A 72089-nucleotide genomic window follows, 5' to 3' on the forward strand; every position below is an offset into this window, starting at 1 on the left:
CAGCGGAAGAAAGGTGTAAGATACTTACCATCTTTAAAATACACGGTATTCACCATGAAGCACATTGGAGGCACCGTGATGGTTTGGAAGTGCTTATCTGCTGAGGCAACAAGAGATATTTGCAATGGCCCGCATAGAGCCCCGATTTCAATAACATATTTTTGAGCATATTTAGGATTTGACAAATCAAAAGTTACTGCCAAAAGAACATGGTGGTGGTATATTAGAGACATTTGAAGTAAAATCCCAAAGGACACTTTGATTGAATATGTTGCAACAATGCCCGAAATGCTGTTTGGAGTTACTAAAGCAAAAGGGAGACACTCAAAATATTAATTGTTTGCTGAACTTAAACATTTCCTCTGAGTTTCTGTTGCACTAAATATGAAAATTATTAAAATGTTGATGTTTCATCTATGATACATCTACTATTGGTCTTTTAAAGTAGCCTTAAATCTAATTTTTGACTTTGTTCTAACATTTTTACAGGGTACTGTAGTCCTGCACTTTTATTGGCGGAATATAAAATCCTGCCTATCTTCCTTGGTGTAATTGTCACAAAAAAACTAACATGTTACTTTAAAATTAAAACAGAAGTAAAATATTTCAAAACAAAATACAGAGAAGTGAAATTAAATACCTTTCACCACAGGTAGTAAAGCTTTATATGTTACATTTCTTTAACTTGTAATATCTATATAAAGTCACTTTCGAAGAGTATCATAAGAACGGTATTTCATAATTTACACATACGTCAGAGTAAAGCAGCATGTTGAGTTTCAAGTGTTACGTCAGCATTTACATACTTCCTAACTGGTCTTAAAGGTCAGCATTAATTTGTTTTTGTTGTTTCTAAATCAATTCTTTAAAATAAGGAATCTCACCGCCAAGCAATCCTATTCTAAGTTTTATGTCGTCTTTGGCTTACATGGTGTTTTTTTCTTTTCTTTTTCACATAATCATGCCAAAAGCGCAGTCTTTTATAGAACAACAAGTAACAGTTCAGAGCAATAAACTTAGAGTGACAGCTGGATATTTCCTGTTTAATACATCTGAGGCAACCAGTCTCTACGTTCGAGACTTGAGTCATTAATTATTTTATTAAAATGCCTGGAAAATGTCAACATACTCTTTGAAAATAAATACAGCAACAAGTAGGCTGAGAAAAAGAGAAAATAAATGAAACGGAGCTGTGAAAATTGCCTTCAAAACTTATCAACAGGCTCTACATTCTGTAAAATATGCTAATCAAATTTCAGAATATATCTTACGTCATCACGGAGAATATAATTTAATTTGTAATCTTAAAACGTTGTAAAAGAAGACAACATGTGAAACTACATTATGATAAATATTTTTAATTTGACATTTTAAGCCATCCGTATACAATAACAAGTTCGTATACGAGTATGTTAAAATGCAGTACAGTATATTTTAGGTTAAATGGTCAGGTTTATTCACCTTTTCTGTCTCCGCCCCTAGATGGCGCGTTGCTAAGTTTAACTCGTCATTTAAAATTCAGTCTCAAATCCTTATTGAAACAAATTTGGCCGAAATAAAAGCAAATTTTTATCACAAGTAAAATAAAACTCATAATATTATAAACTTTTGATTATTCTACACGTTAAAATTAATTACATTAACTTAAGATTACTTCTTTTCTCTTTTTTTTTACATATGATTTGTTTGTTTATTGTTAAGCACAAAACTACGCAATGGGCTCTTTGTACCGTGCCCACAACATGTTTTGAAACTCTACATCAGCCTTTAATAAGCTTTCAAACTTTTCGCTGAGCCATCGAGAGGAGGGCTAACTGATCAGCACAGTTATATTGCGAATAATGACAAATAGAACTATATAAAAGGACGTGCACCTAAAACAAGTTAAATTTAGGGATACAACAATAAGCTCTGCAGAACTAATGTAGTCCATTTTTAAAAGTAGTGCTTATAATTTTATTAGCTAATGCTTTAAATAATGCGTTAAGACAAAATAGTTTAAATTTATTCTTATGTTAATAATTTTGGTTTTATTTGGTTTGTCTTGAATTTCGCAGAAAGCTACACGGAAGCTATCTGCGCTAGTCGTCTCTAATTTAGCAGTGAAAGACTAGAGGGAAGGCAGCTAGTCATCACCACCCACCGCCAACTCTTGAGCTACTCTTTTACCAAGATCGTCACATTATAACGTTCCTACGGCTGAAAGGGCAAACATGTGTTTTTAGGATGAAACTCTGACCCTAAGATTACGAGTCGAGTGTCTTAACCACCTGGCCATGCCGGGTCGAACCTGAGGCTATTGAAGGTATATAAGAGTGTAATATTTTCAAATGAAGTTTATGTTGATCTAAAGAAAGAAAATATATAGAAACATATAGCGGGCAAGAACTTATAAATATAAAATAAAGTAGGCTTATTTCAAATAAATATCATGGAAATTTCTTTTAAACTCTCATTTACAAACGAGATTTCTAACGCTTTCTGTTTGCTTTCTTCAGTTCACTCTAAACGTTTCGTTTTAAGTAATTTCATATTCTTCAGAATATATTACGCCACAGCTTCTTAACGTGCTACGTCACATTCAGGTCAATTATCTTTATTTTTGGAGTCTTATATTTGATATAAAAGATGTTGAAAACTGAACATCGGCACCACTTGTTCCACAATGAAAACTGTTTTGTTTGTCATCGTTATGATTGCACAGAGCTCTAACTTTACAGTACATTGTACTAGTTTAGCGGCATTCGATTCGTGGAAAAGCCTCCAATTGAAGACTGAAAGTTTAATGTTGAAGGTGACTGAAATGATCAGTCCCTACATACGGCAGCTAATTACAACCAACGGCGTTTCGCAACTATGCCAAAACGATATCAACATGTTACTCGAAGGCCTAAAACATAGCAAGACATGGGCTGTACAAAGTAAGTAACATTGTTTCAGAACGTTGTAAACGAGCTACTAGACTTAAAATGAACACAGCGTTTCTGAAAACCGCCCATTGGCTCAGCGTTAATTAAATCTAATGATTTCATACCCGCGGTGGTACAGAACAAATAACTCTTTTTTTATTTTTTAGCTTTGTGCTTAACAAACAAAGAGAAGATTTATGAAAGTCTGCCATACAATACGGAAACTTGTGATTTGAAGAATTTTCATTAAACTTCTGTTCTATATTAATATGTATCACATTATTTAAAATTTTACTCACAACTTGTTAAATAATAATTTGATGTATCCTGGCGAAACCTACTGGTTAATATAGGTTTGGTCTGTTTCGAATTTCGCGTAAAACTACAGTAGACCCATCTCCGTTAGTCGTCCTTATTTTAGCAGTGAAACACTAGAAGAAAGGAAGCTAGACATCATCCCCCACCGCCAAAGTTTGGGATACCCTTTTAGTAACAAATAGTGGGATCGATCGTCACATAATAACGCCCTAATGGCTGAAAAAATAAACACATTGGGTAGGATGTGGATTCGATCCCGCTACCCTCAAATTGTGAGTCAAGCACCTTTTTTTAAATATATGCATCCTAGATGAGAGATATACCAAATATATGCAATGCTCATAAACAGTCAACTTTTCATATCTGTGAATAACCTACTTTGAATGAAGTTAATTTAATGTGTAGCTTATCTCCTTGTTGTTCAGACACATAAACTTCAACATACCACTGAATAAACGTCTGTAATTTGTCCTTATACTTAAATTCCAACTGATCAAAATAAATTTTAATACTTAAGTTTAGCTCTATAATAGGCAAGCAGGTTAGGTTTAGCTTTAACATTTCTGAATACATTTCTAGATGTAACACTAGAAATTTGATCAATGAAATACCATAGAACATAATCGGTTGTAGTGATTTTTTTTCTATGTTCAACATCCAGTAAACATGGTTAACGTAAAATGTGAAATACAAACATAACTCTTTGAAAGGAATTCAAACAAACACTCAACGTAATTCCAAATAATAGTTGTGTCTTCATATTCAAAATAAATATGTTGAAATGTTTCTCTAAGTTTACATCAAAGATAATAGACGTCATTTTCTATTAGATTCATAGCTTTGACTTGATTACTATTATCATATGTCAATACACTAACAAGTAATCTACGTCAGCCATGTTTTCTTTGTACTTTGAAAATAAATTCTGCTACATACATGTAGAGCAGCAATAGAATTGAAAAAGGATCCTAAACAATCTTCGTACTATTATAACAACCTGGATATGCCGGGCCTAATGTTATTATATTATAATAACCAATACATGTCGGGTCTGATGTTATTACTTAGTATTATGCACTAAATAAATATCCGGCTTTTAAAACTTGTATTCTGATAAATCTTACATAACTTAGAAGGCGTAACAATTTCAGATGATTTGTAATTCATAGTTACTTATTACATTTAGGTGGTTGTATACTATAATGATTCAATATGTCGAGCGTATTCAAAGTTATATCGCAAGCTGTTAGACTTCTGTTCCACAGCATCTGTTAACCAAACCTAACATGCTCGCCCTTTCAGCCTTGGAAGCGTTATAATGTTACTGTCAATCCCACTATTCGTTGGTAAAATAATAGCTCAAGAGTTGGCGGTGGGTGGTGATGACTAGCTGCCTTCCCTCTAGTCTTACACTGTTAAATTATGGATGGCTAGCGCAGATAGCCTTCGAGTAGCTTTGTGCGAAACTCAAAACAAACAAACTATAATATTATTTACACGTCAAAACTAAGTGTTACAGGACTCAAATTGTTGTTACCTGGTTAAACTATTTAACTTGTTAAGTTAAATTTTATAGATATTATCAATCGTCAGTAGGTAAAACTATTTAACATTTATTAAATTTAGCATTTATTAAATGCTAAAAACGTTTTTTTTTTTTTTCCCTTTTCTTATTTTCATCTTTCGAAGCTCTACTCAAATAAGTGGTTGAGTCTAACAACGCAAAATGCATTTTTTTCTTTATGTTCATTGGCCTTAAGATTTTGGCCAGCAGTATATTTCGAACATTTTGAGAAAGTTGCCCAAACCCTAGAATATCCCACCGAAAAATGGTCATTATTATTACAGAGAGTTTCAACTGGGAAATCACAAGATGCTTCTCTTCTCTCTCTCTTTCTAGAAAATTATATGGATTATGATAAGGTTAGAGCAGCTATTTTCAAAGCATACAAGTTAGTACCGGAATCTTATCGCCAAAAGTTTCGAAGTTATCGCAAGCAAGATAGTCAAATTTATATGGAACTCGCCCATTATGAAGAGGTTTATTTTGATCGATGGCGTAACTCTATGCATATTAGCTACAGCTTCGACAGATTGAGACAATTATGACTAATTGAGGAATTTAAACACTGTGCAAATTTCGACCTTAAAACTAACTTGGATGGAAAGAAAGTTGAAACACTACAAGGAGCAGTTGTTCTTTTTTATAATTACACTTTAACATACAAAACCACTTTTCATAAAAAGAGATTCCTGCCAGCTTAGCAAAAATCTGTCGCTGTCCTACCCACTTAAGGCTCGGTATGGTCAGGTGATTAAAGCACTCGACTCCTAATCTGAAGGTCGTGGATTTGAGTCCCCATCACACAAAACATGCTTGCCCTTTCAGCAGTGGGGCGTTATTATGTTACGGTTAATCCCACTATTTGTTGGTAAAAGAGTAACCCAAAAGTTGGCGGTGGGCGGTGATGACTAGCTGCTTTCCCTCTAGCCTTACATTGCTAAATTAGGGATGGCTAGCGCAAATAGTCCTCGTGTAGCTTTGCGCGAAATTCAAAACAAACAAACAATTCACTTAAGTTGAGAATTCTTCTAAAAGTCCAGCTCCCTCGTTCTAAATCTTCTAACAGTCAGGCTAAAATCAAAGCCTGTCTGCCATTTCTGTAAAAAAAAAAACTGGTGATGTTAGACTCAATTGTTGGAGTAGTTTCTCAATCTTCTAAAACTTGTCATATATGTCAATTAGTTGGAAAAACCTAACTAGAAAATTCCCGTTGCTTCTTTGACACCTATTTGAGCTTTCAAAGCCAAAAAGATAACATTTGTGTTAAGCACTTTCATGTGCTATGTAATTTTATAATCATTAGGCTATTTGTATATAAATAATTACATCTAATATATTTTAATATTCAAACAACAATACAATTGATAATAAAATATATTTGTGTTAAGAAATAAAATTGTGTTTATCACTCTTGTTGGCAAATATTATAAATTTAATACATATTAACTTTTAATTAACTTCTAAACTAAAGTTAAAATTTCCGGCCATTTGAAATCTTAATACGTAGTGTACATAACATAATGAATCGAAGACTCTTCTCAGATAAATTACAATCCGTAATGTGACTCATTCACTATGTCCCTCACTGGTAAGTCTACTGAGTTACAACTCTAAAATCAGCGGCTCGATCCCCTCGGTGAACATGGTAGATAGCCCAATGTCGCTTTGCTATAAGAAAACACACACACACTTATTCGCTATGTCTTTAGAAACAAAGGCACAATAAAAGTGCATCCAATTAACCATATGCATCACCTTGTTAACTTTATTGTTTGTAGTCAGAAAACTTTTACTTATATAACAAATACTGATAGTCCTGTTTTTAATATACATAGAGAAAATGTACTTATGCAAAAAAAAATATCCCTCCATGGCTCAATTATAAGCTTGAGGGATTATAACTCTAAAATTCAGTCTTCGATTCTTCATGGTGTTATACCTACCACAGCCAATTGTATAAGTTTGAGCTTGTGAACAATGAAACACATTTAAAATGTCTACAATGAATTTGTGCAATACTGTAACAATAACTTTGTTTTTATTTATGACCGTAATCTGTTTACCTGCACAAAATAATCCCTCATATTAACATCCATAGGAAGGACTCATCTCATGAAAAATGAAATTAATAACCAGGTAATATAGACTCATTTCAAAACAATAACCTGCTGTTGTTTTTACATTAACTAAACTCTTCCGTGATCTCTCACATAGTAGAATTTTTATATTTTCTCAGTTACTGTGTCTTTACTGTTTTGTCCATAATTTAAGGATGTTCTGTTGTTAAATTACAATAGTTTCCAACATTTGTATTTGTGTAGTTCGTTGCTTTCTGTTTGATGCACCATGAGAAATCTTTACATGAACATCTCATGCGTTAGATTAAACTTTATAAATTCTAAAGAAGTCGTGATGAACTAAAAAAATAAACGTGTATTTTTCTATAGATAAGATGTTTTGTTTTTTTTTAAATAGCATGAGCGTTTCACATTATAGCATCTTCATTGTTGGAAATATCTCGTGTGTAACGTAAGAAAAACTAAATCTTTAAGGTGTTACGAAATCTTTTATCTTATTTAATAAATATAAGGTGTGCATGTGTCAGATAAAAAGCCATAGGGCATTCGGTAAAGTACCACATACGTATGAACGTTTGAATAAAATTCTTATGTTTTCTGATAAATATAAGATGCCTAAGTATTAGAACAAAGGCCTAAGGATATTTGGCAAAGTATGGGAAATTTCTGCTAAAGACCAAATATCTAAATACTAGAGCAAAGTTCAGTGTCGTTTCTGATAAGTATCATAAGCACAAGAAATAAGGTTATTTCTTAACAATAGGAAACTCCAGTCTCTTATATTCATATCACCCAAATAGTATTTATTTCCATTTGTATCAGAAATATAAATATTAGAGAAAATTCAAAGCTTTCATAGAATGAGAAAATATTGAGTACTATAAATATGTATTGACGATGCTACCTGAATTATTTAGTATATTTTGTTGGTTATCTTTACCTTACGTTAACTAACAACTTCTAACAGAAATCACCATATTAATAGTGGAAAATACTATTACAGGTTGTGACAATGACCTACCATTGCTATATATATATATATATAAACGTACTTCAGTAGTAACAGTTTTAACATTATCTAAAATAAATGTAAATTATACTTATGTGATACATATGTTATATGAAGAAAAAAAAAACCAGAACAGAAATATATGTTACTGCTGGTTACCGAAGGTGGTATATTAATATTAGTATAACAAATAAGATTTGTATATTACACGTTATCAGAATATTTCAGTTTTAACCACAGTTCAAAATAACAGTTTAGTAAATTATAAATAATATCAATGAAAACCGTCCATAATTATATTCATGGTTAATAATATGTCTTAATTTTAAAGTCGTAAAATGATTGTAATATTTGTATAAACACTGTTAAAGATAGGTTGTCATTACAAACCGTGTGGAACACGTACGTTTATTGTTTTGCTTTTAGTGGAAAGTTCAATTTTTGAAAATTGAATTTTTTTTTCTAGTTTAGCAGTTGTTGTTGATTGATAACGTTGTTTTTCACAACAACAATAAGAACTGTTAGGCATGTATAGCAGAATAAAGTTACCAAATATTTAAGGTAATAAAGTAGGCATATAGAATTAGTTTATAAAACGCTCTTAGATTGTAGCATAATTAGTAAATAATATATATTTTTTTTTTAATTAAGCACAAAGTTACATAATGGGCTATCTGTGCTCTGCCCACTACGAGTATCGAAACGCGGTTTCTAACGTTGTAAGTTCGCAGACACACCGCTGTGCCACTGGGGGTCTTGTAATGTTTTGTTGTTTTTTTAATTAAGCATAAAGCTACACAATGGGCTATCTGTGCTCTGCCCACCACGGGTATCGAAACCCTGTTTCTAACGTTGTAAGTCCGCAGACATACCACTGTGCCACTGGGGGTCAGGTCTTATAATAGTGGATTTGTGAATGTAATAATGCCTGGTTTTTGCTTATTTTTTTAGCACAGAGTCATATAATAGGCTGCCTGTGTCCTGTCCACAGCGTGGAATTGATTCCCAAGTTTAACAATGTAGTGAACTTACTACTGACCCACCAGAGGGCTCTTTACCAGAATAAACCCAAGAAGAATATCTACTATTTGAGAAAAATTATGAAAGTAACTAAAAGAGTATCAGAAGTACAAAATTATTCAATTTTGTATTTAAATTTGAAAATGGTAAAAATCAATCCAACATTAAAACGGAACGCATGTGTAAAATACTATATTTTCTTCTTCAGAAAATACTAATATTTTTCCTCGTGTGGTTGACTAAAACAACTTGGTTTAATGTAATTTATATAAATTACATTAAATAATTATTTTTATTAATAAAAAAGTCATAATTTTAAAGGAAACATTAAACAGTATCTAATTTATACAGTTTGCCAATGAATTCATTGACAAATTACACTCGTTAAAATATAGAATAAGTTGATAAAATTTAGTGTAAAAATACTTAAATGTTTTACTATCTCAGTATCTTGTCATGTAAAAGACGACTTTCTATCCTTTTCTAACCTTTAAAAAATATAAAGGTTATTTCTTAACATGTTTTTCTTTATTAAGAATATTTTATATTCAAAAAAGAGAACAAATGAATTTAAAGTGATACAGCTTCTATATTAAAACATAATAACTATGGTAAGTAAACTCTTAGTGCTTTGCTTATTGTTCTAATGAATTGTCTCTGGGGAGGGAAAGTGGTAATTTTATTTACTTACTACGCTAAATTTGGGGTTAGATTTCTCGTGGTGAAAATAGCAGATGGTCCACGTATTTGCTCTATAACAAACAAACAAGGTTACGATTTATGTTCTCTGTTAATTCTAAAAAAAACAACTTTACTCACATAGTGATGGACGCAACAGGGAAGATTCCAAGTGGAATATTGAGGGGATCATTAACTGCGTTGGGGGATTTTGACCAGTGCTTAAACATCAACGTCAACACCTCAAACCTATCTTTTCGTGGAAAGTATTGTTCGGTTGAATTTAAACCTCTGATGCCACCAAGTCCTCGAATGTTACAGAAAATACAACCATTATTTGATAATTTCACTTCTTCTGACAAGGTGAGGACAATTATAGGTATGACTAATTTTATTCCATGTAGAATAGAAACATTATAATAATACAGTTTACATTTTCCAACTTTCTAGAAGATGAAACTCATTCTATTCCTTAAATTATCTTATATAAAACATCATTTAAAGAACTGAAATTCTTTCAGCAAACATCAACATTTAATTTAAGATTAATACAGAAAATTACTTTTTATCGCTCTGAAAATGTATTAAGTTTAAGACTGATTTTTTTATAACAAAGCCACATTGGGCCATCTGCTGTGCCCACTGTGGAAAATCGAGCTCCGGATCGTAGAGTTGTAAATCCGTAAAGTTACCTCTATTTCACCAGTAGACAAATGTGGTGACAAGACTACTTGCTTTATCTAACATGTAGAATAATTCAATGTCTGTCAGTTGTTCAAAACTTATCTGACACCACGTTTTATCTCACAGATTACGACTAGTCTTCATAAATATGACATTTCAAGATTATCGTATGTCAGTCCAGTAACATTTTTCAAAACAGGAAGTGTAATTCTCATTTATTTCTTTTCTATAATTTCAGATTAAATTGTACTTTAAAATGTCTGTTGTTTGTAAATCAATACATCATTTAACACCTCAGCTTTTATTTCAGTTTTTCCACGAATTAACAAACAATATTAATTTCTTCTACATCCTGTCATATCGAGTTGGTATCTGCGTTCCATCCTCTTGTTTACAAGAAGAAGTGTATAAGGTGGCACAAAAAGGTACTTGAGCTTTCCAAAACTTTTCATAAATATTTAACTATAAGCTATAGTATTTCATTACAGTTAGAAATAATTAATTATTACCATTTCACACATTTATACATTAACCAATTACATAAATTGGATAAAATAATGAAAACACCTGACCTTTTTAATTTTAAGTCATTTTTCATTATATTTAAGGAGTGAAAATGTAACCATTTAGTAATAGGTGTGCATTAAATTGTTCATTATCGTGTGTTTACGTGTATACTATTGTTTTTTGAGAAACGTTCTAAATAATTTCCTAGCTAGAAAAGTCTGCGAGATGTCGAGAAAGGCATGATTGTAGGTGAGTGTCTAGGCGAATTCCCAGTGATAAAAAATGCTTAAAGTAACGAATGTAGCCTGAGGTATAGTGATGTCATCGTGAATATTTAAAAATTAAATCACATCATGCAGATATAACTAGACAGGTCGAAACAGGCTAGTAATAAAACGAGTAATGAGTGAGACAAAAACAAAGAACTACTACACCTAAAATACCTAAAATAAAGGTAGAAATTAAAGTTAATATACAACAACCAATCTCAGTAAAAACGACTCTCCAAGGAACTACATGAAATCGAATGCCATAGTTTGTTTGTTTGTTTTATGCACAAAGCTACACAAAGGGCTATCTGTGCTCTGACCACCACGGGTATCAAAACCCGGTTTTTAGCAGTGCAAGTCCATAGACATGCCACTGGGGGAAGAGGAGTCGAACATCATAGTAGGCTTGACATTCACAAATCTCTTTAACAATACCGAAAAATGGAAAATAAAAAATCTGAGTAAAAATTACAACAAGAATATCAACTCTGGACTGAAGATCAATGGAAGAACGTTGTTTCGTGAGATTAATATTGTTTTTATGTTTTTCCATCAAATGGATATATTTAAGTGTTTTCAAAAATGAAGCTGCAGCCCATCAGTTAAACGTGGTCAAGCTCTATTATCCTAATGGTTTATTTTTGTTGAAACGTTTTAGGTTAAAGCCAATTATCCAATCGTACAATTTCAGCAAATGAGTGTTAAACCTTACTTCAAGTCAGGTTTGCCAATGTAGCAATCCATATATCAAAGGTATTAAAGATTGGTTAAGAGAATGTGAGAGAAATTTGGTCGCTAAATGGGTAAAACGGTCCCTAATATCATTTGTTATGAAGCTTCTATAATTGGTTCTCGAAACCAGGTTTCGTAGCAGACATACGTGACCAAAATTATTTCAAATAGTAAAAACGTTTTAGTCAACGAATAATAATAAGTATCATTTTCTGAAAAATAACATTATATTTCATCAATTACACATTACAAGTAATGGCTTAGTATCAGCTTATTTTGAACCAACTCCAGATCTCCCTGCCCCGTGATGAAGAGGACAGCTAACCTACTGTGTAACTTTACACTGAGGAAATACAGTAACCAACTTATTATTAATAATGAATAATTTTGAAGGTGTTTATATGATTTTTTCCCAACACTGTATGTGTAACTACAGCTGTCTATAATGATGACATAGTGATTAAGTGCTTCTTAATTATTAATGGCAAAATTAATTTTGCCTTAATTAATGGCAAAATCATCGTTTTGATTTCTCATAATGAAGACCTCATCTGATATATGATTCAATAACTCATTTTACTCATATTTTGATACTTCTCTCTTCAAGACATCTGCAATTAGTTGACACTCAGTGTAATTTAGGCAATAAGGTGATTTTTATTTAGGAATAGTCTCCTACTTTTGTTTACTGAATGTCGTAAACGTTTAAGAGCTTTTATTTTAATTAAATATTCTCAGTTTCTGAATATTTCATCTTAGTTCATATTAGATGCTTTTCACTCTGTACATAGTTTCCCATGTATTCACCGTCTTTATTTATTGACTCCTTATTCTTCTGTAACAATGCGCCAAACTTTAATTATTGACTCCTTATTCTTATGTAACAGTGCACCAAACTTTAATTATTGACTCCTTATTCTTATGTAACAGTGCACCAAACTTTAATTATTGACTCCTTATTCTTATGTAACAGTGCACCAAACTTTAATTATTGACTCCTTATTCTTATGTAACAGTGCACCAAACTTTAATTATTGACTCCTTATTCTAATGTAATAGTGCATCATCATCACTATCTGCCACTCAATTCCTTAAGGAATATAGGGCCGCAATCACTGCGGTTTCCGTAACAGGTTTTTTTTTAGGTGAGTAGGTTGTTAGCCCACTGCACCTAGCCGTCCCTAATTTAGGAGTGTAAGACTAGAGGGAAGGCAGCTAGTCATCACCACCCACCGCCAACTCTTGGGCTATGTAATAGTGCACCAAACTTTAATTATTGACTCCTTATTCTCATGTAATAGTGCACCAAACTTTAATTATTGACTCCTTATTCTCATGTAATAGTGCACCAAACTTTAATTATTGACTCCTTATTCTCACGTAATAGTGCACCAAACTATAATTATTGACTTCTTATTCTCATGTAAATAGTGCAACAAACTTTAATTATTGACTCCTTATTCTCATGTAATAGTGCACCAAACTATAATTATTGACTCCCCTTTTATCCTGTAGCAGTATAGTAAATGAATCTAGGTAAAGCACAGCCTTTTAAGATATTGTTTCTACTTCTGTTTGATCTCATTTGAATATAATGAAAACGTAGCATATTTTAAATGTCAGTTATAATGCTTTTGTTACTTTTGTACTGTAGCTCATGTTTGTTTTTTCAGTGGCCTCACAGATACACGTAAAGGCTTCTGTAATAGACTGTAATGTCAGAGAAACACTAGAGTTGAGAAAGGATCAGATTATTGTTATGTAAGTGTTAATTAAAACTGTACTTATGGACGTTTCGCATATTATGAATTCGACTTTATCTTCGTATTTAAATTATAATTAAGGATCTTGTTTCTTATTCAAATTTAAATTTATTTAGCTATGGGGAAAACTGCATTTTTTGTTTATATTTTACTTTTAGAACCTCTGTAGTTAGTTATTATAAATAAAATAACAAATAAACAAATACTTCTGAAACATTTTAACAAACTTAGATATTCTCAAGAACAGCCTAAGGATTCATTTCTTGTAAGCCTTTATCAAACTTTTGATCACTTAATATAAATCAATAGATAATTGTTATTTTCCACTTTCTCACAGATATTATTAGGACAATCAACTGAAATTAATTTTAAAATAAGTATTTTTTTCTCCTTTGATGTTCTACTAACAGGAAACACCAAAATCTATAGATTATGGTGGACAGCAACTCGAAATTAAAATTACGACGAAATGATTTTAAGTGTAAAACATAGTATAAAGTTTAAGTCTCTTTGTCTGGAGATAAAGAATATTACAAAATACTAGTATTTATTTATGTTTACAGAATGTTCCTGCTAGTCGTAGGAATGATACTTGTTTTTGCTACAATTGCGGACGTTTGCACTTCTCTACCGAATAACGAGAAACGAGTAGAGGATATTCGTAGAAGTTAGTATCTTATCAGTTATGTTATTTATGAATTACTTTTAGTATAATGTATGTACCCTTGTATTTCTTATCTGTGTTACGACTTCTCTGCAGACAGTAACGTTTTAGATGCTATCGCACAGCAAGGGAGTGGGTATACTGTGAGAGTGGTACAGTAGGAGACGACTTATGTACATACCTCCAGGTGTCAGCCCAACCCTTTGTCGGAAATTCAACAAACTCGTAAGTTCATGAGTCTGGAACTAGTGACGTGAGTGATGTTGAACAGCGTACGTAAAGTGATCTTTCGAAACAAATTTTCTTATTATAGTTTCAGTCAAAGAACTATAACAAAATGATGTCATGCATAATCGTGTCAAGTCAAGCTAATTATAACTTCTACAAGGATTTACATACGACCCCTGTACCCAGAATATACTTAACAATTTTAGTAGTACATCTGAAGGACAAGAAACTTCTAAACAAGTAGTAGGGCTAAATATAGAATAATGGAAATATATACTAATATATACATGATATGCATCTAATAGTGAAACCATCTGTAATGAAAACTACATTTAATGTTTATACAAAGAGGTCGTGTCTTTGTGACGTCAGGAACATTTGGTTAGTTAAAATGCTTGCGTTTTCAAAAACACAATTTAACTATCTCTAAAAAGACTCACCTATTATAAAGAATATAGATTTTTAAAACTTCATAGCAATTTTAAACTTCAATAAGAAGCTATTACTTCGTTATTTCAATTTTATCTAACTTATAAAAGATACGTAAGTACAAGATATTTTATGCAGTATTTTAATGGATGGTAATGCGCAAGTTTTTCGGTTAATTATATGCTTAGAAAAACAATTATAATATGGTTTATAGTGTATTCAAATCTCCTGTCGAGACAGTTAATTAATACCTGATTACTATTAAGAGTAGATTGGTAATTTGAATGAATCAATCAGCACTTACAAAAAAAGTGCAAGAGAAATAAGGTATTCAGTATTCAAGTATTAAGATGTGATATTAAACAAAAAGAACCAAGTTATGTTGATAGGAAAAGCTCTGTATGAATGTAATTTAAACAAGAAAGATAAAAGAAAACTGCCCACCGTTTTGTATGCTCAATGTTTTGCTTGTTTGACCCTGTTTAAAGAGAAGCCACAGTATTATTTCTTGCTCCTAACCTTAGCAGCAGTTGAGGAGCCACAGTATTATTTCTTGCTCCTAACTTAGCAGCAGTAACCGTCGTGCCTTTAAATCTCCATCTATGCCATTTGTTCTTAGTTCACAGTTATTCATAATATCACTGGGTACATAAAATGTACCCATTTTTAAAGCGTAGTTCCTAACTTGTTTCACTTATTTTCAGCTATTGGTTTCAGGTGTTTACAATCCTTCTCTGTCTATAGTAATGCCAAGAAAATTCTAACAACAAGAAGCTCCAATACTTTACGTCCATTACATGGAATTCGATTCATATCCACTCTATGGGTAATACTGGGTCATACTTTATTCTACACTTCCTTTCAATTATTCAGTAAGTTTAATATTAAAGTATTTCTGAGCATTTGATGTAAAATCTTTAGTTTTACGCTATTTTGTAATCTATCTTTTATAATACTTTGCAAAAACAATTACAGTAGCCGTTCTTCAGAAAAGAAATGTTGAAGTTTATTTTTAAAGGACCCTTCACATGTCGAATAAATTTAACGTTTCTGTACTGTTCTTTCCGAAAATTATTAAAATTTAAAATCATCTATCCAAATACCACCACTTAGAAATAAAATTTAAAATAAAGTCCTGTAATTATTTTCAATATTCATTTATTTTTCAAGTCATTAAATTATTTTGAAATATTCTAACAGCTGTGTAAAAATCTCTCTCCAGTTTCTATTCTGGGATTTAAGGATCCATAGATAATAATGTTATTATTAATTAAAGAACTCTTCACGAAATACAATTTAAACTATTACATTTAGGTTTAACGATTAATAAAATAGTTAATAGCACCAACTTATATGTATCTTATACCTAAAGTAGTGAAACAGAATTCATTACAATCTCATAATGTTACGTGTTACCTCAAACGCTTCATCGAACAGTCTTACTATATGTGTTTCCTTCAAATGAAGACAACAAAGTATCTATACGTTAAAGATACGTATTGTTTTCATATGAAATAATTAATACATATATATATATAAGAAATGCACAATCTACTTAAAAAGATATGTTAAAGTATTTCATTTTCAAATGTTCCTATGTAATGTTATTATATTTGTTTAATTCAAAATGTTTTATAACTAAAACTTATACATATTTTCCTGTGTTCCTATAGATGAAGTTTTCAGAGTGAGAAAATTACTCGGCTTAGTTCTTGTCCAACCTCTTAAACACGGCACAGTTGTAATGGAAACTTTTTTCACTCTGGGGTAAATTTATTCAGTATCAGTTATATTTTTACAATTTTCACTTGGAGGTTTTATTATTATATATATATATAAACATGCTGTAGATACTGATATATATCTCTTCTTCTCTGATAGTTTTATCTCAAAACTTCATATACAAAGAACCGTTAAATATTTTTCTTCTCTGAGGCTTACTGTCTTCTTCTTACATATAAAAATCAGTGTTGTATGTTTGTCTGACTGGTGTAATTACATCATAGTTTAGTATGAAGAAGAGGTGTATTGATTACAATGACATTTCATTTTGACATAATACTGCGATAACTTCCCATAATCTTGGAATTAAATGCATGGTGAAAAACGTGCATGCGCGCCACCTTGCAGTTTAAATGAAGCTAACGACAAAATGCATCTCACATAGAGTGCGAGTTTATTTACTTGTCTTTTTTCTCTTTCATTTACGGATATCATATCCAACTTTTGTAATTTTTATATATACGTTCTATACAGTTTTTTGTTTGTACCTTTCCGTAAAATTTTTGTGTGTATGTTTTTTGTTCTATTGGCTTGTTTTCATACTTACTTTTAATTAATATTTTATGGAGACAGAATGAATTATTGAAATGTTATTTTTACAGCGGATTCTTATCGTTCTATTTGACTTTCAAGGAGTTATCCAGAAGGAGTTATAGCTCTATACTTTTCATTTTCTTCAGGTGGATGAGGTAATGATAATATATACGTAATGGTTATTTACTGAATGTTTGTTTGTCTTTAACTAAACACGAAGCTACACAATGTGCTATCTGTGCTATGCTCACCAGGGGTATCGAAACCCAGTTTTTAGCAGTGCGAGCCCAGCGGAATGTTATCTGTTTGTGTAGCTTTGTACTTAATTCTAATGAGCCATCTGTGCTCTGCCCACCACGGGTATCAAAAACCTGGTTTCTAGCGGTGTGAGTCTGTAGACATACCGCTGTGCCACTGGGGAAGGCAACACAACCTTGATTTTACATATAGAATCAACCTGTTTAAGCTAAAGTTCATAATCAGCCTCGTTGCAGTGTTAAAAACAAGGTAATATAAACTCCTTTATACAAAGACGAGAGTATCTGAATTTGAAACTTCAAAAATATTATAAAACCAATTCAATAATATATATAGCAGAATTTTTCTCCTTTCGCTGTTCACAAATCTGATAACTCTTCATGTTGTTGCACATGTAAATACACACTACATGCACGTGCCTGAAACTTTCAAATCATGTGAAACTAACTTACAAAACTGCATCAATCATTTCATCGAAAGAAAAATATTCAAATGTAAATCCGGTATTTTACTAATACGATTTGAAATTGGAGAATTAGATGGACAATTATATATACTAATATCATATTTTTTTAAATAAAAGAAGCCTATTGTTCGTGAACTGTTACTGAGTACATTAGAGAATCTATATAATCTATTTGTAATATTTGTGATCAGTTTAGGTTACAAGTGTTTAAGTAAAAATCGAAACTTTTCCTTTTGCAGACTTTCTCCTCCACTGGTGTTTCTTTTGTGTTTAACAATGCTGATTCCATTACTGGATTCTGGACCATTATGGAATGAAAAAATGGAGCAGTATTCTGACGATGTTCGTGATAACTGGTGGAGATACGTGTTTTTAATCTGCAATCTCAGAGATCAAAGCTCGGTAAAGTTGTTTTAACATTTCAACACATGTAAATTTATACTGAATGAGCACATGAACATTGAACAAACAAATAAAAGAAGGTAATTCTGTAAACATAGATTGAACATTGATGTTGTTTGTTGTTTTTTTTTTAGGTAGAAGAATATTTTTCGGAATGTTGTCAAAAGAATTTTTCAGATGTTTCTTTTCAAGCTACTGTAACACAGTTTTTATTTTACTTTTATTCCTTAAAAGTAAATATACAGTTATCCTGATTCGTTGGGAAAGGGAGCTTTTGGGCTGGGATTTCTGTGCTTATTTGTTGACACTAAAGTATTTGAAATAAAGAGGACATTGTGCCGTTTTCCTATTATTGTTATATAGTTGTGATTGTGTGGCAAATTAACTTTTCCAAATATTATTAATGTACTAGCAGACACCCATTTGCGATAAACGTATTATTTTTATTGCAACAGTACTCGTTTATTTTAAGTATAATATTTCTAGGATAATAATGATAATTCTAATAGCAGACGTTAAGATCTGCGACTACACCTTTCTTAGGCCTAACATTAGTTAAGCCTTTATTAAGAATGATCTATATTCGATGAAAAGATAAATTAACACTCTAACGTGTGTAAGTTTCACCCAGTTTAGTGAAGATTTAACTTTACCGGACTTAATATTATCAATAAATAAGTTTATAATGTTACTGTGTTAAAAGTCGAGCGTCAGACTTTTCTTTGAAAACTTTGCTAAGCTTTTATTGTTGTTGTACAATATGGCTGCTAAAATATATTAACATCTGTTGGAATGAAGTGCGCGCGCATTCTGAGGACAGACAGAATTGTTTATTATTGTAAGAGATCTTATCTGTCTAATATCTATGAGAATATAGACAAACATAGCACCTCTATAATAACGACAGTCTAATCAGTTTTTGTATATCTAATATACTTTGGCTCGGCATAGCCAGGTGGTTTGGTTTGTTTTCAATTTCGCGCAAAACTACTCGATGGCAAGTTGCTCTAGTCGTCCCTCATGTAATTTAGAGCAAAATTCAAAACCAAACTAACAATAATACAGTATATAGATGTAACAATAAAGCGTAGAAAAATAAATAAACCTCTCTTCTATAAGAATAAATAAAATCAACTTAAACTTTCCAGTTTCTAACAAAATATAGAAATAAATAACCTGTTTCTCGTTTCACCGGGGTAAGCCAAAGTCAAGTACATGTTGCGTACACACAAGTTTACAGTTGAAGAAACGTCGTATGTACCAATTCCAGTTACAGAAGACTATGTAAAAGTTTGTGTAAAAAGTTAACTTCATATCTTCAACAAAAAATGTCGCATCTTGGGGATGTAGGTTCGTTATACAAGTGGCATTGAAGTCCAACTATTCAGCCTTATTACATATAACAGTTGCCCAAGAATTGGCGTTGGGTTTTGTAAACCGCAAAAGTACTTATTATAAAAAAAAAAACATGTTATGACTGTGGTCATAACTAGTAAGAAACAAGTTAAAAGAGTAGAAAAATTATTAGCTGTATTACGTGCTTTTTGAGTCCGCAATGGCAAATAATTCCAACCAAATAGCTATCTGTATTATTTACAGGAAACTACTTAAACTAATATCGTACTGCTAAGTACTTAGAAGTTCTCCACAGTAATAACAAACAATAATATAAGTGTTTTACCTGGCTCTCTTTATTTGATTTTAACGTGTGTGTGTTTTTCTTATAATAATGCCACGTCGAGTTATTTACTGTGTCCATCAAGGGTGGATCGAACCCCTGATTTTAGCATTGTCAATCTGTAGAAGAACCACTGTCCTTGCTGAGAACTTTTTTAAGCACCAAGTTATTGATCTAAGTTAAATTTTAACATAAGACTTGTTTACTTATTTGTTGGAGGAGGAGGGATTGATTTTCTCTGTTTACCTCTGTGTAAAAGACATGTTTCAAAACTAGTCAGAAGTTGGTGGCTTCAGTTTGAACGAATATAAAACAGGTTGTGCATTGGCTGATGGGGTTGAACTGGAATTACAAGCGGTTTCGTCATAATAATGAATTCTCTAACAAAAATATTTTATCACCTGGAGATTTGTTTGTTTTGGAATTTCGCACAAAGCTACTCGCGGGCTATCTGTGCTAGCCGTCCCTAATTTAGCAGTGTAAGACTAGAGGGAAGGCAGCTAGTCATCACCACCCACCGCCAACTCTTGGGCTACTCTTTTACCAACGAATAGTGGGATTGACCGTCACTTTATAACGCCCCCACGACTGAAAGGGCGAGCATGTTTGGCGCGACGCGGGCGCGAACCCGCGACCCTCGAATTACGAGTCGCACGCCTTACGCGCTTGGCCATGCCAGGCCATCTCCTGGAGCAGTTTCGTCATTATACTAAGTTGTCTGACGTGAACAATCCTGTTCCTTGGAATTGGAAGCTAAGCTGTAGATAAACCTAATGTGAGAGTTACAGAACAGTATCTGTAGCCAATATGCTTTCAAAGTAGGAAACACTGACTGCTTTTTGTATATCGGTAAAAAGAGTTCTTCTTTATACTGCTATTCAACGACAGAAAGTTTGTTTTCGTTTACTCTACTGAACGAATTTTCACTTAATACTTTTTGCGAAACGTTTTAATTACGAATTTGTAATTATATAGAATAATTATATAGAATACTTGTATTTCAAGCGAGTTTCTCGTCGTCAAGAGAACATGTCTGCCCCATGATAAAAGTGGTTTTTAGCTTTATTATACCCAAAAACGTTTCGTTTAAAATCAAAATCCTACAGAATATAAAGTAATACAGATATACTCGTATTCGTATCTCTTAAATGTTTCACGTTTAATTAATATACCAATAAAAAATGGACCGAAAGCAGTTAATATTGGCATTTTTTTTAGTGGAGAAGCAAAACCTGTGCCCCTCCAGCTTTGTGTGAAAATAGAATTAAGCACCAGATAGTCTATGTAACTTATTTTTATATTTTCTTTATTTTACGCTAGAGTGAAATTATTTCATTGCCTGTGTTTTAGAAAAAAGTTTATTTAATGAAAAATATCGCGATACATTGTGTTTATCCTTGGCCACATCTTAACGTGTTTTTTTTTTTTTTTTCTCCAAAAGTGTGTCTGCACTTGATAAATTGATCAGTTTTGTTTTCAGATATCAAGTTTTACCTAGTTTAGAAAATATAAACTGGTTGAATAAATTACATTAAAGTGTATTTTAAACGTCATAACGACAGTCAGTGTAACCACGTCCAGTCACTCTCTGTTTAACAACCACCTTGTACCTTGACGAAAGCACTGCAGCGTAGTTTTCTTTGCGAAAGAGGTCGTTGTAAGTTTTTCACATCCAAAGAATAATATTCTTCCCTACATGCTTTCTATAATCTATCTAGTTTACAATAGATACGGTTTCTCTGAGCTTGTTTTAATAGTCCAATCGCACAGATATCCATATGTGCTAGGTCCGGCGAATTTACTATCATGTCTTTGTATGGTAAAGTATGACAATCCGTATGTAACCGTTGAACAATGGGTGTTACTGTAAATTTTATCTTGATGAACCTATTCTCTTTCGGCCTCGTTTATCAGGCAGATATCCTTCTTGATAATACTGGATTCTTTTGACTTTTATATTACGGTGCTGTTACCTGTTACAAGACAGCATACTTTACATACTACTACAGTTTGGATACGACTTATTAGAGATCTCTTTCTTCTGTTTCCCAATGTCGTTACGTGCAAGTTATATTATCGTTTTGAAATTTCAAAATTCTCGATCTGAAAACACGTCGATGATCCGATTGTAATTATATTTTGCGTTGGTTACGGCTGTTAAACAAGGTCAACATGTACTTCTGGAACACTCCGTTCCATCACGAACTTATAAAAGTTTTGATCGTTACTTGACCTGCTGATTTGCTTATTCAAAACCGTATTAATACAGCGTATTCACCTCTGTATATATATATATATATAAATGATAGGAACTTGCAAACTACTTTTTTAGATAATTATTCGTATTTATAAATATACGTGCATGTGTGTGTAATAGGAAGTTCTTTTATATTTTTTCACAGATCTTAAGCTACACTTGGTACATAGGCACCGACTTCCAGATTAATATACTCTCTGCCTTCGTGATTACCTTGTTATTCAGGTTAGTTGGAAAAATACAGATTTAACTTAAATACTTTTATCACTAGTAATGACTAATTGTTAAAGACATGTTATATTCAACTTAATTAAACTAGAGGACAATGGAAACTAGTCACAACTGAGATCTTCACTGTTAAATCAATCATCAGTGTTTTTACCAACCTGATGTATTCTGAATACGGTATTGTGTATAAGGCTTATGAACATAGTTTATTTTTAGTTTGAAAATAACTGTGAAGGTAAATAAATATTTTAGCGACGTAATGATACATGATTGTGAATAATGTGAAATGTTTATTTTTAATACATTTCTGAAGGTAAAATTGAAATGTAATATATATATATTCTCTATCTACTTCTGAATGTAATATTTGTGAAATTATGGACACTTCTCAACTTGGTAATCATTTTAAATGCATAATTTCTTTTATTTTGCCCTAAGATAAGTTATTATTATTTATACATTCCATAAAAAGGACTTTTACATTGATATACCATGGTAGAACAGTGATAACTTACAACGCTCAAATCCGAATTTCGATTTCCCACGGTAAACACAGCAGATAACCTCACGTGACTTTGCACACTAGCCATGGACAACCGATCCTCGTCACAAGATAAATCAAATCTTAGTTTTGATTGTTTCGTTGATTAATTTTTTTTTTAATTAAACACAAAGCTTCATAATGGGCTATCTGTGTTCTGCCTACCACGAATATCAAAAGTCGGTTTCTAGTGGTGTGAGTCCACGGACATGCTGCTGTGCCACTGGGGGGCAATTCCTAATCTACTAGCAGTAAAATGTTCGTAAGCGTTCATAATTCCAGAGGATACTTTAAATATATTTTATTAGATTGCGGGTTCAAATCTCGTCAACAAATATGTTTGTCATTTCAACAGTAGAAGTATTATAATGTGACTGTTTATCCAATAGCTCAATAATTAGTAGTGAGTGTATTTGACCAGCTGCCTTTCTTCTAGTCTGTCACTTTGCGCAAAATTCAACAGACAAACAACAAACTTTGTTTGTATCAATTATTGGTCGCAAAGTTGCTGTTTTTTTTTTTTTTTTAGCTTCGTGAGGTTATTTAGTTGAGGAATAACAATAAAATCTTTAAGGGTAAAAATGTTCAGAAAATAAATAAAAAATAAATTCAGTTCTGTAACCAGTTTCAGCATCAAACTCTTGAATAAAAATTCTTAAGTAGGTACAGATGAGAAATAATACAGGCTTTTAATAAAATAAAATATTTATTTGGCACTTTTACAGAAACGTCTTGTTATATGCCAAGGGATAGATGCGAAACAAATCTAAGAGGTCTCTTTTTCAATTGCGCTCCCTAGTGGCACAGTGGTATGTCTTCGGTTTGTTTGTTTGTTTGTTTTGAATTTCGCACAAAGCTGCTCGAGGGCTATCTGTGCTAGCCGTCTCAAATTTAGCAGTGTAAGACTAGAGGGAAGGCAGCTAGTCATCACCACCCACCGCCAACTCTTGGGCTACTCTTTTACCAACGAATAGTGGGATTGACAGTCACAATATAACGCCCCCACGGCTGAAAGGGCGAGCATGTTTGGCGTGACGGTGATGCGAACCCGCGACCCTCAGATTACGAGTCGCACGCCTTAACACGTTTAGCCATGCCGGGCCGGGTATGTCTTCGGATTCACACCGCCAAAAACCAGGTTTCAATACCCTGAGTGGGCATAACAGAGATAGCCCATTGTGTAGCGTTGTGCTTAACTTTAAACAAATAAACAAACTTTACAATCGCGGCCCCCGTGTCACAATGGAAATTCTGCGAACGCAAGAAACTGTATTATCGATAATTGTGGTTGGCACGACAAAGATAGCCCATTGTATAACTTTTGTGCTTAGCTACAAAAAAAATATCCAATCGTGACACACTTAGAGTAAACAGTCATGTTAAATCTATTTGAAACACAGACTTCAAATTTGATCATTTTATGAGTTGTATCAGAAGGACTGAATGCAGGCAGAAAATTTGGTTGCTCAAAATCGACTAACTAAATCGATTAGTCGCTAGTCATTTGTCACTTTGATAACCTAATATGTTATTTTAGGATTAATTACTCAAAATGGCTTGACTCACGAAAACAAGTAAATCAATTAAAATTTTATTTTAGTGTGTCACTCTGATAAATTTTCAGCATAGCATTTGCCTCTTTAATCTCTTACATATCTGATCATCTACAATCTCCCAATATGTCTTTCAGTATTCACAGGGAGAAAGGAAATTCACAAGTAGATTTTACTATTTTTTAAATTTACACATTTTCCTTCTTTTGTCAACATGCGATGAAATATTACTTTTTGTTTATTTAACATAGAAGGATAACCTTTATTTGTTTTTCAAGCCCATCATGACACAAATCAAGTTATATTGTATTTAGTTACGTTCTAGTTTGCTGACTCCTGTTGTTTTTAAGACCTTCTTATGTGCTTAACTTTGTTTATCCTATCATTAGGCTTTCACTGTTTATAGGCTAGTGGATGTTTATAAACACATCCAGTTGTCTTATTAATAAACTAGTGCTTGAAAATATTATAAACTTAGAATTGAAAGCTTAACCTTAACAGAATCTTTATGATTACATAAGTTAAAGGTCAGAGTGGTGGTGGTCCGAAATACGGAAGTACTGACTAGAAAGAAGGCAACCATTCAGCTGAACACACAGTCAAGAGCGCTGTTTGTCATTATAATGAACTTGCTTAAAGCTGCAAACCTGTTTTCTTTATAATATACACATATTTACATGTTTATATTATTGTCTAGAATTCGTTATTTCAAAACGTAAATAAAAGTAAAAATTCAGTTACTTTGAGTCAAATAATATATAATTTGTTTTCAAACGTTAATTGTGAATTATGCTAACTAACATAATTTTTCAATATGCTTTTAGCCTTCTTCAACATAAAAGCAGGTTTTTGACTTTTCCTTTTCTGCTTTATTGTAACAGATCACCCAAGAAGGGGCTGTCAGTGATATTGGTGGTAGTTCTTGTGTCTTCAGTAGTTACTGGTGTTGTCACTGAATACTTCAAGTTTCCAGCTGCCAGGTACTTCACTAATATTCAATCAAGGTAGGATATTAATTTATCATACGAAAAACAACAAAGGAAACCTTATGTTTGTTTAAACACAGCACAAAACCTGATTGACAAATAAGAACTAAAAGTCGGGGGCCCCTAAGATACAAAATTAATTCTTAGATTAGCAACGACTACCGTGTTTCTCCGAAAATAAGACAGGGCTTATATTAATTTTCACTCCAAAATATGACACTAGGGCTTATTTTCGGGGGATGTCTTATTTTGATATATTAAAAAAATGAAGTTACAAAGTAAAACTATTAAACTAACCGTTTAAAATAAACTATTATTAAACTATTAAACTAACTGATTAATACTTAAACAAACTAATTAACTAACTATTAAACTAATTAATAAATTAATTTTTTTTATTTCTTTCCTCTTCCTGCCACTCTTATCTAGGGCTTATTTTAAGGGTAGGGCTTATATTAAATCTATCCCCAAAAATCACACTAGGTCTTATTTTATGGATAGGTCTTATTATCGGAGAAACACGGTAAATAATAATCAGTATTCAAAATAAGTCTGCTAATAACAAGGAAATAATAGCGCCTGTTTTATGGACTATCCTGGTGTTATTCTGGTAATAATTATATATACATTGGGAGCGTTTTTATTGTTATATAAATGGAAGCCCATTTTTTAGATAATTTTATTACTTTTTTATATAATGTTGAATCGACTGAGTGCATTTATGTTATTAATTTTAGAATAATTGTATTAGCTATACTGAGATGGCGTTAAAACTTCGTTTGATACGATCTTTGCTATATTAGTCTGTCGTTAAGCCTAACCATCATAGCACGTTAACCGTGATTATGCAAGTACTCTAATAAAAAATAGCTCTAATATTACAGGTTACTTTACTATTAATAACTTTGTTTCCATTGAACATGTTCTTTATTTCCTCACAGTATAATGATGTGAGTATTAGAAAAAACCTTTCTATTACATTATGGATCCTGATATTTCCTTTCGTATGATCCTTCTGTTACTTTAGCGTGCTGTTATTATTGTGTGGGTAGCCTTCCTTGTATTGAAAGTTACTTAAGAATTAAAATGAAACCAATTTTATTGTTATATTTTATGCTATATAAAGAGATTTCCAGCAGAACGCATAGTAAGTTTATTCTGCTCTATTCAAGGCTGTTGTATTTGATTAATTAGGGAGCTCGGAAAACTTATAAACTTCGTGTACGTTCAGCCTTATCGACATCTGGGTTCTTATTTTGTCGGAGCTGTAACTGGATATTTGGTAGTCAAGAGACCTGTAATTAAGTTATCCAAGGTAAACTTCTGTTTATTTATTTTAACATTTACCTATACTCATGCCCCCGTCTCCTGATAACTCAGTGATAAATATGGGGGTTTATAACACTGAAATTCAAGCTTCGATACCTACGGTAGATAGAACACAGATAGCCCATCATGTGGCTATGCGTTTAACAATAGAACATGTACTTTTCTAATGGTAAAATAATGTTTGAAAGAGACTGTTACTTGACCTTAGAACATATGTAAAAGACAGGAGAAAAAATTCATTCGTTATAGACATTAGTTTCTTTCCTTCATTTAAAATTAGATATATTACGAAATGCGAAACACCCAATAAGGAATAGTGACGTAGGAGAGAACGTTCTTTGTCATTAATATTGTGAAAAAAGGGTTGTGTGTATTGTACAATAACATCTACAGAATATCAAAAGTAAAGTAACAGCGTGTTACATAATAATTTAGAATAAGTTTATGAGAAAAAATCATTAACCATATTTCGAAAAATACAGAAGAATGTGCAACTACAAGAAACACTAGTTCTGTGTGAGAAACATAATGTTAATTATTAATAACAACCTTCCTTCGCAAATTGGTTCTATTACAGTACGTGCGCGTTGTTTAAGACAATGCCACAATAGAATTTAAATATTAAGTACGAATACCAACTTACATAAGTATTGGTTTTGGTTTAGACGACCCTGCAAGGGGACTGCGTTTGACTTTAAGCCATAATAGTCAATAAATTTCGCGTTATGCAAAACAATCAAAGAACATGAACTGTGTTTCTTTACGGCATATTCCTCTGCCTGTAATTCATAATTGTTGGAAGTCAGCAAATGAATTTCCCTAAAACTCCACCTTCTAATAATAAACGAACCAAAATTCTTAGTTTGTGTAAGACTTGATAAAAATAAAAAAAAAATATCGTGCTTTTATCAGTCGCTTTCGTGTATATTGTTAGTACTTATGATTACGTGTATAATAGTTATATAATTGACTTAGATCGCTGAACATAATAATTGTTGATATACAAGAATGTCAGTTTCACTGAATGGGACCGTCTTACCTCACTTTACTCTAGCAATACTCACTACGTCTAACTGACGTTAAAATAAAATGAAATTATTTATTTTGAATGTTCAAGTTTTGATAACTTCAGTAGTAATAAGCTCAACGGGATACGAATTATGTTTTGTTTTTTGTTTTCCATGTAGCACTTATGCCAACGACAAAAAATTCACAAGCATCTGTTTTAGGATTAATCAACTTTATTCCATTTAAAACAAGCCAAAAGTCAGCCAGGCTAGGCGAAAAAAATAATTAGTTGTGCATCGAATATGGCTTTGTGGTTTTCGTACAGCGTACAAGTTGAAAGGTCCCATGATCGAACTACTATATTTTTTCCACAAACGTTTCACACTTTTAAATGTGGGAAAATTACAATTCACTCCAGGTATTTGATTAAGAGTATCCACTGAAGTGACCAGCTCCGTTGACCAGTTATACTTCCTCAGTTCACTTCTGACTTCGAGACGTTTGTGTTAGGCCTGGCATGGCCGAGCGCGTAAGGCGTGCGACTCGTAATCCGAGGGTCGCGGGTTCGCGCCCGTGTCGCGCTAAACATGCTCGCCCTCCCAGCCGTGGGGGCGTATAATGTGACGGTCAATCCCACTATTCGTTGGTAAAAGAGTAGCCCAAGAGTTGGCGGTGGGTGGTGATGACTAGCTGCCTTCCCTCTAGTCTTACACTGCTAAATTAGGGACGGCTAGCACAGATAGCCCTCGAGTGGCTTTGTGCGAAATTCCAAAACAAACGAGACGTTTGTGTCTAAACAGTAGGGGTACCTCACCTGGCTATCTAACCCACATGTATTACTAACTACTTTACAAGTTTAAAAAACAAACAAACTTTAAGCTACTCCAATAATAGCCATATAATGTTTATAAATAAATTAATAACGATTAATGTTCAAACGTAAAGTTATCATTTAGATATTACAAAACCAATAAATGTGAGTTATTTCTATAATACATATATTTTTAAATACTTAAATTATTTCAAAACTAATATAATTTTCTCCGAAATTATCTTTTGTAGCCTAAAACTTGTTTATAGTTTTAAAAAATCACAATAATTTACAATAAGATGGTTTTAACCATGTTAATATTTATACAGATAAACATTTTTTATACTTATTTCTATTGTTACGGGTTTTTTTTCTACGTGACAGTAAACCATCTTCTGTCAAACAACTTTAAGTGATAAAAAATAACTCTAGTGAGTGAACATGCACACACTTCATATATTTCTTTCCAAATCGGCAGGTTCAACAACTATTTGGTTGGCTGTTTTTCACGCTGATAATTGTTGGTGTATTGTTTGGGACTATACCATGGACTAATGGTGAAGAAACAGGACGTGTTGCCATGGTTCTCTATGCTGCTTTGTATCCGACTTTCTGGGCTCTAGCTCTAGCTTGGTTGATTGTGGCATGTTTGAACGGATATGGAGGTCTGCACCATCATATTCATTTTGTACACGTTCAAGTTTGAATCGTAAAATTTTGTTTTATTAGAGAATTTACGTTAATGATTAAATTATAAAATGAGTTACGTGTGCATACTTTGATGTCAAAACGTATGATTTTGTAGCTATGTAAGTTTGGTGTATATATTTTTAAATATGATGCACACATAAATACGAAGTATTTGATAAGAGCCGTAACTAATAGCTATTATATTTATTATTCTAAAACGAGTTGAGACGATCTACGTTTTCTAACATGAAGAAAAGTCGACAGTTTTTACAACTTTGAAAAGTTGGTAAACAATAAACATACCCAAAATTGTATTTATCTTCCAAGGTATTAACATTACATTTCTCTCAGTATGCTTACAACATAAAATATTTTGGGACGATATGGGACTTACTAATCTATTTCGACTGTCCCATGCTCTAGACTAAACTGAATATGTTAGTACATAAATGTTTAAAACGATCTTAAAGCCAACCCTTATCATTTTATACCTATCAAGCTTTCTCATAAACTCACTTTAATTTACTGCCTCCACAACATCAGAAGGCAACCTATTCTAAAGGCCAACCACCCTCTTAGGAAAATAAAACTGTCTTAGCTGAAGATGACTCCTACCCTGCTAAAGTTTATATCTTTATCCTCCAATCAGTAGTTCTAACTGTTAAGTATATAAAAAAAAAAATATGATGAATTAACACTATCAGTTTTCTTTACAATCTTACACACTTCAATCAGATACTCAGTAACTCTTCTTTTTTAATCTCTCTTCATATGACAACCCCTCCATCCCTGGAACTATTCTAGTAACCCTCCTCTGAACCTTTTCCAACAATTCAATGTCTTTACTTTGGTTAGGGCTCAAGGTTGAACACAGTACTCCAAATGTGGTGACCTATACAATTAACTTATAACCGTTTTATACTTGTATTCAATATTTCTGCAGATACGACCTAAAATCCTACTTGCCCTACCACTAGCAAGTCGTGGGGGCATTATATCACATGACTTGAGAGACTGATCAACTATTATACCAATATTTCTTTCTCTCTTTCATGATACTGATAAGGCTATGTTATTCCCATCCAATTTGTACTTATAATTCAAATTATGATAATCCACATGCATTATCTTGCATTCATTATAATTAAAACCCATCTGCCATTTATTTGCCCAACTCACTAAATGATCTAAATCATTTGTAAAGCAGCAGCGTTCTCTTCACACCAAGCAACACCTAAGACCTTAATATCATCCTCAAATTTAAGTAATTTATTGACCATTTCTTCATCTATACCCCTGATGTGAATCAAAAAGAGAAATGAGGTACCCCACTTGTAACGTTAATCCAGTTTGATTGAACTCCATTTGTAATAACCCTCTGCCTTCTATCATCTAGCCACTCTTCTTACCGATTTACTAACGTATTCTCAACCTAAATTGCTGTAATCATAAGAGCAAAATTATAATTCAAGAGTTATTTCATAATACGTTTTGAAATTAAAATATAAAAACTGTCGCAAGAAAAGTTAACTTCCCGTATTATGAATTCAATGTACTAAACCCAATATTCCAAATTATCACTACTCTAGTGTAGCAATGGATCACATCAGTAGCAATGAATTCATTCTTATACATGTTTGTAATGAAAATATTTCACCATTTCTTCTTTCACCAATTCGAATTAGTAGCATAACTTGCGACGTTTCAATGATTAATATTAACTATGTTTTCTTTCTGTTTTTATTTTTTACTCACAGGAATTATAAACACGTTTTTATCATCATCATATTTTATCAGACTGGACAGATTATCATATGCTGTCTATTTACTTCATATTCCTGTTTACATGAGTTATTTCTATCAGAAGAAACATACAACTTCCTATCAAGAGGTAGAGCTGGTGAGTATGAGACACGTTAGTTTGAAACAATAGAGTCTTAAATGTGTTGTTTTGCAGCGGTAATGATTTTGAAGAGTTAAATCATTGAACTGTGTTCTGCTAATTAATATAGTCTTCAAAAAGGGTTGTCTTTAATTGTATTTAATTATGTTTAGTATAACACAGGCCCGGCATGGCCAGGTAGTTAAGGCATTCGACTCGTAATCTGAGGGTCGCGGGTTCGAATCCCCATCACACCAAACATGCTCTCTCTTTCAGTCGTGGGGGCGTTGTAATCTTATGATCAATTCCACTATTCGTTGATAAAAGAGTAGCCTAAGAGTTGGCGGTGGGTGGTGTTTATTAGCTGCTTTTCTTCTAGTCTTACACTGCTAAATTAGGGACGGCTAGCGCAGATAACCCTCAAGTAGCTTTGCGCGAAATTAAAAAAACAAAACAGTATAAGAAAACTTGACATTACTGACGTACCCTGACAAGTGTAATACCGAGAAGTCAGTACTGTCATCGGAATGTTTACTGGTATTTAGCGAACAAATGTTAGTAGGGTCATACAGTATGACCTGGTATGGTAGTCAGCTCACAGTCTGCCGATCGTGGGTCGAACACCTTCACCGAACAGAATCGCTCTTTCAGTTGAAGGAGTATAGAAAATAATATAATGATCAGCCGTACCATCCAGTTAATGTGACCCAGGAGTTAAAGTTAACGATAAGTGATATTAACTGCCTGACTTCCCTCTAGTCTATCACGTATAAATGAGAGACGAATGGTGCAGATAATTCTCGAGTAGTTTTACGCGAAATTCGCCAAACAAACACTTCTCCACTTATAATATCATTATCCACATAGAAAAACAACAACAAACGTGTTTAATGCATTTTATTTAACGAAGTAACTTAAAATTAATAAACAGATACGTCTATTTCTATAGCAGTAAATATTTTAAAGAACTTAACCTAAGACTAAACATGATTTAAACTCGTATATTAACTCATTGTATTGATGTCCTGCTAATTATTATAGTCTGGCAGGGCCCCCAGTGGCTAAGCGGAATGTCTGCGGACTTACAACGCTAAAAACCGGGTTTCGATACCCGTGGTGGGCAGATAACAGATAGACCATTGTGTAGCTTTGTGCTTAATTCAAAACAACAATAGTCTGGCAGTCTTTATGGTGAATCTGGACTTATGATCCGTACTGTATTTTCTATGCATTCTATACCTTAAGGATTTACGAGGAACAAGCCTCCCCCCCTCAATGGCACAGTGGTTACAATACTCATAGTGGGCAGAGCATAAATAGCCGTTTGTTTATTTTTTGCTTGAAAACAAACAAAAATTGGTTAATGATAAAAGACGGGGACTTCTGTTTAGCTCAACTCAGCCGTCGAGAGTCACAGATAAAAAAAATTGCTTTGGTATCATTTGACAACTGAAAATAGTTTAAGCATGCGCATAAATAGTTCTCGAGTAGCCTTGCGCGAAATTCAAAGCGAACTAAACGTCTTTGTATGTTGTTAATTAAGGCGAACTGCTTTGGCATTTGTTAACTACAACCAGTATGGATAAAATTACATTTCCGATAATCGTGTTCAATTTCAAACATTTTTGTGTCTTTTTACTCATCTTACGAATCTTTTTTTTCCTTTAGGCTTACATGTTTTTCGGAACCGTGATGGTGGTCTACCCTCTTGCGTTTCTGTTTACTGTTTTCTTCGAGTCGCCGTTCATTGCACTCCTTAAAACTATATTCACCAAACCCCGAGAAGGGGACTCGTCAGATCTCTGCATTATCCAAAACTTTAAAGAAGAGAAGACGCTGCTTTTTAAAACAGCACACACCAACAAATCGATATGAAGTTAACACGTTTACAAATATTTTAGTTGTTAACTAACGAGCATGTGATAAAATCTAACAACACGTGTCCTGTTTGTCAGTTGTTCTGTTTTATTGCCTATCACCAAATATAAACACATGTATATCAGATGTCACTTTCTAATCACGTTCAGAGACATCATCCAAAGTGTGTAATGAAATGTTGTTCTATTTTAATTATGAATTAATAATACTTTTGTTAAAGTTCATACAAATGAATTAAGAGTAACGCTTAACAATCCTGCTAATATAACAGACCTGAGCGTTTGATCGAGAAATTTCTAGGATATGGATATGTTGTTTTTATATTTGACTAATTCGTCGCCTACGCGAAAAGTAAAATAAATTTTCATATTTCAATTTCGTGGATTTATACTGTATTTGAACAGTGAAGTTTACAACACACGTTTCTACATCGAACGTTTAAAATAATTTTACAAACGAAATCCAATTCATCTTTATGTTTAAGTGTTTTGCGTGCTGTTTATTTAACGACTAGTTATGAAACTACAGATAAAGAAACCGAAGCGAAATTTTGATATAATTAATAAAGTCTTATTATAAATAATAAATATTAATAACGTCTTATTATGAAAAGAAACTAATATGACTAAACGTTAAAAATAACCAGAATTAGGTGAGAAAAAAAATCACACAAACTATGAAAATAATAATTTTAACCAACTTATAGAAGTCAAGATCGATAAAACGCTTAACATTGAGATATGAAATAATTTTGAAGATTTTAGTAAAAGTGAACCATGCATCAGTACTATCCCCCTCACACCAAATATGCTCGTCCTTTCAACCCCGGGAGCGTTATAATGTTACAGTCAATCCCACTATTACTTGACGGTGGGTGGTGATGACTAGCTGCCTTTCTTCTAGTTTTACAGTACTAAATTAGGGACGGCTAGCGCAGATAGCCCTCGTGTAGCTCTGCGCGAAATTAAAAACAAACAAGTATCAGTGCTAAGGCGATAAACAAATTAAAACGTTTGGGAAGATCAAATGGGAAAAGTCAAAATAACATGTAAAGATTTCGTTCTGAGTTCAACTAGACAAACATTTCGTTGTTAAAAAAGGTTTGGTTAAGTGATGTAAAACAAAATATGTCTTTCGCAAGTTTATTTACAGACAGTCGTTGTTTTGAACTTACTGGTGTTTATTTCTTCCAAAACGACTCTTAAAAATTCCAAACAAAGAACATCTTTCTAAAATTTTGAAACGAAGTTTTTGAAAATGCACGCTAATATCACTAAATAATATTGATGATGCATTATGCCAACTGATAAAGTCACTTCGATAATTTCCGCATAGGTATCAACCACAATCTATATATTTGAGTATATTATTTGAATTCTTCTGCTAATACGAGTTGAGCAAAATTCCCATTGGTTAAACCGTATAATGAATAATAAGCCAATAGAAATCAAAATCAAAAGACTGGATAAACGTAATACAGACAGATAGGTTCATGAGCTGCAACTTGTGCAAACATATATATATTTATTTATTCATAAAACAAGTATCTGAATATCCTTTTTGACACGGTCCGATATGGCTAGGTGCTTAAGGCGCTTGGCTCGTAATCTGAGGGTTGCAGATTCGAATCCCCGTCGCACCAAACATACTCGCCCTTTCGGCCATGTGGGCATTATAATGTGACGGTCAGTCCCAGCATTCGTTAGTAAAAGAGTAGCCCAAGAGCTGGCGATGGGTGGTGATGACTAGCTGCCTTCCCTCTAGTCTTACACTGCTAAATTATGGACGGCTAGAATAGATAGCCCTTGTGTAGTTTTGCGCGAAGTTCAAAAGTAAACCTTTTTGATACTCTCGTTTCCCAGTGGGACAACGGTAAGTCTACAAACTTACGGTGCGGTGCGTAAGTCCGATTCGTCTTTCTCGCAGTGTACCCATAAGATATCTCGATGTGGGTTTGATCTGAAAAAGAAACAAAAAACTGCCAGCGACTTTGACAGATTTTAAATGGAAACTTAGTTTTGTTTTGGTGAATGCGTTTAAGCTTAATACTTAATAAGTAACAACCATCTCTTGTGTGTTACAGCAACGTGTGTTTTCACTCTAACCAATTGAATAAAGAGCAAGTGTTGATAGATCTAACTCCTTAATGTGAGTGAGAAACTACATCGTAGAAAAAGCAACTAACCACACCTACTGGTACAACAAGCAACCAACTAGACCCACTAGTAGAACAAGCAGTTCACCACACACACTAGTATAACAACTAACCATACATACTAGTATAACAAGCAACCAACCAGACCTACACGTTGAAGAAGCAACCCACCACATGTAGTAATATAACAAGCAACCAACCAGACCTACAAGTTGAAGAAGCAACCCACCACATGTAGTAGTATAACAAGCAACCAACCAGACCTACAAGTTGAAGAAGCAACCCACCACATGTAGTAGTATAACAAGCAACCAACCAGACCTACAAGTTGAAGAAGCAACCCACCACATGTAGTAGTATACAAGCAAACAAGCAACCAACCAGACCTACACGTTGAAGAAACAACCCACCACATGTAGTAGTATAACAAGCAACCAACCAGACCTACAAGTTGAAGAAGCAACCCACCACATGTAGTAGTATAACAAGCAACCAACCAGACCTACACGTTGAAGAAACAACCCACCACATGTAGTAGTATAACAAGCAACCAACCAGACCTACACGTTGAAGAAGCAACCCACCACATGTAGTAGTATAACAAGCAACCAACCAGACCTACAAGTTGAAGAAGCAACCCACCACATGTAGTAGTATAACAAGCAACCAACCAGACCTACACGTTGAAGAAACAACCCACCACATGTAGTAGTATAACAAGCAACCAACCAGACCTACAAGTTGAAGAAACAACCTACCACATGTAGTAGTATAACAAGCAACCAACCAGACCTACACGTTGAAGAAGCAACCCACCACATGTAGTAGTATAACAAGCAACCAACCAGACTTACACGTTGAAGAAACAACCCACCACATGTAGTAGTATAACAAGCAACCAACCAGACCTACACGTTGAAGAAGCAACCCACCACATGTAGTAGTATAACAAGCAACCAACCAGACCTACACGTTGAAGAAGCAACCCACCACATGTAGTAGTATAACAAGCAACCAACCAGACCTACACGTTGAAGAAGCAACCCACCACATGTAGTAGTATAACAAGCAACCAACCAGACCTACACGTTGAAGAAACAACCCACCACACGTACTGCGAAAGAACAATTTCGTGTGACGTTTACTAGTTTCCTGTATGTGGTTTGAAATATGATTAATTAACAAAGTTATCGCACATAATTTTAATTTTATGTTTATTGTTGTTTGTATCTATAAACACGAATGTCATAATTGTATTTACCTTAATTATATATATGATCTATCTCTGTACTAGAAACGAATATTATCTTCACAGAACAAACCTCATGAAAATACACAAGAGGAAATATTGTAATAAAATGTAAATGCCAATACTAAAAGTTTAAACATAAGTGGAACAATATAACAATATATACATTAAAATGATTTTTAACAGTAAAAATAAAAGTTCGTATTCTTTTGTATAGAGTAATACTAGCCTTAGAATTTTGATTATGAAAGGCATCATACCGTGGGTGTTTTTATAGTGATGTAGTGAGACAACACATGGTATATATATATATAACACTGAGCCTGATAAGAGTACGATTAGTAGGTGGTATAAATATAGCTTGTATAACACAAAACTGCATCTGTTTTATGGAGTTTAATCTCTTTACTAAAACTAACACAGTGTTTCCAAATCGAAATAGAAGTAAACATTTTCAGATAACATATAGGAGAAAAGAATTAGATACCTTGATCCACTGGAGACAAGGCTGTATTTGTTATGTACCTGTAATTAATAATTTCTTTATAAGATAAATTCGGTTTTTCATCAACTGTTTTCAAAAACCTAAAAGGGAAAATTTATTTCTTTAATGTGTTGCTCGACCATTACACTTATAAGAGAAAGACAAGTTATTAAATATAACATCTGAATAGTGCAGCTTTCTCCCTATTATTTGAACTAACAAATATACAATGGAAAAATCCTTTAAAACAAATGCGATAAGATAGGAATACTACTTTTTCGAAACGATATGAATGCGAAACGATGAGAGCACAGAATAATGCGGGAAATGAATATATTTATGTTGAAACTATTTGTAATTTCTATCTCACCGCTAGGCGGCACGAGATGTCAATGGTCGCTATTAATTCTATTTATTTAGTTGGCGTATCGTCGGAACTTTTAGAAATAGACACTATAATTTCAAAATCTGAACACAAAAACACCTGACTTGTTTTGTGGAATTTTATATTCGAAGTACAACAACATACAGGTAGCTTACGGCTGAGTAACATGAGATTCTAAAATTAGCCCAAGTGCAATGTTAATGTGAAAAAAATTATAATAAATCACACTGAAGGGAAACAAGATTGACAAACAAACAAAGGACTAATATCTGACACTTCACTTTCAGACTGAGCTGGCGAAATAAAACTGAATATAAGTTCAAATTACAGTACAGTTAAATTACAATTTACATGATCAATGGTAAAAATAGGGTGATTAAAAGAGACTCGACTTCCACAGAGGGCATTTTTCATTTCTTAGATCAGAGGTAGACTACTTTTCTCAAAAATTGAAACGAATCTATCTCACTCTCCCTGAAACTGTCAAACCAGCAATCACGATACACATTCCACCATTAGTTGACCAATACGAAAATTTTTGGTTTTAAATTTCGAGCAAAGCTACACGAGGCCTATCTGCGCTAGCCATCCCCAATTTAACAGTGAAAGACTAGAGAGAAGGCAGCTACTCATCGCCACCCACCGCCAACTCTTGGACTACTCCTTGACCGCTGAACAGTGGAATTAACCGATACACTCTAATGCTTTGACCGATGAAAAGGCGAACTTGATTCGAGACTGTTACTTTTAGATTGCGAGTCGAGCGCCCTAATCACGTGACCAGACCAACCAATTAGAAAAGGAAAATGATAATTTGGTACTCTTCACCCTATGTGACAGCCGCAAGCTATAACCCAAATAATTGTTGTTGCTCTTTCTTCCTTTAGCGCAAATCTACGCAATAAACAACCTGCATTTAATTCACTGCGGGAAGCTGAGCTTCAGGTTTTAACATCAAAAGTTCATAAATTATATTCTACCCTATCGGGGCCCTCTTTTGTCACAAGTACAAAGTCAAGCAGGAAGATATATTGCTTGTTTATCAAGACAAAAATTAGCATTTAAGGTCGACATTAACCGCATTTAGTATGCTCCAAAATTAGAACGTAGAATAATTTAAGATTTACATAAGGAACACATGTTGTTGTAGAGTACACTCGTGCTACAAATTTTAAAGACTTTGATAAAAATTGATATTCCATAATTTGGCTAATTGTAAAAGTAAATAGTTTGAGTAATTTCAAACTTGTCTTTCATATCATTATAGACTCTTGTTTTTAAAATATTTCTTTTATGTTACAGAAAGTCACAACCAAGTAGCCCTACAATTTGTTTCTCTGCAAATGTGGGCCATAAACTCGCGTGTTCGATGGTATACAAATAAATTCATAGGTGCATATATATAAATCAATAAATCAATCTATACACGAAAATACCTGGCCTAATTATACATATAAAGAATTGGTTTCGTTGTTGCTTAGCTCAAAGTTATACAGTGGACTATTTGTGCTTTTCTACCATGGGTACCCAAACACGATTTTAGCGTTGCAAGAGTGTAGACTTATCACTTAGCTAATAGGGGACATCTCTAATGTGTACGCACTTGCTACTTACTTTACTAAGACGCTATCACCCACATTTAGAGAGAGCTCTATGCAGCTGTTAAAGCATTAGACTCATTATGTGACGTGTGAGGTGATTATTTTAGTCTTATAAATGAAGAATAGAAATAACAATTCTATGAAATATATCCAGAAATGTAAATTCAAGAGTTTTTCTCCAGAAATGTCTCTCACTTTTACGCCATGGATGCCCTAAAATAATGCCAGTAAAATCATAGTGCGCAATCCGACAAAAGTACTCCAAGAGTTGTCGGAGTGTGACGTTGAAAAACTATCTCCAATCTGGTTTTCACTTGAAAATAAGAAACAGGTAGTGCAAGAAGACTTTGTGTAGCCTTAAGTCAAACAAGAAGAACAAATAAACCGTTTATTTGTGTTTGCACAACTTGAAATTAATTACGATGTGATGGGTTTAAAAACATATCACGAATGAATGTCGTAACTATTTGTTTAAACAGTTTTTTTGCTAAAAAACCAAATGCAATGTTATTTGACCAACAGCAAATTCAACAGTTTGAACGCTGTTGCAAATCAAATAGAAAAAGAAAAGTTATTTGTTGTTTTAAACGACGAAAGTTTCTACAATGATACGAACCAGATGATAAAACAAGAAACAAGACCTTTACGTGTCTTAAATATAAATTATTAACTTTTATCCTAGCTTTAAACCCTGGTCACTAACTAGTTCGTAAAAAAAAAAAAAAAAAAAATCACAGCTACACTCTTTTAATTGGCGTGTTACTGTCTACTATGTATTTAGGATATTTCCCGGCAAAGCAGGTGGCAGCACAGTACCTGATATTGACATGAATTTGTTTGTTATTAAAGGTTTCCTGAATCAAACAATTAATATATGTCAAAGATATTCTACAGGTAGTTTTTAACTTAAAATATTACCACACTGCTTCAAATAGAAACGATCTTAGCTGTTGTCACGAATCTTCTTCAGTCATCTAACTTCTTTTTTTGTAACCACGATTTCTCGATATATTTTATCACAAATATGAAACTGAAAATATACAAGAAAGCATCACTCAGTATAATAACTTAAGATGTCAACTCTGTAATCTAAGTTATATTATTAGTACCAGTTAATGCCGAAAATAATTATTATATAAAAACATTTCATAAAAAATATGGATTAAATTTAAATTTTATGTGAATTTGATAAGCACTTAGTTATGTTTTATTTGCATGTACTCGTCCGGCATGGCCAGGTGGGTTAAGGCGTGCGACTCGTGATCTGAGGGTCACGGGTTTGCATCCCGGTCACACCAAACATGCTCGCCCTTTCAGCCGTGGGGACATTATAATGTGACGGTCAATCCCACTATTTGTTGGTAAAAGAGTAGCCCAAAAGTTGGTGGTGGCTGGTGATGACTAGCTGCTTTTCCTCTAGCGTTACACTGCTAAATTAGGGACGGCTAGCGCAGATAGCCCTCGAGTAGCTTTGCGCGAAATTAAAAAAAAAACAAAAAAAACATTTGCATGTAATGTTTATAGAGCCCTCTAATCGCACAGCTGCATTTTTGCAGACTTTCACTACTAGAAACTGGTTTTCGATACTCGTGGCGGGCAGAGCACAGATAGCCCATTGTGTAGCTTTGTGCCTAACTACAAACAAACAGTTTTTATGGATGTTAAATAATATATAAAAATATGTGTTTATTTTTTTTTTTTTATAAGACTACGCTCTTTATGGATTTCAAATAACAAAATTCATTTAATGGTTACATAAATAGTTGATCCGATATATAATATACAATAATGGCTTAGGCATAAGCTCTAACATTATTCAAATACCCAAATTATTTTAGGTTACTTTATTTGTCCATTGGTGATTGAAAATGATTTGATAACCCTGTTAATGTTGTACACAAATCACCGTTTAAAGAGGCCCAATGTATTTCTTTGGTTTGCAGACCCAAGATATGCTGATGAGTTCTGAATAGAAAACTGAAAGTCCACAGCAGAGGGTACAACCAATCAAAAGAAAGCATTAGACATCTACGTCACAAATTCTATTTTCAGTTTTTAGCTTTGGTGAGAATAAACATTAATTTATATTTTTGTTAAAATACACAATAAAAGTAAGTATTTTACTGTGTTAAAAAAGAATATTCCTATGATATACATACAGATTTCATACAGATTTCTAACCTAACTATATGTATTATAAGGGACTAAAAGTGCTGGTTACTTTATAAAGAACTTTTATTTATTTTTGCAAAATTATATAAGACTTTATATTATATATTTAATGGTTATTTTAGCTATATAAATACTGGGATTTAGTTTTATTATTCTACAAACTTGTGAGTAATAGCAGAGATGAATGTATAACAATATTTTAAGCATGTTATATCTGCTATATCCACTGTTTACAAGGTTTTTCACCCATTAATAGAGTTCTGGATATAACAGACAGTAATCTACAATGCTGTAACCTAAGTAATGACCTTTCTGAATTTCTGTTGAGATTAATAATGGAACCGTCTTTGTTATTGGCCATCTTATAATCAAGTTTCACTTTTTTGTATCAGTATGCTGGCCAACTTTCTAAACTTTGTGCATCTGATTTTAAAACTGTTATTTATATTCATACTCAAACGAAATCTTCAATTTGTGATAAAGTAACTTTATTTTTTATTATTCTTCATCTGTTAGAAACATAATTAACCATAAACTAGATTTTCATTAATTATATTTAAGCAATAAACTATATTTCTATTTATTTAAGTTGGGTATGGCCTAATGGTTTGCATGCCGAGATGCGGCTGAGGTTTAAGATAAGATGCAGATAAGTATGTTTATCCCTTTCAATAAGGACGCATGATAAACTTGAAAATCAACTCAGTTATTTGATTCCAAAACCCGGAAAGATTTTTTATAAAACAACAAAATAAATATTCTAAATATATTTTATAATAATTGCTGTTTTAAAGAATTTTTTGTCGAAAAGCAACTGAAGGCTTTAAAAAAATGTCACATTTTGTCTTGAATGTCCTCTGTTTAAAGAAAAGGAAAATTTTACGTATTATTAGAAATAAAATTAAATGACATTGTGACAGAGATACAAGTTAGTGAACTTCCTCAGAGAAGTAAATCCTGGTCAACTTTACTTTTTAAAACTCGTTCACTGTTTGTGTACAGATATGTATAATCTACATAAACAGTTTAAGGAAGTAGTGTTATCAGCAGTGTGATTGGCTGGCTGTTTTTGTCGCTGAATTCTTTACAAGAGTAAAATGAATGTAAGCATGTCAAAGTCGGCACTTTAACTAACCTCCAAAAGTAACGATTGTAATTATAAGTGAAAGGTGATGTCATGTATTTATTCTACGATTATATTCATTACCAGAAAACATGAAATTACTTAAAATGGTTTTACTTCACAAACAAATGTTATATATATATATATATATATTTTTTTTTACGGCGAACTAATATCCTTCACCTGTCCTTCGGCATCTGAATGTTATATATTCGAGTGTATTGTAGACACATTTTTGTATATTAAAATTACATGTTAGAAAACATGTATGTTAGGAGGAATCAGAGCTAGGATTTGTGTAAACGGCGACTTATGTAAACTTAAACTAAGCAAAACTATGGTTTAAATATAACCTTGCCAAAGTTTGAGCTTCTAAATCCGGTCAGCCAACTAGCAACACTGCTGCCACGAGGGCTTTGTCCGGCTGTTTGACTCGAATAATGAGATTAGTTGTAACTATTATATCAAAGCCGCGGTTTAAAATTGAGTCGCATGTTCAGTATCATTGCGTCCCGAAACATTATTCAGATGTTGACTATTTGTTATTTAGAGAGGTCTTTTTTTTTTGTTCAGATGACATATCTTTGCCAAGAGTATTGACCGTAAATTCTCTTTAATAGTAGATTTTGTATTTCAGGTGGGCCTATTAATAATTGAAGGTAGCTGAACTTCAAATAATTTTGTTATTTTGGGATGTGACTGTACATATTAATGTCAAGTGAAGGTATGCACTCGTGCAGTCAGAGTGGTCTTATTATTATTATTATTATTGTACAAACAAAATTCTAAGATCACTGACACAGCAAAACGTGAAATGTGTTTTGTTACTTAAAACCGGCTTGTTTTAGTAACACGGTAACCAGCATTAGAAGTGTGAGCTTAGTGTTTGCATAACATATTTTTAACTCCAACCGTTAAAGGGACAAGTTTCTATTGAGTCATAATTTACGAGAAGAGAGTGATCAATCAGTATTTTGATATAGCTCTTAAAATAAATACTCTACCTTGAAAAAAAGGTCAACAAGTTCCTTATGTCCATTTATACAAATAGACCTATTTTTATAAGCACGAGGGCGTTTCCTCTTATGTTTCTACCATTTGTTTGGTTTGGTTCGTCATGCTAAATTTAAGTTGTTACCAATCTCATTCAAATTAACAAAGCCAGAAACGATCGACTACAGTTACATTAGGTTCTATGTAGCTGAAACTAACATGATACAATATTTTATATCCGTTCAATATTCTTTCAGTCTCATTTTCAATTTGTGTTCATATTACACACAGTTACGACAGAAAGTGTTCGTACCCTTGCGTCGTGAGTAGTTTTTTCCTCATAACGTAAAAAGTATCATGATTAGGATAATGAAAATAAAATATATTATAAGTATTATACTAACACACACATCTACATAAATTTTTATGTAAATTCATCGACAAATAAACTGTTTAAAAACAAATAACCAAACACAGGATGGGCAGAAAGTGTTCGTGTGTCTATTTTAATGGTCAGCTGTGTAGCCTTTCTGGTGAATTACTTGGCGCAATCTCTCCTCATAGTTCTCCATGATCGTTTGACAGTACTTGACTGGTATTTTTTTCCATTCTTCTTTACAGAAGGCCTCCAACTCTTGCAAGTTTTTCGGATGACGCTGATGAATCTTGGTCTTCAACTCATGCCAAACGTTTTCAATTGGGTTGAGATCGGGTGACTGCGATGGCCATTCCAGAACGACAATATGGTTCCTCTGCAACCAGGATTGCACATATTTCGATGTGTGCTTAAGGTCATTGTCGTGCTGGTAGATCCAACGACACCCAAGCCGCAAATTCCGAGCATCATTCTTGATATAAGTGCCTAATATATCAACGTACTCTTATTTTTTCATGATTCCGTTGACGCGGTAAAAGCTGCCTACACCAGAAGAGCTGAAGGAACTTCATAGCATGATCGAGCCATCTGAGTGTTTAACTGTAGGGACGGTGTTCTTTGGAAGATTTCGTTCCTGCTTCTTACGGAAAATATAACGAACATCATTGTAGCCGAAAAACTCAATTTTAGTCTCGTCTGCCCAAAGAATACTCTTCCAATAGGTAAAGGATTTATCTACACGTTTTCTTGCATACCTCAGTCGTGCTTCTAAATGAACAGGCTTTAAATATGGAGCTCTACGAGAACGGCATGCTTTGAACCCAGAAGAGCGTAACATGTTCTTAACTGTAGAGGTGCTTACTTCAACCCCAGTTTCCTTTACCAGTTTCTGTATGTCATTACGTGTTAAACGAGGGTTCCTATTAACTTCTCTGAGAATATTCCTCTTGGTTCTCTCTGGAATTTTGGTGAGGCGTCCGGCACGAGGGAGGTTAGCAGTTGATCCTGTAAGCTTAAACTTGGCAATGATGCATTGAACAGTAGATTTCGACACATTAAGTTGTGTAGCAATACCTTAAAGACACACACGAGATTTGTATTTTACAATAATTCGGTATTTTAAATCACTGGACAGTTGTTTCCTGTTCGCCATGATGACCAAGCAGATAATGACGGAGACGGCGCTAAACTCCCGGAAGCACTTTTTTTTTTTTTTGCTGGCTAAATTCCAATAATTATGAGCCCCGTATCCAGTTCTGGAATGGTATAATGTAGTTTGTTCACCAAACTAAATAAAATTTTTTACAGGAATATCAGTTTTTTCACACATTCTGAACCGTACGAACACTTTCTGCTCCTCCTATTTTTGGTTATTTGTTTATAAACAGTTTAGTTGTCGTTTAATTTACATAAAAATTAATGCAGATGTGTGTTAGTATAATATTTATAACGTATTATACTTCTATTAGCCTAATCGTGATACTTTTTAAGATCTGAGCAAGAAACCACTCGGGACGCAGGGGTTCGAACACTTTCTGTCGTAAATGTGCATTTTACCAGAACTAATTTGAAAAACTCCATCTTTTTTTATTCACTATTTTTTGTATCCTTAAGTAGCTATAAATAAACAACTTTTCTGTTGTTGGAAAAAAGTTATTTATTCTTAGGAATTGTAAGGAAAGGGGGTATAACAATAAATTTATTTTGAGATTAGTTTAGCGCGGATGATACACTAGTGCTGTTTGTTTGTTTTGGAATTTCGCACAAAGCTACTCGAGGGCTATCTGTGCTAGCCGTCCCTAATTTAGCAGTGTAAGACCAGAGGGAAGGCAACTAGTCATCACCACCCACCGCCAACTCTTGGGCTACTCTTTTACCAACGAATAGTGGGATTGACCGTCACATTATACGCCCCCACGGCTGGGAGGGCGAGCATGTTTGGCGCGACGCGGCCGCGAACCCGCGACCCTCGGATTACGAATCGCACGCCTTACGCGCTTGGCTATGCCAGGCCCACTAGTGCTGAGAAAGGTTCGATTGATTTTCTGGTCCACCATTAGAACGGCGGTAAATTAATGAACTTATAACGCTAAAATCTGGAGAGTAATTCCCCGACGTGGATATTAGTAGATAACCCAGAAAACAAACAAAGAAACTGTTTTTCCTCCGAACGGTGTAACGTGGGATTGTTTCGTGGGGTCGGATTTTAATGCTGATTAAAAGTTAATTAATGAATAATTGTACTTTTGAGCTAAAAACACTTTGAAAAAGTTCTAATCCATATTAGATTTTTTTTTGTCTCAACTATTTTCAGGTACGCATTTAAGACATCATAAAATTAATATGTCGTTTGTTCATTTGTTTATCTTAATTTCGCGCAAAGCTACACGAGAGCTATCTGCACTAGTCGTCCCTAATTTAGCAGTGTAAGACTAGAGGGAAGGCAAATGGTCATCACGACCCATCGCCAACTGTTGGGCTACTCGTTTACCAACAAATAGTGAGATTGACTGTCACATTTTAACGCTCTCGCTGCTGAAAGGGCGAACATGTTTGGTGTGATGGGAGATTCGAACCCACGAACCTCGTATTACGAGTCGAACACCTTAACCCACCTGGCCATATAGGGCCGTATCGTTTGTTATTTTTAAATATTTTAATTAATAGTTTAGGGATATACATATACGAATATTTCAACGTACCTCTACACTTAATCTTACCCTATTTTGGAACTTCTTTTAATGACAATTACTGATTATTTCGTTACCAAGAAACCTATAAACAAACTAGTGGAAGTGTGATTATTTTAGTTTATTTTTGGCAATTTTAAAAACTAATTTTAAGACTAATAAGAATGAAACTGTTTAGAATCAAGAATGATGAGCAAGGATTGTCATTTAGAGATTTACATAGTCATTATGAACATTCTATTTTTCGTAATATTCACACTATTACCAATTTGTTTATAAATATTATGCTTTAAAATAAAACAATATGGTAAATTCTTTAACATAAAGGTATGTTTTTGTATTGCCTTTTTAGAAACCATTCATAAAACTGTGAACAAATATAAAATGTTAAACGCTGGCACTAAAGTTAACAACGACTGAATATGAAGGCGTTGACAACAACCTATTCTCGTTTCACTTTGCTAAGTCAGGCTGCAAACAAAAATAGATACAATTTAGAGTGTGATGAATGAAACACGTTGTATGATAATAATATTCTATCCAAAATAAATTGGAAAATACGCCATTGCATTGTTTTAACAATGCTTTTCAAGCACAAAGGAATTTAAGCAAATGTATTACATAATTAACTATAGATGGCAGCACATAAGTTATAAACGAAAGACTTTTGTTATTATCATTTCCGACCCTGCAGTTTAGAAACAATTTTCATTTATTAAATTTTGACGATACTTCAAAAAAGAACGAAAGATATTTCCATACGAAAACATAAATCAAGCTAAACTGAACTCAAAGAAGCGAAAATTATTATAGAATAATAACATCTGAAATACTAATTATTACAGACAAAAAATTCTCAATGTCTAGTCAGATAATGAATAAATAGAAAGAAATAATGAGTTACCAACAAATTGCCAGACAACAGTATTGTGTGTATTCATAACATCACGAAAACGAGTAGGTATAAGAAGTCTTAATGCAAAATGATAGTATTCTATAGTTTATCATACTGTGTTTGTGTATGTATGTGTATATATATATATATTCATGTAAGTAAATTATAAAATACAGTCTTATATATTTTTTTTAAATATCGTCAAACACAAAGAGGCCCGGCATGGCCAGTTGGGTTCAGGCGTTCGACTGGTGATCTGAGGGTCGCGGGTTCGAATCCCCGTCGCACCAAACATGGCCCTTTCAGCCATGGGTCGTTATAATGTAACGGTCAATTCCACCATTCTTTGGTAAAAGGGTAGCTCAAAAGTTGGAGGTGGGAGGCTATGTCTGGCTACCTTCCTTATAGTCTTACACCGCAAAATTAGGGACGGCTAGCGCAGATAGCCCTCGTGTATCTTTGCGCGAAATTCATAAAAAAACACAAAGCATTTTTTTGTTTTGAATTAAGCATAAAGTTACACCCGGTATCGAAGCCCGATTTTTAGTAGTGTAAGTCCGCAGACATACCGCTGATCCACTGGGAGACAAACACAAAGTAATTGAATCAAATGTATAGTAGAATGAAACATAGATGGCAGTACCTGCGCAATAAACAAGGGAATACTCCTTGAGTTCCATAGAGGTTTCAAGACAAAAACGTATATAAAATTATAATAAATAGTATAAAAACTGAAGTTTAGGGTGCCGAAAATAATATATATTACATAATAACGATCTTATATGTAAAATAAATCGTGAAATACAACCTTATATTATTTTCAAATAAGGTCAAACATAAAACAATTGTAGAATAATATATTTCCATTCAGAATAGAATTCTCAATCTTAAGTCACCACTCTAAAATGCATTACCATTTACTCTAGGATCATTACTATTACAAATAGAATTTCTATCATTAAAAAACTACTGCATAATGCATTGCCATTTCAAACAACGTTCTTGGCAATAAACTCCTAGTTTCGCAGGCATTACATTTGCGAACGTTGTTATTAACATTAAGCCTTTATTTTTACAATATTACCATTACAAACACCAATTTAACATCAAATCCTTACTTTAGAATCATTACTATTATGGCCAGCGTTTTAAACAAAAATATTCATTTTATAAGACATTACCATTACGAACATTTTTTTAACATTAATCCTTTAATTTAGAAGCATTTACCTTAATAAGAACGTTCTTAATATTAAAAATTCTCTAAACGTTTTACATGCCTCTGTTCTTTCTCATTGTAACCCAATTTATAAGCAGAAAAATATGTTTTTACTCAAAGATCTGTTTATATATAAAATATACCCTAAAATATTTTTGTTTCGTTTTCTTTTAAGCACAAAGTTGCACAATGGACTATTTGTTTACTGCCTACCATGCCATCAAAACCTGAATTTTTGGAGGTAAACCAGTAGACTTAATCTTTGAATGAATGCGTTTCTGTTTAAGTTTTAAATTAAATTGGATTTCTCAGATAAGAAATATATTCTATATTGTTGTCCCGTAGATTAATTTAAAAGAATAACATTTACCTACAATTACTCGTATATAACAATGAATTTATTGTTTCTTGATGACGAGAAACTCACTTGAAGTAAAATTGTATCTCAGAACAGCTGATATGGGTATTAACACTTTTACTGATAAGCAGACATCTACAGAACAAACACTTAGTTTTTCAACCACATTAACTCGATACACCCCAATATTAAGTTCACCTGTGAATAGGAAAAAAACTAACCACAAAGCATTTAACCTCAAGATCACCAGAACCGATACGCAATTCAAAACAGAAATCCACAGAAAAATTACCCGTACTGGATTATACATTCCCTGGGATTCAGCACATGAGACAAAACAAAAACTTAACATATTAAGAAACCAAATAAACACAGCCACAAAACTATGTTCATCTGATAAAACTAATGATAAAATCAACACTTCATTAAAATCAACAAATTTCCTCAAAAACCGTGGAAACAATTATACACACACACCTAGACAAACAAACAACAATAAATCCAAAGATACAACAAACTACAGAACCTTATACTGCTGCATACCATACCTGACATCAGCCAAAAAATAACCAACATTAGGAAAAAAAACTTATAACAAAACACAACATTTCAGTAAATACCAAATTTATTCAAAAACCAGGTACAAAACTAAAGTCCATACTATGTAAAAACTACACTGACAAATTCAACACCAACAGTGTTTATAAAATACAACGCAACAACTGCCAACGATTTCCATATTAGAAAAACAAGAAGAAAAATGAAAACTAGATTCAAAGAACAAAACAAAAAACACCTTCACATGTTTTTAAACGCTCTCCGCTAGTACAGCGGTATGTCTACGGATTTACAACGCTAAAATCAGGAGTTTGATTCCCCTCGATGGGCTCAGCAGATAACTCGATGTGGCTCTGCTAGAAGAAAACACACACACGTTTTTTAACACTGCAAATCAAATAAACACAACATAAACATAGAAACCTTCCAGATACAAAGTAGGGAAACAAATATAAACAAACGCAAAATCAAAGAAGTCCTACTTATACAGTAATTAAAACCAAAATTAAACCAATATAAAGGAACACCTTTATATCTATACCAATTAATAACCTAACATCCAACTGCGACGCCCCCTACAATCCCGTACTCGTTCATACTCTTATTCCTACCACATGTGTCCGGCAACGATCATTTGCAAACTCTTTATTAAGATGACCTAGGAAGGTTGAAACGCTATTGTCTACTCTTCAATAAAAGTGTTAAAACCCATTTCGGCCGTTCTGAGATACACGAAATTATTGTTTGTTTTCGTTAAGCACAGTTACACAATAAGCTACGTGTTTTTTGCCTGTGCTTATAGAAATTCGATTTTTAACGTCATCAGTCCTCAGTTTTATAGCTGAGCTACTGGCAGTTGTGACGTACTTTAAATACAAGTATCCTATAATTGATGAAATATTTACTTCGAAGTTTTATCGCTCAGACGAAAACAGAGCTGTTTATCATGTTATTAAATTAATTTAAGGGGGAATAGGGGTTTTAACTAATTTTTAACAAGCTTAAGTATTCATTAAAAACTATAATGATTTTTACAAACTAAAATAAATTATTTTTATTAATAATTTCGCCCATTTAAATCATTCTGTTATTTTCACAACTTCCTCCAGTCTCTTTTGGTATTTGTGTCCTCTTCAGAGATTGAATCACCGTCCGTGAAGAATCAATCTCCTCAAGTAGTCAGGCGGTTAGGGAGTTAAACTTTCAGTTTGAGGGTGGTTGGTTCGAATCCTGATCGTTCTCTCAGCCGTGGGATGTGTTATAAAGTGCTATTCGTTGGTAAAAGAGAAGAGAAGCCCAAGACTTGGCGGTGGGTGGTAATAATTAGCTGTCTTTCCTCTAATCTTACACTGGTAAAATAAGGACGGCTAGCGCAGTTAACCCTCGTGTCGCTTTACGCGAAATTCAAAATGAACAAACTTATCAGTCGTGTTTATTATACATAACAGCAAAGAAATCAAGAGGCTCAGAAAATATTATCACTAAACTGAATTGTTTATGTACATTTCAACTATTTAATATTGTAAACTTATATGAACAAAAATAGCACTTGTACTACCGTGTTTCTCCGAAAATAAGACACTTATATTATATTAATTTTCACTCCAAAATATGACACTAGGGCTTATTTTCGGGGGATGTCTTATTTTGATATATTAAAAAAATGAAGTTACAAAGTAAAACTATTAAACTAACCATTTAAAATAAACTATTATTAAACTATTAAACTAACTGATTAATACTTAAACAAACTAATTAACTAACTATTAAACTAATTATTTTTTTATTACTTTCCTCTTCCTGCCACTCTTAACTAGGGCTTATTTTAAGGGTAGGGCTTATATTAAAACTATCACCAAAAATCACACTAGGTCTTATTTTATGGGTAGGTCTTATTATCGGAGAAACACGGTATGTACTATAAAGCCCTAAAACCATGAATCTTCTTAGGTAATCTTTAGAAGTTACATTACGTTAGAGCTTTGAAACAATTTCATACCATGATTTGTCTAATATCTAGTTGTCAATACATTAAATGATTTTAAAACTTCAAACATAACCCTTATTTTTGCCAACATTCCAAATTTCCTGATACTGCAAAGAAATGTTTTTCAACTCATACTTGTGTTATTAACCAATAGATGTCACTATAAAACAGTGATTACGTATAATTAAATAGAAATTTGAGATATTTATGCCAACAAAACAATGTTATCATAAAACGAGTTTCAAACATCGATTAGGCTCAAACCATCAAATCGTTTATCACAGTCAATGAGGTTCATCATTCATATTACCACCATCACAGAGTATGACCATATTTCTGTCACCAAGTGGTCAGTTTTGCTTACATCATTCAGTAGTTTCCAGTGTTCCGCATCATGTATTGGTATCATTCTTATTACTATGCTTACTAGCACAACAACTGTGATCAAAGTAGCATTTTTATTGCAACATTACTTTTAATCGCACACTCCAAAATCTGTAAGTCACTTGTCTTATGCTTAATAATAAAGTCTTTTTTTTTTTAAGGAATGGCCTATATTCGATAAAAAGATAAAATGACACTAATGTTTGTACGCTTCTATTGCTAGTTAGCGCTAATGTTTACTGTATTAATACCATCATTAAATACACTTATAATGTTCTTAAAATTTTATAAGCTATTAATATGTTATTGTACAAAACGTCTATTAAAGTATATTAATATTTGATGAAATTAAGTGCGCGCCACATTTTAGGGACCGAGTTTCATCGTAATAGATTAGCCTTTGAGTTACACATGCTTCCCAGTGAAAGAACATTTCGATACTCATGGTGGGCAGAGCACAAGTAGATCATTTAGATGTTTTGTGCTCAATTCCATACAAACAGTTGCACACCCTTAGAAACCAAACGATTTTACAAGTAACAAATATTTTCCAACCTTTCGTGATTATTTTTCATTATTTGTAAAATTAACTACGTTACAAAAAATAAAACATTGATGAATTAGATTTTTTCATAAGATTAATTTATAATGAATTTTAGTTAAGGAATAAAAAAATAGCATCTATGCGATAGACCTCGGCATGGCCAAGTGGTTAAGGTGTTCGACTCGTAATCTGAGAGTTACGGGTTCGAATCCCGGTCGCACTGAATATGCTTGCCCTTTCAGCCATGGGGGCGTTATAATGTTACAGTCAATCCCACTATTCGTTGGTAAAAGAATAGCCCAAGAGTTGGCGGTGGGTGGTGATGACTAACTGCCTTCCCTCTAGTCTTGCCCTGGTAAATTAGAGACGGCTAGCGCAGATAGCCCTCGAGTAACTTTTCGCGAAATTCAAAACAAACAAACAAATCTATGCGATAATATTCAGCGTCTGTTTGCGTCACTGAACACCTGCTAAACCGCTGGTTGCGTTAATTTCTCAGTGGTACCAAATGAATTATCTCAGTCCTGACGTTTGCACATAAGTAATTTTTTCATCCCTTAGAGAAACCAGGGATTTCCCGAAACTCCCGTCCGATAAACTACCAGGCACACTAACTTCTTGACTCTCCAGGTTTTCACGAAAGTAAAACTTTTTCCCTAACCCCTCAGGAAACACAGGTATTATTCGAAAATCCCCTTACGAAGATTCCCTGAAACCTAACTCTAAATTTGGCATTTATTTACATCACAAAAATAAGAAGGCTTACTAATTAAATAAAATAAATTTACGTTATAGCAGCCCTGTAAATGTGAGCTATAAGTTTACTGATTCGTTAGTTTAATACCAAACTACGTAAATTCATGTTGGATTGACTTTAAAAACACAAAATTAATATTCACGAGAATTCATGGTTTCGTACAACAGGTAAATGTTCTTCTGATGCAATGTGTTTTTTATTCAACAAGTTTCGTTTCAACAAGCACTAGTAGTTATTTAGCAAGAGCCTTGAGAGCATGCATATTATACACACACACACACATACACTGCTGGCCTAAATTTTAAGGCCAATGAACATAAAGAAAAAATATGCATTTTGCGTTGTTAGACTCAACCACTTATTTGAATAGAGCTTCGAAAGATGAAAATAAGTAAAGGGAGAATAAAAAAACGTTTTTAGCATTTAATAGGGAAAATGTGAACACTATGAAATTAGCCTAAATGCTAGCTGGTCAAAAGTTTAAGACCATACTGAAACGAAGCGTTAATCGGTAAACACGTAACGAAATTTAGTTATTTGTTTTCAAGCATTAGCGTTGTCAACATCTCCCACTGACACCAGACGATCGTCGAACCACATTAAGGCCCTTACGGATGCAGAATGCAGCTCAAGAACAATAAGATGGCATCTACGAGAGATAGGGTTTAAAAACCGTAAACGTCTTCAAAGGTCACGCCTCCTTCCACACCACAAAACAGCTCAGTTAAACTTTGCTGAGAAGCACCAAACATGGGACGTAGAAAAGTGGAAGAAGGTTTTGTTCTCTGATGAGAAAAAATTAACCTGGATGGTCCAGATGGCTTCCAACGTTACTCGCACGATAAGGATATCCCACCGGAAACATTTTCTACATGACACAGTGGAGGAAGTTCCATCATGATCTGAGGTGCTTTCTCCTTTCATGGAACAACAGAACTACAGGTTATACAGGGGCACCAAACAGCAGCTGGCTACATTGGCATGTTGGAGAGAGCATCCTTATTGACTGAAGGCCCTCGCTTGTGTGAGAATGACTGGATCTTTCAGGATGACAACACTGCGATCCAAATGCCCGCAGGACAAAGGACTTTTTCTTGGCGAATAACGTGATTCTTTTGGACCATCCAGTGTGTTCGCCCAAACTGAACCCCATTAAAAATGTTTGGGGGTGGATGGCAAGGTAAGTCGATAGAAATGGACGTCAATTCCAAACAGGGCATGATCTTTGTGAAGCCATCTTCACTACTTGGAATAACATACCAACCAGCCTTCTGCAAACGTTTATATCGACCATGCCAAAGCGAATGTTTGAAGTTATTAGCAATGATGGCAGTGCAACACACTACTGAGACCTCTTATTGGGCATTTCCTACCCTGTTTATGACTTCTTTTTGGTATGGTCTTAACATTTTGACCAGGTAGTATTTAGGCTAATTTCATAGTGTTCACATTTTCTCTATTAAATGCTAAAAAGTTTTTTGTTTTTTTTTTTCCTTTTTCTTATTTTCATCTTTCGAAGTTCTACTCAAATAAGTGGTTGTGTCTAACAACGCAAAATGCATATATATGAGGAAGGGATGTAACGAAGAATCTGAATAAGCTACAATTTGCCAACGTTCATATACCTAACGATAAAGGATTCTTTGTCTTGTTTGTTTCAAAACTCTCTCGCTAAGCCACAAGGGCTAGGGTTATCTATGCATAGCTGTCCCTAGTTATGAACTGAGATACGAGAGTTTTTGTTTGTTTGTTATTAAGCACAAAGCTATAAAATGGGCTCTCTCTGCTGTGCCCACCGCGAGTATCGAAATCCTGCTTTTAGCAGTGTAAACCCTCAGGGTTTTGCTGAGCCTTTGTGAGAGTGGGGGCAGTAGACTAGAGGGAAGACAGCTAGTCATCACCACCCACCGCCAACTCTTGTGCTGCTCTTTTACCAATAAATAGTCGGATTAACTGTCACATTAAAACATTCCAACGGCTAAAAGAGCGAACATATTTGGTGTGACGGGGATTCGAACCCGCGACCTTCGAATTACGAGTCGAGTGCCTTAATCACCTGGCCATGCCGGGCCTACATGAACGTGTCAACTCAAGTTAAAATTTCCGATTTATATTGTAATAAATTGATACTGTATCTCTGACTTGAATTATTATAAATTAATATTGCCTCTCTCACTGGAATTGTCATAAAATCGATACTGACTCTCTAACTTGAATTATTATAAACTGACACTGCCTCATGGGTTTTAATTTTTATAAAATTGACACTGGATCTCTGACTTGAATTCTTATAAATTAATAGTGTCTCTCTGACTTGAATTACATACATGTTGAATTACATTCATGTTGACACTGTTTCTCTCTACTGTACACATTATAATTGATTTTTTCACTTGTTTGTTTTTTACTCTTATCCGAAGAAAGGGTTTATAAAAAATTCTCGAACTTTATGTAGAACAGCGCTACAGTTATGGAACTTATTAGTAACGATGATAACATAACAAGGCTGCGAAATTTTATATAACCATTCAAGGTCTTTTCTCTGACCACATCCGCTGTAATTACAATGGCATAATTTACTCGTTAGGTCTTCTTTCTCATTTCTAGAAATATTGTAAAGAATCTCGTCGAGAAATTTCTTGTTCGAACTCCTTGAGGTGACCAGGTTTTTACCAAACGAGATTATGGCATGACCTTCAACATCGAATTCAAGACACTAAACGTTGTATACAAAAGGATTCTGAAAAAAAAAAAGAAACTCGTTTTTATTATCTATCGAATGACTCAAACAAGGTCAGGGTCGTATGGCTGTTTCTGGAAATATTACTACATGGCTGGCGAGTGTGTGTGTGTTGTTTTTTTTTAGAATTTTAGGAAGTGAGACAGGAAAAACCGCATAGTTGTATTGGGACTGCATGGTACAGACTGTAATTTTGTCATTGCCCGAAAATATCCTATTGTATGCAGTACGGATTGAAGCTTGAACTAATTATTAACCATAATAACCCTTTTATATTCTCTTGCCAATTCACAATATTTAGTTGTATAAAACTCACTATAACAATTTTGTATAGATTTTTTACTTAGTTATCGAAAATCTATAGACAGAAAATACGTTGTTCCTTCAAGTTAAGCACCAAAACTACACAATGGGCTATCAGTGCTGTTGTTTCTTCAAGTTAAGCACCAAAACTACACAATGGGCTATCAGTGCTGTTGTTCCTTCAAGTTAAGAACCAAAACTACACAATGGGCTATCAGTGCTGTGCTCATAACGTGAATCGAAAACCGGTTTCTAGCGTTATAAGTTCGTAGACATACGGCTGTGCCACTGGGGGACATCTTGATAGAGAATGTACATTAAATCTAACGGTATGCGAAATCAACAATACTTAAAGAGTATGTTTAACCTTGATTATTAAATTTCTTCATATTTCACGATGGATTTTTGTATTACAAAGAAAAGAAAATCGACCTTTTAAACGACACAACTTGACTTCACTTTGCTTTTGTTTCTTGTGTGTGTGTCGAAATTGTGAAAAAAAAAATGTATACTTGAAATTCTATTTCTTTCTCTCCCCGTCACACCAAACATGTTTGTCCTTTCAGCCGTGGGGGCGTTATAATTTGACGACCAATCCCACTATTCGTTGGTAAAAGAGTAGTTCAAGAGTTGGCAGTGGGTGGTGATGTCTAGCTGTCTTCCCTCTAGTCTTACACTGCTAAATTAGGGATAACTATCACAGATAGCCCTCGTGGAGCTTTGCGCGAAATTCAAACCTATCTCTTTCTTTATAACTTGACTGCCCCAAACTCTCTCTATTGTTCGAGATAAACAGCATATCTACTTCCCCTTTTTTTTTTAACTACTTTACTCTAGCTTTGAGTCATTTGAGCGATAAAATAGCAAAAACTGTAAACTATAAAATTTAGGCTACCGAATTGAAAAGTAGAGTTACAGGAGCAGGTTAGTCCAGCTGTTATGAATCAATGTCGACTTGATATTTTTAAGCATCAGACCAACACAAATCTTCGCCATATTGAATGTACATACCAACTGCAAATGTTGAAGTTACAGCTAATCTTTAGAAAAGCATATGGTATTGTGGTGAACAGAATTAACTTTAGAGCTGTATTAGGTTAATCCGCCAAGCAGAAAATTCAATCAAGCTACGATGTTACAGAATACTTTTGAAGTTTTATTGGCTGAGGTTTAAGCTAAAGATTAAAGATTGGACACAATAAACAATGTTTATTTACAGAGAGACAAAAATAGTGTATACTTACTGCTTACGTTATGGTCGATAGTCGCTTCACTCTGATATTTATAAATCAGGATTAACCGTTAGACTAACTAAATTCAAGGTTTCTAGCTCCAAAAAAATTTCGCATTTATGCAACGCGACCTACGCTACCACGTGTCCAATCATTCTCAATAAAAATAGGTGGGGCCATAACCATTGAAAGGCGCTGACTTCTTGATACAAGGTCGCTCAAAGTAATTATTACCACATAGACTTCTACATAGTACAATAAAATATTTGATAAAAATTGGCGAAAAATGAGTTGTTATGCGAACTAGACAGATATTGCATATATGATGAAGAGAGACCTAAACACCTCTCCCCGTTAAACTTGTGCATCAGATCTTGAAGATAAAATCAAATTTAAAATAATAATAATAAAATAGTGTTAAAATAAAACAGGCCACCTACGTTCTAGACTTATTAAAAATGAAAGAACAATAAAAATAGACAATGTTCTGAAAAGGACCAGATTTATAGTTATACTATTACTTCAGCCAATTTGTGTTTACTCTAAATGTATTAATCAGTTCTTTCCAACAAAGTAATGGAAGGAGGAAGAGGTCTAGTGTACCTGACTCTCCTGGGTATACAAAATATATATATATATATATATACCTAAACACCTAGAGAGAGAGAGAGAAAAGTAGCTTTCCACAGGCGGTAACAAGTACAACCAACTTCAAAAATGACAATGGAAATAACGTAACTTGAACAAAGATCAACTTCAAAACTGTTTTATTAAGTATCAGCTGGAGTTCGCTTATGATAAACAATTACTTCAAAACTAGTTTATTTATTTCGAACAAAACGTCGTTTTGTGATGAAAATGTACTTCTAAAATGCGTTGTTTATTATAAATTAACACAATAATTTCAAGACTATTTTGTTGATTTTGAACTGAAATTTGTTTGATGATAAATACTTCAAAACTAGTTTGCTCATTATAAATTGAGCTTTGGTTGATGATAAACACTCACTTTAAAACTAGTTTGTTTATTATAAATTAAACAATGACTTAGAATGAATATTATCTTTAAAACTTCGTTGTTAATTGCAAACTAAACACTTATTTCACAATTGACTTACTGATTATGAATTAAAAGTTCTTTTACATGACATCCTTCAAAAATGGTAATTCATTACAAACTAAACGTTGATTTGCAACAGATACTCACTTCTACACTATAGTATTGAGTATGAACTGAATTTGGCTTACGATAAACAATCACTTTAAAACTGGCTTGTTACTACAAGTTAAACGTTTGATCATTCTAACCAATCACTTCAAAACTGGCTTGTTACTACAAGTTAAACGTTTGATTATTCTAACTAATCACTTCGAAACTGGCTGGCCTGGCATGGCCTACCGCGTTAAGGCGTGCGCTTCGTAATCTGAGGGGCGCGGGTTCGCGCCCGAGTCGCGCCAAAACATACTCGCCCTCCCAGTCGTGGGGGCGTTATAATGTGACGGTCAATCCCACTATTCGTTGGTAAAAGAGTAGCCCAAGAGTTGGCGGTGGGTGGTGATAACTAGCTGCCTTCCCTCTAGTCTTACACTGCTAAATTAGGGACGGCTAGCACAGATAGCCCTCGAGTAACTTTGTGCGAAATTCCAAAAAACAAAACTGGCTTGTTACTACAAGTTAAACGTTTGATTATTCTAACCAATCACTTCAAAATTGCATTGTAGACTGCAAACTATATCCTCATTTCAAAACTAGTTTGTTCATTACAGACTAAAACTTTGGTTTATGAAAGACATTGGTTTCAAAGCTAGCAATGTTAAATATTTAGTTTACAGGAAATATTTTTAATAATCCAACAATAAGTTTTCATAGCAGGCACACGTTTATACCTTGTATGGCTCAATCCATTCGACAAAATAAATTTTCTGGAAGACGAAACTTGAAACGCCTTCAGACAGTGATATTATATTACCTAACAAAAATAAAAAAAAAAATCGTATAAACATGGACTGTTTCAATGGATAATTAAAAGTATACATTTTTTTCGAAATTAAAATTAACTGTTAAATAGTCATTTCAAAGTCTATCATCAATGAGGAAGCTTCAAAAACAATATTCAAAATCCTGATAGAACGTTGAGAAGCAAAACTAAAACTTATTATAGACCATCATTGTTACGTAACAATATTTTGTCACGTTAGATTGACTTGGCAGCTTCGTCTATATTATATTACTATTATAATAAGTTGGCAGTCTTGTGTATAGTTTTTGGCATTTCAGACATAATCAACGAATTCATAATTTATAAAATAGTTTATGAATATTTTTTTTAACATCAGTTTACTGTTTTGTAACACAAAACACATTTTTAGTTTAGTAATTGTTGCTTCAGTTGTTTTGTTGTTGTTGTCTTTCAAATATTTATCTGATCACGTTCCGCAAGCTTCAACGACTTGTTTCAGCTTGTTTGGAAGGGACGTTTCGACTTTTCTAACCGATCGAAACGTCGCCTCCAGACTTGCTGGAGTGAGTCAGTAAAGTCTGTTTATCTTATTGACATGAACTTCAGGCTTCAATTGAACAAACTCTAACTAAAATACTGCGTTTGACTTCGCTGAGCTGATAAGCAAGGATACTTGTTTAACAAAGACGTATCATTTGGTTTATTAAAAGCACATTATTATGCTCTAACGAAAGCAAAAGATAAATATACGAAACTGACTGATTCTTCACTAATTTAAAACATAATTTCAAGTGTTTCGAATTATACGAGTTTCAAACTAACGAAGACAAGGAAATGAACAATGTTTGTTTTTTCAAAATAGTTTATAACACCAGAATATTATTCAAATAATAAACATAGAAGTAATATCTCATGTTAGGGTTAACGAATTTAAGATATTTTATACTGTTTTTTATGAAATATTCACAACGATGCAGAAGGTTGCAATTAACTTTCCTCTGGAATGTTTACAATGATGTAGAAAGTTATTCTATACAATACCGCAGTTTTATTCTGAAATATTTACAACAATGTAGAAGGTTTTTCTGTACAATAATTAAGTCGTACATAATTTTTGCAAATTATTTTACTCTAGGTATATCCACGACTTTCAGTGACTACACGTTTGCCCAAAGGATCCCTTCTTTGTTTTCTATTTTCACTGCAGAGTTATACTCATCTCAGCTGTTTTGTATTACAGAAATATTAGATGTTTTTGCACTACTTACACTAACTCACGTAGCTCATTAGTTGCCCTGGAATTATTTAATGGTTACTAACATTCTTTTCGTTTTCATTTTGATGGGAATATGATTCATCTATCTCCACATTCATAGCTGATAAGTTTTTTTTTATCTCTATAGCCACGTTAATATCCGCAGAAGATTGCACTGCTAAGTCAACCTTTTATACTTCTCTGGAGCTTCTGCACATTTCACGTTTGGGATTAAAATACGAGAGAATTTAAATACGTTATCTTTTTTTGTTTGTTTGTTTGTTTGTTTTTTTAGAATTTCGCACAAAGCTACTCGAGGGCTATCTGCGCTATCCATCTTGAATTAAGCAGTGTAAGACTGGAGAGAAGGCAGCTAGTCATCACCACCCACCGCCAACTCTTGGGCTACTCTTTTACCAACGAATAGTTGAATTGACCGTCACATTATAACACCCCCACAGGTGAAAGGGCAAGCATGTTTGGCGCGAAGGAGATGCGAACACGCGACCCTCAGATTACGAGTCGCACGCCTTAACACGCTTGGCCATGCCGGGCCATACGTTATCTAGAAGAGATTTAATGTTCATTGGGAGAAACTTCAAGATGAACATTTTTTTTGTTAGTTGAATGTTACTCAAAATTCCAGTAGCCATAAAAGGTAGCCCAAAACAATAGTACCTGCATTGTTCAAAGCAGCGTTGTTTTAAATATATTTTTTTAGGTAACCTGCCTTTGGACAATGTTGCTGGAAATGATTAAGTATTTCAAATTCAATTGTTTGTTACTTTTCTGCGTGCTAGAGGTCTCTGTTGTCGTTAACTAAACGTTTACTGTAGTTGGTTGTTAGCACTTTATTGTTTTGATAAAACTTTTCCACATCAATCGTTCATCAATCTCGGTTTCATGAAGATTTTATTAGATTCCTCGCTCTGTAAAATTCAAACCAGTCCTTAAAAATTCTAATGTTTTTTTTTTTATCTCTATAGCCACGTTAATATCCGAAGAAGATTGCACTGCTAAGTCAACCTTTTATACTTCTCTAGAGCTTCTGCACATTTCACGTATGGGATTAAAATACGAGAGAATTTAAATACGTTATCTTTTTGTTTGTTTGTTTGTTTTTTTAGAATTTCGCGCAAAGCTACACGAGGGCCATCTGCGTTATCCGTCCCTAATTTAGCAGTGTAAGACTAGAGGGAAGGCAGCTAGTAATCACCACCCTCCGCCAATTCTTTGGCTACTCTTTTACCAACTAATAGTGGATTGACCGTCACTTTATAACGACCACACGGCTGAAAGGGCGAGCACGTTTGGTGTGACGGGGATTCCAACCAGCGACCCTCGGATTACGAGTCGAGTGCCTTAAGCACCTGGCCATGCCCTGCCATTGTTCTCAAAGGACTATCATGAAGATAAATATTGTATCATCACATATTTAATGTCTGACTCCATCGATGTTATAGTGTAAAGTTAGAAAAGACGAGAAAGCAAAAACTCTACGTCATCAGAATGGAATTATGTTTTTTCTAAGGTAATACAACACAGATTAATGCAATGTAAAACATACTTACTTTGTCAGGTCAACATGACACACATGTATATTCTTCAAAAGCCTGTTGTGTATGTGTCTTTGCTAATATAAGGCGACATAAATAATGCATGCAAAATAGAAGGCAGTGACACACTTAGTTTATATCATGTCGCCACTTATCGACAACAATACAAGTTCTGCCTTAACACCAACTATCTGAAAATAGCAATAACTACAGGAAATAGTGCTATATGAACTAATAGTATATACACATTCGCGATTTTAGCAAAGTATAAGAAAGTGTAAAAAGAATCAACACTGTCTTTTGAGTAGGGAAGTCTGCTATAGTAATTAATCGTCCAGCATTAAAATCTTCTGAAATATAGTCGAGAAATACGTGTGGAGACAGCAATCTCAAGTAACGATGAACAGTAACGACCAGGTGACAATATGCAACAACAAAGTCGAGAACCTTTTATTTGGCAATTTCCAATTAATGCGCTAGAAATTGCATGAGTTGTATTTTACAACTTACGCGTACAGTTGGAAAACACAGGAGTTTTTATGGCAGAAGTAAATAACTAAGGAAATTTAACAGAACAGCAAAACTAAGGAGATCGAATTAAGTTTAAAACTACTCTCTCAGTTTTGTTCAGAGTTCCTGTGCAATCCCCCACTATATTATATATATCACTTGTAGTAATAGTGGCGCCATAGTAGGGATTTGTTGCTTGAGCAAACTATAACCAGTAGCCTTGTTTACTTACTTTTTGCGATCACTATTTGTAGATTTAAAATTCTCATTTTTTAATTATCTTGTATGTTGGCTTCGTTAATCCACAGCAATGGGCAATTCTATGCTTAGAGTAAGACAACTTCTCTTACGTTTGTAAAATATTTCATCAGTAGTATAGCATTCTTTTTAAATAAAATAATATACATCTAATACGACACCTTAAATCAAACTTTGTGTCTTTTAAAGTAATTATCTAGATATGGTAGCTTTCTGTCTGAGGTTTCGTGTAAACACGCGTTTAACACGCATCGATTACAAAGGCAGTCTCTCATAAGAGCATCACAGATTTCGAGTACTCATGACCACGTAAATCAAATTTTAATGAAAAGTAATCAGCTTTTAAATAAGTCGTGGACATTCACAGTATTTCATATGGTATATCTGTTTAGGTTTTGATGTAAAATACTCAGACGATTTTCTTGTTAGCTGGGAAGACAAAATGTTTAATAATTATAACATGAACAAATAAGCAAATTTTAATTTTGTGTATAATAAAAAAAATCATTCGATTTATTTATATTTTCAATGTGTGGGTGGTTTAACTATTGTAAAAAGAGGTTTTTACTGTTTTTTCAAGAATACGTCTGCTTTTAGGTGGTTTTGTTTATTTGTAATTAAGCACAAATCTACACAATGAACTAACTGTGCTCTGCCCACCACGGTTATCGAAACATGGAAAAGAAGCGTTTATAATGTTGTTTTTGCTCAAATGTTTTATTAGAGTTTTAAGCCAGTTCTTATGCAATGCCTATTATGGACCATTATCGTGTTTCATGACATGTTTTTAGCCACAAATTAATTAAGACGAGTGGAAAAAGCCATTGCCACGAAGTATAATCGTTTTCAAGAATTAATATTATTGTTTATAACCCTCGGAGTGTTATAATAAAATTTTATAATTAGCTGTGATTTTATATCACTTTCTTTGTTTCTTTAGAATGTGTCAATGTTCTACTCAGAAGCTATTTGCGCATGGTTGTCCCTAATTTTGAAATGATAAACTAAAGAGAAGGCAATCAGTCAATAACACTCAATACCGAATCTTCGGCTATTTCTGTATGAAATAATAGTGTCACACCCATGAACCCTAATTTTCTGCTTTCTCCACAAGCACACACACCTATTTTCTAAGTGAAATAGGTAATTTTTTCTGTCGGTTTACTAACTTTCAGTTGTTTGTTTGTTCATAAGCACAAAGTCACACTATCTGTGGTCTGACCACTGTCAATATCGAAACCCGATTATTAGCAGTATAAGCGCTTAGATGCCAGTTAGAAGTAGCTTAAACAACCAGTGAATAAAACATCTCAGTTTCTTCTTCCAACGAAAAGGCTTGGAACAATAATAATTAAACGAAAAATATCTGAGAATCGAATTTCGTGAAAAGTTACAAAAATCTAAAATAAATATAAATGTTTTATTCATACAAAGGGAGGAAGTGACAGAGGTTAATCTTTTATAGGAGAACAACTAAAAAGGAAATTAATTAACCTTTTCAGTGAAAGATGAACATGTAATCCAATAGTGAATATCTAATGTTGTGTAGAGTTGGTTTGTTTGTTTTGTATTTGTGTAAAGCTACACGACGTTCCTAATTTTGCGGTGTAAGCCTAGAAGAAAGGCAGCTAGACATAACTACCCACTCTTAGGCTACTCTTTTGCCAACGCATAATGGGATTAACCGTCATATTATAACGCACACACGGCTGAAAGAGCGAGCATGTTTGGTGTGAGTGGGATTCGAAGCCGCGCCCCTCAGATAACGAGTCGAGTGCCTTAACCAACCTGACTATGTCGGGCCTGTAGAATTGTAATCTTATATGAAAGAGTGTGTTGTAAAAATATGGAAGTAATTTTACGCATAATATAATTATTATGAATCGATTTTTTTAATTTTCAACATCAGAAGTCCCGCAGTTTAACCATTACCAAAGATAATTTACTCTTATACAATGAAAATTTGATGAAAATCTAATTGTTGGCAACTGTATATTTATAATACCTGCTCGTTTTCTTTCTAAGTAGAAACACGGTGTAGGATTTGTATTTAACAACAGTGATTTGAAATCAATCTCATTAACTGTTTAGTTTTTCTTACAAGAGATAATTTTTCTTCAGTAAAATTCAAGATACATTTTATTATTCGTGGAATTTATTAATAAAAATTATATTGCTTTAAATTTCAAACCATAACCCACGATTCAAAAAGTTGATTCTTTTCCAAAAGGGTGTTGTTGTTTATTAAAACGTAATTACAAAACATTAAGTTCTGTTGATTACGAAATAAAAGGAAACAGGGCATTGCCAAATTTGACACAACAAACAAAAAGTTAATTAAAGTCGCATGAAATGACTGAAATATTTTCATGAGGTTCATGTATTGCGTCATATTTAATTTTAGGATTTTGCGTGTACTACTTTTGTTGCACTGAGTTAAAACATCCGACTAAATAATTCAGTGAAGTTACTCATTTTTAAAGTAAACTGCATAGGGGCACTTCAGTAGTAATTACTTGGGATTAAATACAATATCGATTATAATTTTGTTAAAATATTTTCTGTGATAAATTTTATTAAGAACCCTGTAACCATCAAAACCATGGATCCGCAAGTCCTTTTTTAGATCAGGATTTCAGAAAAACAGGGCTCATATTAACCTCATATGTAAGTCTAGGACTAAAGCCTTCTAAAATACATGGACATTTTATTTCGGCTGTTCACATCAGTTGAACAGAAGTGTGTTCTAATAAAAGAAATATGTCCTTGCGAATTGCTTTTCTTATTAGTAAGATTAATTTCGCAAGCCTAGAAAACAAATTACTGACTTTCCTTCATGAGTGAACCATAGTTATTCATTCTGGGATATACTAGTATTGACTGGACTGGCGATAAACTTGTGGCAATATTTTAAGTACAATGTTGAAGAAGAAAGTGGCTCCAGCCAGTTCTGAGCAGTAATTTATCCTCACCTCGTCAACTTCTTGTAGTCAACGGATCGTGAAGTCACGCACTAACATTGAGATCACAAGGTAACCTAAAACTGTGCGCAACTTAATGTTTGATCTGCGTTGTATCATTTGTTTTCTTGAAATCTGAATGATACAGCTTATGTTTGCATTCTCTCCTTTGAATGGATCATGCTATAATCACAGCCTAAAACACTTACTGTCGAAACGCACTGTAGAAAGGAAACACATTTTCGTTTCTTTAATGCAGAGCTAAACAATGCTTTATCTACGAATGACCATGAAATCTCGCTTTATGATACCTGAAGCTTACAACTGATCTTCCAGAGAGCGCACGTTAAATGTAATTTAAATGGCTTGAGTAAAATCGTAAAATTTGGAAAAATTACAGTAGACAGAAATTTGTTCTTTCAAACTCATGCCTGTGATGATTTTTTTTTTTTTTAAATTTCACTCCAATGTTTAAAACAAAATATTTATTGTGCTACTCTTTTACCAATGAATAGTGGGATTTACTGTCACATTATAACGCTCCCACTGCTGAAAGGACGAGCATATTTGGTGTGATAGGGATTCGAACTAGCGATCTTCGGTTTATGAGTCGAGTGCCTTAACCACCTGGTTATGCCGAGCCTGATATTAAAGAGTTATTCATATAGATGTTAATATGATATGGCTAAAAAGGTCAGGCTAAGTATACAAAAAAGCTACATTTTTTTTGTATGAAGACGAGCGGAGATATTGTGTACGCAAAAGCAACGAAATATATTCCACAAGTCGGGCTGATATATGATATTAAACTTTATTTTATATTGTAACTACATAAATAATATTAAAATTGTTTCAAGACAGAAGTTAAGTCTTAAATGAATGATGATAAACTGTTTGGAGCATTAATAATACAATTCATTAAAACTCATTTAATAATGTTTTATAGTTTCATTTAACCTATATTTATTCGCCTGTCTCTCTGAAGTTTCAGCTTATGCTACAAGAAGACACAGAAACTAAAAAAAAAATTGTTTTACTGAAAAGCTGAGCTAATTTAGTACGGACAGTACAGCTAATAAACGTGTACTGGATGACTTATGTGTTTTCTTACTGCAAAGCCACATCGGGCTATCTGTTGAGCTTACCGAAGGGAATCGAACCCCTCATGTTAGGGTCATAAATCCGAAGACATGCCGCTGTACTAGCGGGGTAATGGATGACTTTTGTGTTAGAGTAACCTACCACTTCAACCATTCAATTAGATTGAATATAATAATAAATCTTTCCAGCTTGGCTAGATATACATACATCATGAAGATCTTCCTCGCGGTTCTTTACTGAAAACACTTTTCTCACGCGACCCTTTTAATTTGGTTATTATGGATCTTGAGTACAAATAACATGTTAAATATAGCATGTTGGTCACTGATTACAATTTTTTGTCCGATAACGGACCTCAAGGAATTTGTGTGTGTGTGTTTTCTTATAGTTTGTTTGTTTGTTTTGAATTTTGCACAAAACTACACGATGGCTATCTGTGCTAGCCGTTCCTAATTTAGCAGTGTAAGACTAGAGGGAAGGCAGCTAGTCATCACCATCCACCGCCAACTCTAGGGATACTCTTTTACCAACGAATAGTGGGATTAACTGTCACATTATAACGACCCCACGGCTGAAAGGGGCGAGCATGTTTGGTGCGACGGGGATTCGAACCCGCGACCCTCAGATTACGAGTCGAACGCCTTAACACACCTGACCATGACGGGCCGTGTTTTCTTATAGCAAAGCCACATCGGGCTATCAACTAAGTCCACTGAGAGGAATCTAACCCCTGATTTTAGCGTTGTAAGTCTGTAAACATACCGCTGTACCAGCTGGAGACTTTTTTTTTATGCCTCACGCAAAATGGTTTATTAGGAAAGAAAGAAATACTTCGAACGAAAGTATGTCTGTCTGTCTGATAGAGGACGACACGAGCTATTTTGGATGACTCAGTCTTGTTTTCTTTATTTTCTTGTTGATCGTTTGACACAAATTAGGTCTCCGAAGGTTTCAGTGTCTTTGGAGAAAACTAGATCATTAAAAACGTTTAACCTTAACTGTTAACACAGTTGATAGCGTGGTCGTCCCTCACAGGGAAGATGTGAACTGTACAATAACCTGTCGATATTATATTAACAAGACACTCATTATAAGATTCTTAAATTGTGTTTGCTTTCGACAAGATTAATTGAATGTTTACATCCAGCTTGCTTTGTTCAACTTATATTTCAGTTGTCATTTTTGTTAAAAAATAAATATTGAAAGTTATCTGATAACTGGTTAAGCGTGTGATTGTTTTTCTTTTTTAACCTTGACACACAAAAAGGAACAAAAGAAAGACTAACAATATAAGTTCAATTTTCGTTTTTGTTTTTCTATGATATACTTAAATGGTGACACGATAAGTCCAAATTTGTTGTATTTTGTACTATTTTTCTATTATTACAATGTGGGTTTAGTTTTGTTTTTTTATTATTACATAATGACCTAGACACTTTCAGTAGTGTGAGTTTACTTTTATTTTATTTTTTATTTATAACAATAAAAGAATGCGACTGTGTGTGTGTGTAACCGCCATAATTCGAAGAGGTAAGAACCTAGAAACTTGAAATTTTGCAACCATACTATATGTACCCTGAGAATTTACACCTGAATGTTATTCATTATCTACGTATGTGCGCGCATTTCTTTTTCCGAAAAAAAGCATAGATAGGTCATGTGCACGTGCATGCACGAGTGTGCATCTTTATAATGTTTGTTTGTTTGTTTTTTTAATTTCGCAAAACTACACGAGGGCTACCTGCGCTATCCATCTAGAATTAAGCAGTGTAAGACTGAGAGAAGGCAACTAGTCGTCACTATCCACAGCTAACTCTTGGGCTACTCTTTTACCAACGAATAGTGGGATTGATCGTACATTATCACTCCCCCACGGCTTAAATGGCGAACATATTTGGTGCGACGGGAATTCGAGCCCGCGACCCTCAGATTACAAGTCAAACCCCTTAACCCACCTGGCTATGCCGGGCCCTCTTTTTAATGAGGAATGCTAGTGAAAAAAACGCACTGAAAAGCGGTTCCTTATATTACAAATAGAAATAACAGACAACAACGTGCATGTCTTCTGCGCACGTTCGTGTCTGTGCATGTGTAACCGCCATAATTTCAAAAGGAAAGAACGTAGATATCTGAAATTTTGAACTCATACTACGTATACCTTGAGAATTTGCACATGGATATTGTTACTTACCTACGTGAGCGCGTTTTTCGATACCTTTCCACATTAAAAAGATGCGCGCACATGTGCATGCATGCATGTCTGTGTATGTGCGACCGTTATAGCTCCAAAAAGAAAGAACCTAAAAGCCTAAAGTTTTACACTCATACTAATTGTACCCTCAGAATTTGCACTTGAATATTATTACTTCTCTATGTACGTGCTTTCATGTGCTTGGGCATCTTTTTATGCGACAAACCATATAGAAAAGAAATGTCACCAACATAGCTCCAAGAGGAAAGAACTTAGAAACCTGATATTTTGCACCCATACTAAATTGACCCCGAGAGTGTGCACCTGAGTGTTATTACTTATCATAACGCGCATTTTTTTAATGAGGTAAGCTGGCGAAAAACCACGTAGGAAAAAAATGGTTACTTGTATAACAACTTCTAATATATAGAAATGCCAGTGTGTTTTAGTAACAATGCGTCCTAACAATAGCTTTTTGTATTGTGTCACTTAGCAATAAAAGTAAAATATTGTCGCTAAGAGGCTTTGTACTGAAACTATAAAGTGAAGCGCATAAACTACAAAATTGAAAACAAATATTTGTTGTTTTCTGATTTAGAGGTTCCATTAATTACTGATGTTTTTTTATTATTTGTTTTTATTATTTAAGTTTAAAATCGAAGGATAAGTCAGAGGGAAGTTTACCATTATAAACAGATCACATCTCTTAAAGAAGCAACAAAAGTTTATTGGTTATACTTTTATGCTAAATTGGGTTGAGGATACACACAATGACATAGTCATCTAGAATACGTCAATCTAATAATGCGAACGAGGTCAGGTACTTTTGCTAATTGTAGAAAAAGTTGTTGTTTGTAATTAAGCACAAAACTACACGGTGGGTTATCTGTGCTCTGTCCGCCACGGGTATCAAAACCCAAATTCTAGCGTTGAAAATCCGAAGACATACTGCTTTGCCACTGGGGGGCTGTATATAAAGTATTGGTAATGTAAATCCTGTTTTAGGAGGTAAAATAGTCAGCTGTTGAATCTTCACCCTTAATTATAAGTTTCATCACATAAGATTAATAATAATAATTTAAAAATGATGTGCTAAAGAAAGAATGGATTTAAATAAATGTAAGTCTTATAGTAAAGATAAATTATGTTTTTACTTCAATCAACCAACAAAAACATTGACGATAAAAATCTGTTTCAACTGTGTTTTTTTAATTGTTACGTTAAAGCGATGGGTTCCAGAAATTCAGTCTTTGGCTAAATCGTCTAACTCATCTGATGTTCTTGTTGAGAATGGTATTGGAAGATCTGATGTACAAGTAAATATTTCTGTTATAAACGCTTCCTGGATGTTTTTAGGTGTGGCTTAGCCTGTCTGATTTGTAGTAGCTGCTCACGATGTATGCTCAAATCTAGATCTAACTCACGGCGTCCTCATACTTGTCGAAAAAGTACCTGAAAGACGTCATCTCTTACATTTCTGAGAAAACAAGAGTTGAATACTGATTAGCATATCTGAATTACCATCTAAAACACCCTAATGTATTTATTATTAGCAATGTCTAACTTATTCGTTAAAAAGATCTCTGGTACAAAATGACTAAGATAAATACAATTTGATGGAATCTTTAAGTATATTAGTGGTTTACATTTAACAGTTGAGGCACGCTTCCTTATTACAGCTACTTTGTTCGTGTACCATAAATAATATAAAAATAACATATGGTATTACCAGAAATCTGTATTTAAATTTTTGCATAACTTTGATGCTAAATTATGCATGATTTCTCTGAATCTTAGAAAACTAACCAACCATGAAATACTTTAGATTTTCGTAGCCTTCTTGTGTGTGTATAACTAAAGCTTATCGCTGATATATAAGAATAAACTTAGTTTTCTAAGAGCTGATGATTATTGTCAAGCACCAAGATATATTTATTATTAGTCTAATTCATAAAGGAGCACAGCTTGATAGCTTACACAGTTTGACATTTAAGTTTAATAAATCCAACCTAATCATGAAGTCTCCTGTTCCTTCTGGTATCCTCCTTCGGTTCGTTTCAAGAAAACGGTGTCAGGGTCATCTAGTGACTCCTCCCTTATCGAACCGATTCAGAAACTCTAAAAAACAACAGAAACAAAATAAACTGACCCTGAGATTTTAGCCAATGGCCCTAATGAGCTATTTAAGAACTCAGAACACGTTTTCTGTAGATTAACATTACATAGAAAAGGATCTGATGCAACCCTGCCTTTTCTTTAAATTCTACTTGGTATAGATGAACCGTTGTAAATAATATGTTTATTGTGCTTTCTTCACTAACAAAATATAATAAAATAATTACTTCATCTCTAACTCCTGGTGACATATATTGAAATATAGTTTTTTTTATTGGGTTATTTAATGTTTCGGTACAACCAGAAAGAGCAAATTATTTATTCAGGAGTAACATATTCAAGAACGTGATTTCTCCTTTTACGTGGAATATATTTAGACACAAACGGATGTTCACAAAAGCAGAAATCAAAAGAAAGTTGAACAAACATTGTAGGAACAGTAACTATGTCTGTGCCGTTACTCTGAAAGTTTGTGAACTATTCCGTCAGAATAAATAATCATGAAATGTAACCAACATTCAATATTATTATACAGTCGTGTTTATTTATCACATTCAACGTTCTTCTTTCAAATCTTTGTATTATTTTCAAGAATCTGTTGATTATCTTTCACATAATTGCGGTTTCAGAAAAAGAAAAGAACAAACTGCCGAAGCATCAATCGTGGGAGTACAATAACAATAATCTTGGAAGTACAACAACATTAGTCATGGAAGTACAACAACAATAATCATGGAAGTACAACAACATTAGTCATGGAAGTACAACAACAATAATCATGGAAGTACAACAACATTAGTCATGGAAGTACAACAACAATAATCATGGAAGTACAACAACAT

At 33.6% G+C, this 72089-nt stretch overlaps 1 protein-coding gene across 1 annotated transcript; it reads left to right on the forward strand.

Annotated features, from left to right (window-relative positions):
* Window positions 1–2671: 2671 nt before the first annotated feature.
* LOC143254516 (nose resistant to fluoxetine protein 6-like) lies at window positions 2672–33529 on the forward strand. Its single transcript, XM_076509689.1, has 15 exons — window positions 2672–2921; window positions 9722–9939; window positions 10571–10685; window positions 13442–13529; window positions 14095–14198; window positions 15557–15724; window positions 16526–16619; window positions 17237–17323; window positions 18132–18294; window positions 22375–22454; window positions 25433–25555; window positions 26732–26852; window positions 29164–29350; window positions 31133–31275; window positions 32926–33529. The coding sequence occupies exons 1-15, from the start codon at window positions 2693–2695 to the stop codon at window positions 33130–33132; spliced, it is 2127 nt and encodes a 708-aa protein (XP_076365804.1). The 5' UTR covers window positions 2672–2692; the 3' UTR covers window positions 33133–33529.
* Window positions 33530–72089: the final 38560 nt, after the last annotated feature.

Source organism: Tachypleus tridentatus, chromosome 6, assembly GCF_004210375.1.
Source record: "Tachypleus tridentatus isolate NWPU-2018 chromosome 6, ASM421037v1, whole genome shotgun sequence".
Classification (NCBI taxonomy): domain Eukaryota; kingdom Metazoa; phylum Arthropoda; class Merostomata; order Xiphosura; family Limulidae; genus Tachypleus; species Tachypleus tridentatus.

What these genes read in the sequence shown, in the direction of transcription:
- LOC143254516 (XM_076509689.1), top strand. Translation starts at nt 2,693, where the DNA reads ATGATTGCACAGAGCTCTAACTTTACAGTACATTGTACTAGTTTAGCG. An exon ending in GTGATTACCTTGTTATTCAG is followed by an intron (nt 22,455 to 25,432) that starts GTTAGTTGGAAA and finishes TTATTGTAACAG; the next exon opens with ATCACCCAAGAAGGGGCTGT. An exon ending in ATGTTTGAACGGATATGGAG is followed by an intron (nt 29,351 to 31,132) that starts GTCTGCACCATC and finishes TTTTACTCACAG; the next exon opens with GAATTATAAACACGTTTTTA.